The following is a 72089-nucleotide window of genomic DNA, read 5'->3' as shown; positions in this document are numbered from 1 at the left end:
CGAAACTGTATCAGTTGCCCTCATATATCTTCTTGCATTACCAGGGAAGAGTTTGAACAGGCCCAGTCGGAAGACAGCACACTGCAACGAATCAAGGCCTACATTGAATCGTCCTGGCCTGCGCAAAAATCTCTGCCGGGTGAGCTTCAACCTTTCCTCAAACTTCGCGATGAACTGTCAGTGGTGGACAATTTGATTTTGCGTGGCGAACGCCTTGTGGATCCCATCCTCGTCGCCAATGTTGTAGCGGCGGGTGCCGCTCAAGTACATGAACTGCTAGCAACCAAAACCATCCCGGTTTATTTCAACATACAGTCATATATATACACATAGCGACACTGGTGCCTCTGGCGGCAGGTGATCCCAAAACCGAAACCGAAACCACATATACAACACTCGACAATTCTGAAGAATGGGACAGTGATTCATCATTTTAAATGTTTTCATCGAGCCAAGTTTGTGATGGAGAGTCTGTGCACATGTTTACAGCTTAAGCATCTGCATTTTGTTTTCTTTGATTTCGGTGCTGCGCTAAAAAGCTTTGAGTAAGCGGATGGGCGGCGAAGCTTGAAAAAAAATGCCGCTGGCGAGAGACGACCGAGGTTGGACAAGCCGGCGCTCCTAAGGTCAGCACTGGCTATGCAAGGGGCGTATGGAGGTCAATACACCCGGAATTTCATTAATGCTGTGAGGAATTGACTGAAATTTCGATATAAAGTACGACTCGCGTTGCTCTCTTTCTCGGGTTTTTTGGAACCCACCCTGTAGGACTGTTAACTTAATTGCATCAAATGGGTGGTTTTTCTCAATGTGTTTTGACAAGGGCACGTTGCGTAGGGATAAGATATACGCGCGGTGGTTATAAAAGCGAATTCGTACAAGGTTAACAGTCTGCCCAATGTAGTGCATACTGCACACGCTGCATTCTAGGAGGTGTATTACGTTGCAGGAATCACAATCAAAGTTGCCGTTAATTTTCCATTTGAAGCCTGAAGTTGTGCAGAGCTTGATGTTTGCATGTGTTTGCAGACATGTCATTTACTTTTTCCACAGGGTCGACACCCCAAAACTGGCTGGCTATTTGTTTTGAGTGTATTAGAATGTTTAGAATGTTTTTCGGTCGTCTGTAGACTGCGTGCGGGGAGCAGTGAAAATTTTGGCGAGGCGCTCGCTTTGTTCGAGAATGTTGAAATGTTTTCTGAGGATTTTGTTTACGTTAGGCGGGTTACTGGTGAAGGTAAGTACGAGACTTGACTGGTGATCTGTTTGCTCGCTGTATCGACGTCCCTCGAGTATTTGCTCTCGGTTGAATTTAGATGCCTTTTCAATGGCATCGTCGACAATGGTGGGGGGTATCGTTGCTTAATGAGGACTTCTCGCATGCGTTTGGAATTTTTTACGAAGTCTTCATCTTGGGAACATATTATTTTAAATCGATGTGCGTGAGAGTATGGGATGCTTGTTTTAAAGTGACGAAGATGGCAGCTTTGGAAGTGTAGGCATTGTTGATGGTCCGTCGGTTTTCTATATACACCGGTGGTAAGTGGGCCTTCGTTTACCGAAATCTCAACATCCAGGAAGTTAATTGTAGTGTGGGAGTACGTGTAAGTGAAAAATATGTTGGGGTGGACGAGGTTGCAGTTATCAGTAAAATGTACGAGTTCTTGCTCTTTGTCAGTCGTAATTAAAAAAGATGTGATCCAAGTAGCGTTTGTATAGGGTGGGCATAATGGGGAAATCTTTCAAAAATTTAGATTCAGTACTATGCATGAAGATGTTGGCGTAGGTGGGGGCCATCCTTGCACCAATGGCAGTGCCGTTAATCTGTAAATAGTGTTCATTGTTGAATTTGAAGTTTTTATAATTGAGTGATTTTCGCTAGTATTTCAAAAACACGTGGAGCAGGGCAGCATCAAATCACTGATCGAAGCGCATGAACAAAACAGAAAGGAGGAATCCCCAGCTCCACGTGTTTCAGATATGTTGCTCACAGCAACATCTTGCAAGAAGCTTCAGGGAAGAGAAAAGTCGATTAGACGGTAGCCAGTCGGTACTTGAGCCGTCTACATCGAAGGATTCACCACAGATCCTCTCGCCAGGTTTCATGAGCCTTGCGCTTCATCGTGCCGGTTCATCACTGCCCTTCTTGCTAGTGAAGCGATTATTTTTTAAAGTTCTCTTTATGCTCCATTTGCCATCTGCAATTTTTGATCGTGCCATCTTCTGGGCAAGTACTATGTTTGAGATTCGAAACAGAAGCAGAAGCGATCAGTACCGTAGTTATGCAAACACGCGAAACACACACGCACAAAGACGAAACACGCTACAAGAGCACCACTAGCGGCATTGTTCATTCGTCACTGACATTGACAGTGCCTTCAGTTTTAACACCTTTCTTAGCAATATTTTCTAAATTATATTTTTATGCAATTTACAGAGTTCCATCATTGGAAAGGACAGGAGGAAGCGAGCCAGGTGTGCAAGTTCGTAATATCCACAGATGAAAAAGGCTCGCCAACGGATATACGAGGGCCTACTACGCTTGCAACAGGTCAGGAGTGGCACGACCAGGCCGAGGCAGCAAGACTCGTGTGATGAAAAATCAGGGAAGCTGCAAGTGTGGCAAGACATGCCTTTCTTTTATGATCGTTACAAGAGACGAGGGTACTGTCAAGGTCTCGTACCAAAGGACGTATTATGGGCATGATGCAGATGTTGAACACCTGAGTATGACTGACCAGGACAGGGCAAGCATTGTGGATGACCTTTCGAAAGGAGTGCCCATGGAGACAATGTTCCAGAAAATATGGGAATCAGTGACAAGCAAGCTAACCCCTCTGCATTTGACAAATCGCATGGACTTGCACAACACCAAGCGGCAATATAACCTTGCAGTTCCTGAAATATGTCACGATAATGATGCTGTGAGTGTAAGCATATGGATGCAAGGCATGAAAAACAAGGGGCAACCTGTTGTTCGCTTCTACAAAGAGCAGGAAGTTGTCGACCCAACGAATAACTTTAGTACAAAAGACTTTGCTCTTGATTTAATGACGGAGCCACAGGAAGAGCTGATGAAAGTTTTGGGCACAGGAACAATCTGTGTTGATTCCACACATGGAACAACGGGGTACCAATTTGAACTGGTGACTGTTCTGGTGCTGAATGAATATGAAGCAGGATTGCCCACGGCTTACTTCATCTGCAGCACGGTTAATGAAAAAACCCTGGCAGCATTCTTTGAATCTCTCAAGTCCTCAACAGGAGCCCTCTCAGCTAGAACTTTCATGACAGATGATGCATCCCAATACTTCAAGGCATGGTCAGCAGTCATGGGCCCACCTCAACATCGACATCTCTGCACATGGCATGTGGATAAAAACTGGAAGCGAATGATTACTGAGAAGATAAAAAGGAAAATAACTCGCAGCAGATGTTTACCATGCTGTTCGTGCACTGCTTGAGTGCCCCAAAACGGATGAGGGGATTGAGCTTCTCGAGTAATTTCTGGCCAACAAAGACCCCAGGCTTCAGGAGTTTATTCACTACTTCAGAGAAGCCTATGCTCACCACCTGGAGATAAGGGCCTACAGTTTTCGAACTGGGCTTGGCACCAACACAAACATGTATATTGAAAGGATGCACAGGACTTTAAAGCATACTTTCGTGGAAGGTAAGAAGAATCATCCTGTTGACAGGCTCATCACTGCAGTGATGGACATGACATACGGGTCTTTGATGAAGAGGGTAGAACACATTGTGAAAGGAAAGAGAACGAGCAAGATGAGCCGCATCGAGAAGAACCACAGATCTGCTGTGGCAATTACGCCTACCAAGAGGAATGAAGATGGAACGTGGACTGTGCAATCCCATTCCACAAGAGGCCTCACATACAGGGTCTCAAAAGAAAAAGGTAGTGCTGCGCCCTCTGAAGTGCAGCGAGTACATGGTGTGTGTGCATAGCTATTCATGTGATTGTGAGGAGCACCGAATGTGCTTAGCGATCTGCAAACACATTCACTCTGTGGTCATCCCTGGCACACTTGAAGGAAGAGATCAGAAGATCCTGAAAGCTACTGAAGCAGTGTCATCCAATTCAAAGACAAGCGAGACTTTCCACATCTTGGAAAGTGTTCAAAGAGCAGAAGTCTCCACAAGAATGATAAACTCTGACTTGATCTTTTCCAACATGGAAGTGCTCAAAAAGTAAGTCGCAGAGAAAGAAATTCCTCATGAAGTGCACAACAAGGCCACTAAGCTTTTGGACCCTGTACTGGAGGTTTATGAAGGCACTAAGAACGAAGAAATGACCCACACTTCAAGGGAGCCAGCAAACAAGAAAATCGAACACCAAGTCAGGTTTCCTTCTACTAAGAAGCAGAGGCTGGCTCAGGTACAGGTTTTTCAAAGCCAACTGAGCTTCAGAAGGAGAACATAAAAAATCAAATCCTTAACAGCAATGCTGAGGCAACTGTTATATTAACATCTCCAGGACACAACTACTTATGAAAGATGGGATCGACTCTATGGCACTCTCTTCTGGTTTACAACCCTTCTACAAGTTCATCTGTGTACTTGTAGACCTCACCTATGAGGTATGCAGCTGTCTAAAACCAGATGGATGGTGTGTGCGTTAGAGCGCGATAGACACCTCCATACTGGTCATATATGCTGCAGGTAAGTATATTTTCCTTTCAGCAGCAGCTTTGTGGTACCAGTAGGATGGTGTGTGCGTTAGAGCGCGAGAGGCACCTCCATACCGGCCATATATGCTGCAGGTAAGTATATTTTCCTTTCAGCTTAGTGTGCTGCACACTGAAACAACCGCAGCACAGTGGTTTCGCTGCATCTGGCTGAGCCAGACCATTTTTTTCTCTCGGCAGAACCTGACTGCTAGAGAGCGCGTCTCCCAGGTGGCGGATAGGGAGGCTCTAACCAAGCACCTGAAGTGTACAGATTGCAAAAGGCGCAATAAGTGTTTAAATGAGGGCACCTTCTGGCATGATGTGTCTTATAAGTACAGGGTGCTTGGTAAGAGTGGTGCATGCACCCGCGGACCAACAGGGATTTCACTGACTTGACACATTCCTCATCAGTACATGCTTCCCTTTTCGTCAGGTCTATGGTTGCACATTGCTGGCAATTCACAAAGTTGCTGTTAGGGTGCAACTTGATGTAGACATGAACTGAACAACTCTGCTAAAGCATACATGGCACTGTTATGCGGTGTCAAATAAGAGTTAAGTGTGTGCAGAGGTAAAATTGACGACTGTTCTAACTTGTGCTGTTGTGATGTCTTTCAGGTGACAAACAACCAAAGAGAGACGTGAAAGCAACATTGGTGGCCTTTCATGATTGTACTGAAGATGTCATTAGCATCACGTATTGAAATACTTAGAAGATCGCAACATGTACTATGCCTTACATTTTCTTCAGATTCTAGTATATTGAAATCTGCATGTCATAGCACTGAAATAAACCTATATCTATTTTGTTCCTGCAGCTGTGTTGTCGTCCAGTCTCTTTGCAGCTACATGCATCCAGGGATTTGAATTCATCACCCTGCATTGTCTGGCATGCAGCGCAGAAATAAACAAAGCTGCAACACTTCTTAAAGATGTAAGTTGTCAGCGCAAGCTCTCGCAAATTATTTTAAAAAAAAACAAAATTGATACATTGTAGATTTTCTTTACCTATCATCTTAACTACCCACCTAAATGAAAGTAGATACACTTAAGGTGCGACAACTGAACTGATGTGTGAATTGAGATATGGTTAAGTGAGCGCAAAAAAATAGACAATGGACCACAATAACACTATGCATAACACTGTTCAAAATGTTATGCTGTTGCACTACTGTAGAATCTGCAGAAAGGGCCACACAGCATTATACTGAGTGAATAGGTAAGATGGATTAGTCTGCATTCATAGTGGCAGTCATTAGAACAGCTGTATGACCAACTCTTTAAGAATGCATGCAGTTTGTCACAGCCTTTTTTTATGAAATAATTATTGCATTAGCACTTCACAAATATTTACTGTTTGCATTACAATAGACTGCATTGGTAACAAAAGCCTGGACGATCATCTCCTGATTTGCGTATAGAGTTGAGCTTAAAGAAGTGGACACAAAATTTTTGCTTGCATCTATTTTGAAATGTTGCACCAAACATCAGTATAGACGGGTAATCACTTGGAATTCGCCTACGGCCGCTAAATAATTTGTACAAATTTTTTCTTGACACTTTCAGTTCCAGCACGCAAGGTGGATTTAGGTCAGTCGGGCATGAAACAAGTTGCAATATAATTGCTCACACATTGTTTGCTGCGATTCCAGCTATTCAAGCAGGCTGGCTTAAGCGTTGTAGCAGAGTAAAAGGGTACTTTAGTGCTTACACTGCATTTTTTTCATTCCTGACCTGACCTAAACACACCTTACATGTCATGGCCATCACCGGGTAGCTGAAACCAGAACCAAAAATTCATCAAGAAGAAATTCAATTATAGGTTATGCTAGCCGGGAGGGGAATACTACGGCGTTATTCATGTATACTAATGTCCAACACATTATTTGAAATACGAAAACTCAATAATCTGGTGCCCGCAGTGCTTTAAAATTAACAGGTACGTAGCTATACAACACAGAAAGCCAATATTTCAGTGAAACAGAAGCAAGCATCAAAATTCATCCCCCTCACAATACTCCTTAATGGAGCATGCTGGTTCAGTCGCTACAGGCACTGCTTATGGCTTCATCATGTCTCAATAGCCTGATGCATATTTTCAGTATTCAAGATGATATTTATATATTATACAACTTGCTCTCAGTCGAGCTATGTTTCATTGTATGCAGGAAGGCTCGTGCAGTATCTGTGCTGTTTTTCGTGGTATGTAATGGTACGATTAGTTCGCATCTAGCATTGCTTTCTGACCCATTCTCATTTAAGAGTAATGTCATAGAGGCATCCTGCCAGTTTTGATGATGTGAAATTCATGGCAGACAAAGACAGCTTTGCACAGTAGCCATATTGCTCATTTTTACTTGTTCATTCATTCAAAGTACCCCCAACGGCCCTCATTGCAATGATTATGATGGGGGGGGGGGGGTAGCTGAAGCATAAAAACGACTAAAAAATTATATACAGTAAGAGTAAGAAAAATAAATGGAAGAAAAAAAAGCTTTAAGGTAGAAAGAAACCGCATTCATGTGACGCAGTAAAAATCCGGCTAACAAAGGAATAGTACCGTCAATAGAAACAGAATGGCAAGCTGCAAAACAAAGTGGTGTGCTGATAAAAGAGGAAGGTTAAACACAGAATGGCACAAAGGGATGTGGCATATAAACGCACATAAGACAAACAAAAGAACAGTTTACTAAGGAAAACATAAGCCACGAAAATTGTTCCTACAATATAAATAATACAGTTCAAATGGCAATATCTGAATCTGACCTTAAAATTTAGTTAGGCTTGTGTTTGCTGCGAGACAGATGGTGCATATAACTTTGCAGGGGCGGTCACTATGCAGAAAGATAACTTGGGGAGAAGGGGGGGGGGGGGGCAGCCGCCAGAAACCTGTAGGAAAACATGACTGATACAATACATGAAGAGTTAAATTTATACCAGCTTTCAGTGACGTGCTAGTTTATGCAACTCAACCAAGTTTTTTAGTACTAAGATGCTGAATTGTTTTGAATAATGAGAAAAAATTAAACAAGCAATACGGCTTTGCAAGCCTTCAATGTAACTAATTAGGTTGCATTGCTCACGATCCAAAATGTGTGATGCATGTCCTAGTTTTTGGTTATTATTAGTGTAATGTATGCAGGTCATTTTTTATTTACAGGAGCTTGTTTTAGATGTTCAATAAATCCCAGGGAGGTGTTAGCAGAACACACAGTTATTCTTTTGATTCCGTGACAGGTATGACTGAAGAACACCAAGATATTCATATCTTGTGATAAGTACACACTACTGTTACCTGGAAACTATCTGGTGGATATTGTTGTACTGTGTGAATGATGAATTCAACTTTAGTGACATTTAGAGACATTAAGCAACAAGAAATTGTTACATCGGGATGTGACTTTTAATATTAGCAGTCCATATGAGTTATCACACTGAATTAAATCAAAGCATCATCAGTGAATAATCTAGCTCGCGTCTTCATACAGGTGAGTAAGTTGTTCATACATAGATTAAAAACAGTAAAAGGCCAAATTCACTCACACAACCTTGAAAGTGTCTAATTATTTTAGTTCTCAGGAAAACTAATATGTAAAGTAATTTGAAATGGTAGAAAACTGTGTATCATTGCAAAGGCATCAGGGTGATTGTAAAAACAGCCCAAGGTGAGAAACACAGTCAAATGCCATAAAATCTAAAATATGTGTCAGCTTGGGAACTTAAATGTAGAGAGAAATAATATTAACATGTATTTAATACCTGGCCAATAACAAATCTGGTGGGTAGCATTTTACACAGAGCAATTATGAAAAACCGGTGCTTAGAAGCTGTGTTCCGTGAGGTAGTATTATTTGCATATGTATGCCATGCTCAATAATGAGATGTGATCATTGAGTGTAGATGAATCATCTCCAGATTTTAAATTTAGAATCAGGCTTGCTAGTGTTGGTCAAGATGAAGTAGACCTCTTGATAATGACAGAGCACAGATAAAAGCAGTGAATGCACACTGTAAGATGTATTCATTACAATTTCGTTGAAATGAAGGTGATGATTACATTGTGTTTTTGTATTGTGCAATGCACCTAATGGAGAAGTAATGTGCACATAAATTGACACTGCTACAAAAGTGTTGAGTAGAGCCGCCGCGGTGGCTGAGTGGTAATGGCACTCGCCTGCCGGCCCGAAATACGCGGGTTCGATCCCGGCCGCTGTGGTCGAATTTCGATGGAGGCGAATTACTAGAGGCCCGTGTACTGTGCGATGTCAGTGCACGTTAAAGAACCCCAGGTGGTCGAAATTTCCGGTGCCTTTCACTACGGCGTCTCTCATAGTCCGAGTCGCTTTGGGACGTTAAACCCCCATGAACCAAACCAAAAGTTTCGAGTAGATGAGCACATTCAGACTTGGGAGCTGGTGAACTGTAGACATTCAAAAGGATTATTTCCAGGTAGGGGTTTGGCTTTATGGCATTCTAGAAGTTGCCAGGATAATTTTTACTCTATTGCAAGGAATTGTATTGCAAGACCCTTTATCACAGGTTAATTCGACACCTAACGGTCTGTTGCTGGAGTGTCGTTATTAATTCATCACAGCTAACCAAAAAGTCACCATTCAGCCATATTGCTTGCTATGCTTCTAGTTTCCCCAAATGAAATTCAGTATGATCAGTGACGTGTTATGTGGCTTTTAGGTGATATTTATGCATTTAGGCACATTTTGTGCTCAAAAGACATTACGCACTTTTTTCAAAAGAACACTCCAGTGAGTGGTCTTTACAAAACATTACGGACGTGTTCTTCACGAAGGTAACTGTGACATAAAAATAACTGTGCAAAGGCAAACGGCATTACAATTTTGACAAGTAATTTTTTTATTGCAAGCAACAGTGACCAGTCTGCAGAATGAGCCCCAAAAACTTTGCGCACAACTGTAATACTAGGGAAAAAAAAGTTGACTCCTGCTTAGACGCCACCGTGCATAATGTACAGTGGTTTATAGTAGGTCGAAGATCAAATGACAAACCGGACGCGTGATGCTATGGGATCACCATCTTGTCTCCGCTTCCTTTTTATTTTTCTTCGTCACGTACACATATTAATTCTTCCCCCTTTAAAAAATTGGACACTCCTTCACAACATAATCCTTCAATCATGTAGGCGGTCGCGATACTCAAGTGGACACCGGTCTGGCTGCTGGAATTCACCTTCTTCTGCGTGTTCTCATGCCACATCTTCATCTTCCAAACTCTCAGCCTGTTGCACTGTGTTCATCCAGTCCTGGGAAGGTGGAAGGGCTTATAGCTTCCCAGGAATACCCACTGCGAGAGTTGACATGCATTCCTGTTTGCAACGCGTTTATCGGGCCGATGTCCCCGGCACCTGACACAACTTGGATGCGTTCCATGTATGGTGATCTTCAAGGAGCAATGAACTAGGCCCCTTCTGTCCCACAACCTTCAATAGCTTGCTGTAGATCAGATCACCCTTCTTAGCAATGGTAGACTTTTTCACCTGCGCAGTCATTACAAAAGGTTGGAGTCTTTGCACCCCTCTTTCTGTCCGTGTACTTCTCGCTGAAATGCTGTTTTGCTCTCACTCCTTCCCGGGGCTTTTTCAATTGTGGTCCTGGATTGGAAAACCCTGTACTCGGGCAACCAACAATGTCCATCATAGTCCTTGCAGTGCATCCGTGCAGCAATACAGCTGGTGCAGTTCCAGTTGTCGCATGAGGTGCGCTGCAGTAAACAGCCTGGTACTCCAAGACGGCAGTCTCAAAAGAGCGCTGTTTCATTGCTGCAAGTTGCACAAAGTCTTTGAGTACTCTGTTGGAAAGCTCTACCTGCCTGTTACTTTGAGAGGAGTAAACAGATGAGCAAGTGTGCTTGATTCCCGTTGCTGAAGAAAGTCTTCAAAAATTTCAGATGTAAGCTATGGCCTATGATCAGTCGGTACCTCATCATAGTATCCTTCGTGACTGAAAATCGCACTTAGAAACTTAACACTCTCGGAGGTTACGTTTGTAACAAAACAGGCCTCTGGCCACATGGAGTTGAACTCAGCCACGGTCAGTGCAAACTTGCAACTTTTCGATCCTTAGCCCTTGCAAATAGAGCAACAATGTGGCAAATTCTGCTGGGCATGTTCTAGCCGTGAAATTGGCTGTAGTCATGCCACCGATGGTTTAACATATTTATCTGCAGCTTAACAAATGTGCAAATGTTCACTCTCGCCATGGCGAGATCCTCCACCTGTTTATCATGTCCTGGCCACCAGTATTGGTTGCATAGTCTCTGTTTTGTTTGAACAATATGGCATGGTGACTCATTTTCAGCTGCCAGCTAAGCTGGTGTCAATGATTGCGGCGTCAATATTCTTCCTCATCTTGTAAGAACAGATTTTCCATTACTGCAGACTTTTCCCATACATTGAAGAACGGCAACAGCTCTAAGGAAAGGGTACTTTTGGCAGGCCACTTCGTTATTATGTACAAAATTACATTTTGCGGCACTGGGTCTGCTTGTACAGCTTCCTGCAGTTGTTTTTTAGTGATGCATGATGAAACCACGGAGACCATCTCTTCTTGTTCCTGTAATGCAGGCAGTGGTCAGCGTGACAGCGCATCTGCCACCGAACATTTTCGCATCCGTGATGATAATGCACATCGAAGTCATAATACAGCAGCCGTGCAGACAATCTTGCATTACGTGTCGATCAACGACTTCTATGTGATGAGAGTAGGGTAAACTGTGCTTCATGACCTGCTTCAATTCGAACTTCCTCCCCCATAAAAAGTAATGCCAATATTCATATGCCCATACACACGCAAGTTCTCTCTTCTGTACAGCAGTGTTTACACACAGCCTGGGAGAGTTGAGATGCGAATGCAGCAGTACGCAGGTCTCCATTGCATTTTTGTTACAAAACAGCTCGAATGAGTTCTGCACCAATTGCGCGAATTAATTATCAAATCTTGCAGGAGAAAATATACAATTTAGATTTCAGCAACGCATATCCCACAAATGTTCACACTGAATTTGAACATTTTGTTGAGGCTCCTGAGTCTGCCATATCGAAATGCACATTACGCACTACCCGTAGGTGCGAACAATCTTTGTGCCTGTGGATGAATAAGAACATACTTGAGGCTATACAAGAGAAGGACAAATGGTACCACAAGTGGAATCGTCAAAAAGAAAAGATTTATTATTCAAACAAGTTCAGCTCCTCCAGAAACTATGGAGTAGCATTAATACAGATTAGAAAGAAAGAATACAAATGTATGCTAATACAGAAAGCACAAGGAAACGCCTGCAAAATGTGGGATGCGGTAAATAGCGTAATCGGTAGAAAATTAAAACAGCACGTAGTTCCTGAACACTGATGACAACACAGTTGATAGGTTTGATAATTCACAAAAAAATGGACCTGAGCTTGCCGCTCATATCCCTAACCTACCGTGCTCTGTTAATGACCCACGTCTTCATGGCACCTTCTTACCGCAAGCCACTGCCGATTGCAACATCACAGCAATAGCGTAAACTCTCGCCGCAAACAAGGCAACCAGACATTACGGGATTACTGTGAGAGCATTAAGAGAGAACATTCACCACCTTGCACCACTCCTGGCAACAATAATGAATAACGCAATTTACGAAGGTATTTATCCAAATATTTTGAAGATCGCTGGAACTATACCAGTTTACAAACAAGGATAGCAGTGATCCAGGCAGTTACCGTCCCATCTCGGTTTTGAGTATGATTAACGCTGTGTTGAGAAAAAATTGTCGCACACCAACTAAATGACTGCTTGCAGAGAACTAGAATCATATCTCACTGCCAATAAGGCTTCAGTAAAAAGAGGTCTACATCTACAGCAGTAACGGCATTGTCTCAAGAGTATGTTCATCCTTGCAAAATAATGAAATATCTGTAGCCTTGTTCCTAGACTTAAGGAAAGTATCTGATACTTTTAATCATACATTTTATTTCAGAAGCTAGAGCACTATGGTTTTAGGAATTCCACTCTTGATTTTTTACAAGCTACGTTACTAATAGAAAATAATTTGTCCACATAAAACACTTAAAATAATCTCGACAGCCTATCTGTGCTGGAGTGCCCCCGGGGGCAGTCCTAGGCCCTGTGCTGTTTTCTGTTTATGTTAACAATTTTCCTTTCTGTTTGCAGAATTCAAAAACGGTGATGTACGCTAATGACACTGCAATAGTTTTTACAGGCAACACTGACGGAAATTGAGCCAAAGACACGCTAGTCAAGAAACATCTCTGCATGGTTTAAGGCTAACAAACTGACAATAAATGCTGTGAAAACAAAGTACATCCTGTTTAGGTCAAGGCAAAAACTTATCACAGATACACGATAACATATTTGCCTCGATCACGTTTTAATTGAGCAAGTTGACGCCATTAAATACCTTGGTGTAACCTTAGAAAAGAACCTTAATTGGCACAAACATATCGATCCCCTGTGCTCCAAGCTTGCTTCAGCTTGTTAAATTCTATATAGAACACGGGGGAAATGTGCTGGAGATCATTTATTTTGCTCTCCCTCATTGTCATTTGACCTACTGCTGCAAGTCATGGGCTAGTACATACAGATCTTACATTCACCAAATCATCTCTTTGCAGAAAAGAGCACTGCGAATAATAATATACTCGAACAGGTATCAGTCCAGTGCTCCTTTGGTCAATAGGTTACAGATTTTGCAGTTTCCTTTGTTATATAAAATGAGAATCGAAATTGTAGTAAATAACATTATACAAAATAATTACCCGCTTTCAATTAATATTTTTGTGTTGCCTAAAAGGAGTACTAGAAATACAAGCAATTTTAATTTTAATTACGCTGTATCCCGAAACGTCTATGGTCAGCACCTAATTCAATATTGCGGGCCGAAAATATGGAATAGTGTACAACTTGATATCAAAATGGCTAACAATTTCCTCTTTGCCCATAAGTTCTACATTTCTAAGGTTGAGGATTATGCTTCTTAATCTTTTTCTGTCTGCTGTTGAGTGTTGCTTGTTATTGCTTTGTTCACTGATCATTTATAACCAAGTTTCATGTTGGCATCTTCAGTTGCTGTAATAACCAATGGGTACATTCGGCCTATACTAGCTTCGGCTATTGGCCCAGCAGTTTTTGCAAACGTTTTCTAGTATCTAAAGTGAAAAGAAAGAAAAAGAGAGAGAAAGGAAGAAAGAAATAAGGAAAGGAAGGAAGGAAAAAAGAAATAAATAAATAAGAAATAAAAATGAAAGAAAGAAGGAAAGAAAGGAAGAAAGAAAAAGAAAGAAAGATGGAAAGAAAGAAAAAGAAAGAAAGATGGAAAGACAGAAAGAAAGAAAGAAAAAGAAAGAAAGACCATGCTCTGAAGCATCTGTGGTCACGGCCACTGGTAGAGCCGGATCAAACAAGTGCATTGCATCACAAGTTGAAAGTAGTTTCTTCACTTCATGAAAGCTTTCAGCTGCCTCAGAGTCCCAAGCGAAAGCCACCTAGTATCGCAAGAGCCTGCGCAGAGGCTCAACAACATCTTCATAGTGAGACCACAAGTGGGACCACTTGCTTTGAAGTGCCACCACTTGAAAACAAGTGGGATCGTTTGGAATCCCACGTCATATTTGGAATCATTGTCTATAAAGTGGAGACATTTGGAATCCCACTTCATAGACACCTCGCACTGCCATGAACAACATAAGCGCACACTCCAGGGGAATGCTGAAAATCCGCTGCAGCAAGGAGAGGCTCATGACTGAAGGAATGCAGATGCAGGAACCATTGGAAGCTGTGACATTCCGTGTGTGCTACGAGGATCCACGTTCGACGGCGCGGCGTAGACGGAGACCCGTGACAGCGGCATCATCAATTACCCAGCCATGCTCTTTGAGTGACGACCAGAACAACCGGACCCGCCGCCGCCGCCGCGGGGAAACAGGCTTTATCCTCCCCAATTTCCGGGCACATTCCAGGACAAGGGAGCTGTCAGCGGGCCAGAGCGCGCCGTACCACAGCCGACGCTATGCGCTACCGCGAAGACAACATTCTTTCCCTCCTTCCCCTTTCGACGTGGGCTATCGCCGGGAAGGCACCCACAGCTTCCCGCCGTGCCTCGTGAACAAAAGCGCATTCCCAGAAGGGCCGTGACGGACACCTGTCATGGCGGACAGGCAGTACTCGCCAAGAATGTGGAAAGACAGGCGCTAGTGAATTAGCTCCGAAGAGAGAGCCTGTGTATACTCTCACTTGAGAGAGAGTGGTGGCGTTTTTGTTGTTTATTTAGTTTGTATTGTTAACAGACTCTGGGTTCGAGGCTAAGCCCAACCCAAGGGGTGGTCCCCATCTCGCATGTTATTTTGGATTGGAGAATTGATGCTTTGGGCGGGCCACTGGAAATGACCGCCCTTAGTCCTTTGTTAATCAAGTGCTTAAAAGCGCATGTAAACGGATGCAGAGAGGCCAGTCTGAGCTGGGGCTCCATGCTTAGCATGTAATGTGATGCTACTTAGGCACTAACCTGCCCGGTCGATGAGTAAAGTAGTGCAAAGTTTGTTCTTTTGTAAATTCAGTTCTGCTTTTTCCAGTTTAACTCTCTGTATATGAATGTTGTAAAATTATGCTCTGCTGTCATCATCTACAAGCTCGCCTCCTGTTCATCTTCCAAGCAGAACGACACTAGAGGAAGGGTTTGTGAACCATCCTCGAAGAAACGGACGACTATTGAAATTCTACTGCATACACGCTGAGGACGACATCGTTCGCCAAGAGGGCCTTCAGCGCCGAAGCCCGACGGCGTGCAGCTTCTGCCAGCAACCGCTCGAGCCCAACTCCGGAGCCACTCCATCGCCCCCATGAAGTCGTCGGCACGTAAGCTCGGACGCCCCAGCCTCTGATGTATAATCTTAATCATGTGTAATTATTGAATATACCTGTTTGTTTAAACTGAGCCATACGGTGTCTCTTTGCCTCTCCGTCCCGTGTGGACCTGCGCATTATGGGGGTCATCACACTGGTGTCAGAAGTGGGATCATTGGAGAAGGTATATTCGCGGGTTGCCGTCCGGCTGGTCGAGGAGGCGGTCGTCCTTCCTTGGTCGGAGCACATTTTGTACGCGTTTGTGCCTTCAGATGTAGAGAGCGGCGCCGTGGGAGTGCTTGAGCCGGTCGACTCTCTCAGCAATGGCCTGAAGGCAGCCGCGTGCCTCGTGACAGTTAATGACGCCCACAGAGTGCCGCTACGGGTGGTTAACTGTAGCCAGCAGCCACTGAGCCTTCCCAAGAACAAAACATTGGCTTTCTTCACCTCTGCGATAGAGCAACGTGAGCCCACCGATACGGTACTCGCAACTGTAGAGCATGCTAGTCCTTCGGCTCCTCCAAAGGTGTCGTTCGATCTTTCTCACGTAAAATCCAGGGAGAGGGAGGCTCTGGCTGGTTTGCTGAACGACTACTCGGAAGTATTCGCCGCGTCCAACCTGGATTTGGGCTGCTGTGGCGTTATAAAGCACAGGATAGAAACCGGCACTTCATCGCCCGTTTACCAGCGTGCGTACAGGATTCCTTACTCCCAACGTGAGGAGATGGAGCGGCAGGTGCAGGACCTGATTGATCGCGGCATTGTCGAACACTCAAAGTCACCCTGGGGAGCACCAGCACTATTGGTGGAAAAGCCAGATGGCTCGTATCGATTGGTAGTGGACTACCGCAAACTAAATGCCGTAACTCGCATCGATCCATACCCCATCCCCAATATACAGGAGACGCTTTCTCAGCTGGGCTCTGCCAGGTACTTCACGGTAGTGGACATGGCGGCGGGATTCTGGCAGATAGCAATGGATCCGGCAGATGCCGAGAAAACGGCATTCAACACGCCCTCAGGGCACTATGAATGGAAAAGAATGCCGATGGGTCTGGCCAACAGCCCTGCTGTCTGGCAGAGAACCGCTGATGTTATCCTGGCAGGTCTTCTGGGGAGGCTGTGCTTCGTGTATATGGATGACATTATCATATACAGTGACAGTTTTGATAACCATTTGCGCGATATTGAGCAGGTTTTGGTGCGACTAAGAGCAGCGGGTCTCAAGCTGAAGCCCTCTAAGTGCCAATTCCTCAAAAACGAGGTGAAATACCTCGGGCACGTTGTTTCAGCTGACGGCGTGCGACCGGACCCTGAGAAACTAAGGTGTGTCTCGGATTTTCCATCCCCGACTAGCGTCCGCCAGGTCCGGCAGTTTCTCGGCCTGATCGGTTACTACCGAAGGCACATAGAGGAGTTCGCCAAGCTCGCTAAGCCGCTCACCGCCTTAACAGCCAAAAATGTCGCCTTTCGCTGGGACGAAAACGCGGAGAATGCTTTTGGGGCCCTGAAAAGGAAGCTAATGAGTGCACCGCTGTTGCGCCACCCGGATTTTAATTTGCCCTTCGTTATGGCCACAGATGCGTCAAAGTTCACAGTTGGTGCCGTGCTATCTCAGGTTATCGAGGGCAAAGAACATCCCGTTGCTTTTGCTAGCCGACAGCTGAGCCCCACAGAGCAAAAGTACGGAGCTACGGAAAGGGAGTGCCTCGCCGTTGTCTGGGCAGTAAAGCACTTCAGATGCTACCTTTACGGCCGCAAATTCAAGCTAGTCACAGACTGCCATCCTCTGAAATGGGTGATGAGTGTCAGGGACCCTAGCTCGCGACTCGCTCGATGGAATCTACACCTGCAGGAATACTGCTTTGAAGTTGAGCACAAGTCAGGAAAGACACATCTGAATGCTGATGCACTCAGCCGCACAGCTGCCGTGGCAGCTATAGATGAGTTTGTCCCCGTAGTCGACCCCGCCGAATTACGCACAGAGCAGTGCAAAGATCCTGACCTGAAGCGAATAATCGAAAGCTTAGAGGGCGCACCGTCTCACCCCGAACAGCTAGGTTATTTCATTGACAAAGACGGCACCCTGTGTCGGCGCACGAGGCCAACCGGGAAAGGGAGATTAGAGAAAACCGCTTGAGAGAGAGTCGTCATACCTCGGTCGTGGACAGAAAGGGTTCTTCGCGCGTTTCACGATGCGCCATGCGCCGGTCATTTTGGCGTAGCGAAGACACGCAGGCGTGTGGAGCGTTTGTACTTTTGGAGTGGCATGCGACAGGATGTTAGAGACTACTGTGCGAAGTGTCATTCCTGTCTCGAAAGAAAAACACCCAAGGGACGAAGACCAGCTCCAATTCAGCCGTTCTCTGAGGTTTCGGCTCCCTTCGAGCGGACAGGTATGGACATAATGGGCCCATTGCCCACGACCACTTCCGGAAACAAGTACATTTTAGTATTTGTCGATCACCTTTCAAAATACGCGGAAGCGGTAGCACTCCCAGATCAGAAGGCAGACACGGTTGCAAGAGCATTTGTCGAACAGATCGTGCTCCGACATGGACCCCCGAGGCAACTCTTGACAGATCGGGGAACGAACTTCGTGTCGCAGCTAATGAGGAGAGTTTGCGAGCTGCTTAAGATCGCTAAGAAGCAGACAACACCGTACCATCCGGCTTGCAACGGCGCGGTGGAGCGACTGAACCAAACCGTGGCCGGGTTCCTGTCGCATTTTGTTTCGCGCGACCAGCGGGACTGGGACTTGTGGCTCCCGTATGCAATGTTTGCCTACAATTCCGCAGCACACGAGAGCACGGGCGAATCGCCATTCTTTCTTCTCTACGGCCGAGACCCGGACCAGCCTAGTGAAGTGCCAGAGGGCCCCCGTCGTGTCCCATATGCTTCACTGGACGACTATAAGGTTGAGCTAGAATCGCGCTTGCAAGTGGCGAGGGACATCGCAAAGGAGGCCTTAAAGAAAGCGGCGAAGCGCAGGAAGGAGGTGCACGATCGCAGTGCTAGAGACGCGCAGTTTGATGTGGGGGACAGCGTGTACATTGAAAACTGCCAAAGGCAGATTGGGCTAGCTCGTAAGTTCCAGACGAAGTGGAGAGGACCGTGCGAGGTTGTCGAGAAGCTTTCTCCGGTAAACTTCAGAGTCCGAGACGTGAACCGGCGCTTGATAAGGATACACGCAAATCGCCTCAAGTCGGCACCGGTTCAGTATTCACGAAATGAGGAAAGGGAAAGCGCGGATTTTGATGGGGACAGAAGTGAAGCGGAGCGCGCAGATAGTTCGCAAGACACGCCCTCTCCTGCATTTGTTCAGCAGGCGCCCGAGGTGACGGCCGGAATGCCACCGGATTTACTTCATGCATTGCTAGAAGAAGAAGCGCGCGAGGTTGCCGCGCAGATAACGCCAGGAGAGGCTCCTGCCACGAGCCCTCGCGAGTCCCAAAGCAGACAAAGGGGCACAGACTTACTTAGTATGACTCATGAAGGCCGATATCCGCTGCGAAATCGGAAAGCTAAGTCGGACTAATGGTGTAAACAGAGCGGAGTTTTGAACTGGTTAGAATTGTGTAATGCCGCAGCTCATAACATTTTTATGTGCTTATGTGTTAAGTTATCGGAGTTGGTAGTTAAACCTTTCTGTCATTAAGTAACACCTTCACAGGAGAGCATGCGGAGCGCATGCAGAACCTGCCCTACTTCCTTTCGTTATCTATATTTTTGTCTGTGCCGTGATCGTGCTAGAAGTGGGAGCTCCTTTGTAACTGTGGTAAATTTATTTCGTCCAGTTTGGACTAGAAAGGAGAGGCTTGGGTGCTGAGTTTCATGTTTATCTGTAAAAGAAGATCAGTGCTGCCCCTGGAGACGCCAGTATTGACAGCGGAGGCATATGGTGTTGTGCAGTGGTGTTGAGTGCAGCGAAAAGTGTTTTGTCGGACGCACTGTGCGAGGCGATTCAGAAAGACAAGGGGAGCTGCGTGGACTCAAATGTTCGGAGAACATTCTTCTGGAGGGTGAGCGAGTGTGACATTCCGTGTGTGCTACGAGGATCCACGTTCGACGGCGCGGCGTAGACGGAGACCCGTGACAGCGGCATCATCAATTACCCAGCCATGCTCTTTGAGTGACGACCAGAACAACCGGACCCGCCGCCGCCGCCGCGGGGAAACAGGCTTTATCCTCCCCAATTTCCGGGCACATTCCAGGACAAGGGAGCTGTCAGCGGGCCAGAGAGCGCCGTACCACAGCCGACGCTATGCGCTACCGCGAAGACAACATTCTTTCCCTCCTTCCCCTTTCGACGTGGGCTATCGCCGGGAAGGCACCCACAGCTTCCCGCCGTGCCTCGTGAACAAAAGCGCATTCCCAGAAGGGCCGTGACGGACACCTGTCATGGCGGACAGGCAGTACTCGCCAAGAATGTGGAAAGACAGGCGCTAGTGAATTAGCTCCGAAGAGAGAGCCTGTGTATACTCTCACTTGAGAGAGAGTGGTGGCGTTTTTGTTGTTTATTTAGTTTGTATTGTTAACAGACTCTGGGTTCGAGGCTAAGCCCAACCCAAGGGGTGGTCCCCATCTCGCATGTTATTTTGGATTGGAGAATTGATGCTTTGGGCGGGCCACTGGAAATGACCGCCCTTAGTCCTTTGTTAATCAAGTGCTTAAAAGCGCATGTAAACGGATGCAGAGAGGCCAGTCTGAGCTGGGGCTCCATGCTTAGCATGTAATGTGATGCTACTTAGGCACTAACCTGCCCGGTCGATGAGTAAAGTAGTGCAAAGTTTGTTCTTTTGTAAATTCAGTTCTGCTTTTTTCCAGTTTAACTCTCTGTATATGTATGTTGTAAAATTATGCTCTGCTGTCATCATCTACAAGCTCGCCTCCTGTTCATCTTCCAAGCCGAACGACACTAGAGGAAGGGTTTGTGAACCATCCTCGAAGAAACGGACGACTATTGAAATTCTACTGCATACACGCTGAGGACGACATCGTTCGCCAAGAGGGCCTTCAGCGCCGAAGCCCGACGGCGTGCAGCTTCTGCCAGCAACCGCTCGAGCCCAACTCCGGAGCCACTCCATCGCCCCCATGAAGTCGTCGGCACGTAAGCTCGGACGCCCCAGCCTCTGATGTATAATCTTAATCATGTGTAATTATTGAATATACCTGTTTGTTTAAACTGAGCCATACGGTGTCTCTTTGCCTCTCCGTCCCGTGTGGACCTGCGCATTATGGGGGTCATCACAAAGCAGGCTGTTGTCAGTTGCACAGTGTTTGGAGTAAATGATACCACAGGCCCGCAAAGGGCAGGTTTTGTTTTAAAAAACACGGCCGTCATGTTAGCATCAATGCCGCAGAGTCCAGGTATCCATTGAAAGCACACTTCTTTAACATGTAGTGGAATGAAAAATCTTAGAGAATGGCCCAGAAGTGCGTCCCCCGAGCATTCGAGTGCAGTCAGGACAGAAAGGATGTCAGCAAGTATAATGACTTAAGTAATGATGCAAGGGACCTTATCTAGGGCCAACTGAATCGCTAGAAAATCAACAGCAAATACAGGTGTATAATCAGGGGCCCGAAAACAATAACTGCAGTCTAGAGCCAATAGCTGCCTTTCCCTTTTCCTGGAAGGCATCTGTGAAAATTGCAGTATGTGTCGGAATTTGTCCAGACACTCCTCTATAAGTCCATTTAAAACATTTGCAGGGAATTTCTTTACATTTAATTCTTAGGAGGATGCTCTCAAAGTAAATACCAGCATTGGTCCACAGATTGTGAACCTTCACTACAAAACTGAATGTGACTGAAATTTTTGATAGCAGAGAATTTGTGAACCTAATCTCAGGGAGATTATAGCTAGGCCAAATACTACAGGAAAATAGAGTCGGGGATATCGTAAATATATGAGACTAGCCAATCCTGGAATAGACTCTAAAGCTCTAAGGAAAGTTTGCACCGTAAGAAGCTGAAACCGTGAGTTTTAAGCAGGTATTCGCCCCTCCAAGAGCAGCACAGCATTGGCCACAGTTTTTGATCGTCCACGGTAAAGACGCAGAGCACGTCTCTCTAAAAGAATGAAAATTTGAAGCTTGCACCTTGGCCAACCAGAAAAAAAGAACACAGCCAGACTCAAGTTGTGGCTTTACATAATATTTATGTAAAATAAGAGCGAAGTGTCACGGTACATGCGGAATTTTTTGTGGCTGATTCTCACCAGCCTGCCAAGGGCGTGCTCACCTTTGAGTACATTTTTTTAATTGGTAGTTGCCAGTCTAACTGCAGATCGTAGGTAATACCCAGGTATTTTACGGACCACCAACTTGTGGGATTTGGGTATTGCGATACAGCAAGGAGATGTGAAGGGGCACGCTATCAGGAAAACAAGGAGGGCACTCTTGTTAACAATTAAACGTGACCTTAGACCACAGCCAGGCTTCCAGAGCGTTGAAGTATGCTTGCAACGTCCAAAACAGTGTGGACGTCCTTCACAGAAGCGAAAACGCAATGTCGTCTATGTGCACTTAGGCCTTGACAGCCAGGCGGACAGGAATATCTCGCATGAATATATTAAACAGTAACGGTGAGAGCACAGAACCTTGAGGCACGCCCCTCAACCAAGCGTATGTGTTGAAATTGTAATAGCCACCAGTGCAAAAGAAATGCCTATCAGTGAAGAACTCTTTTATCCATGCAAGTAAGTGCGAAGGAGGTTTGAGGTCAGCTAGCTTATGAAGCAAAATACTGTGTTTAGCAGTGTCGTATGCCTTTTCAATATCGAATGTAACTAGAGCTACCTGAGAACTCCTGCCTTCAGTTTGAGCTAACTGAGGTCTCTGGAGAGGAAAGCGTTTGACCTAGTAATTTCTTCAACTGTACAGTGCTAACGAAATTTTGAGTTGAACCGGTCACCCTAAGGGGGCTGCAAACTATAGTGAAACTTACCGAGTAGTGATCACTCGATGTACCACAGTCAACTGACGACCATGAAGATATCCCAACCCCATTAATAGTGAAAGTCAAATCAACCGCTGAACGCGAATGAGCCCACATACAAGTTATGGTACAGCTGTTGTAACAATGCACATCATTTGCAGATATCCAACACCAAAGTACCTGCCAACTGACATCTGTGCAGCAACCCCATATAGCATGATGTGAAATGAGGTCTCCCACAAAAACCACGTTGGAGTTATTGCACAATAAAACATCCAAGCAATCCATCCTATGAACGTACGCAGAAAACAAAATATTCGCAGCTGTTAGAGAGTCACACTGCGGTACAAGGATATAAACTGCAAGTATCTCACAATTATGAGACAGATACTGCGCCATTTCCTTTCCCCCCCAAAACCAATTATTATTATTATCTCACAATTCAGAAGCATAAATTTTTGTGACACATTCCTGTATGAAATCAATGTTAAACTCCCACCCCTGCCGTTCCTTAGATCACGGAAATTCTTAAGTGAGGACTGATTAGCAGAAATCCAGGTTTCGTCCAATAAAGCAATGCCTGGGCTATGCTTAAGTAAGAGCTGCTGCAAGTCATTGAATGAGGGTGCGATTGAGTAACAATTTTATTGGAGGACTGCTAATTTCGCCATAATTACTGCTTTATGAAGGAGGCAGCAACAGCCTCTATCAGCACGTCGGTTTTCTTCGTGATACCCAAAGATCAACTCCTTTGTGGACTTGGCATGAACACGATCATATTTTGATGGCAAGGTCAAAGTGGCCATAACATTTCTCAGTTGGCCATAACATTTCTGTGTCAGAGGGGCAAACGTTAGAGATAGGGACTGTGTCTGACATTCGTCAACACTGGCATTGATGTAAGAGAGGTTGAAGGTGGGACTGACTCCACAGGAGGAAGGACATGGTTCGGCTGCTCACAACAGATGATGAAACCTGTGCAGAGATCACCTGGGACAAGGCATCAATTAACGTGATCATATGATCGAGTATACCAGCAATAGCCTTCTCCACAGCAGCAACAACTAACTTTGGCAATCCAGGTTCTATATCATTACCAGCTGTGTGGACAATACCGGCATATGAGCAGCTTTTTCTATCCAACAGGGCATACGCACCAGCTCGTGAGCACCTGTCGCACTGAATAATTTCCAGGACAGTCTGCTCATCCACACGCTTCGGACATATGAGGTAATCAGCTGGGTGAGCACAGCGGTAACCACAGCAGATAACAGAATCAGAAGTGCATCTGATGGACGATTGCCCTTGCAAATATGTGACAGCGCGTTGCCGACTTAGATCAATTGGTGCTGTGGCCAAACCGCCAGCAGTTCCCCCCTACCGTGGCCGTGGTTGCAGTGGCCCTACATTATAGACTATCGGCCAAACCTTTAGTTCACATGGACAGAGAACCCTGCAACAGTCGCAGTAACTGATTCTGTGGGCACCCAAGAACCACCAGCCTCACTGCTACAGCGGTAGGTGTGCAGAATTCCAACACGGGCATTTTGAAAATCCAGCAGCACTGAAAAGCCACGAACTTCACTCGTTTTTTTTTTTTGTCCCTCATCTCCATCCTTGCATACTTCCTTCATGCTCTGTCTCAACTATACATTTTGGAAATGACAAACTTTCTTGCATTTGGAACAATTTCTGTCCTTCTAATGAGTGGAAACGGCCAAATGTTGATTGGAGCTCCAGGTATACAGCAATGTCTACCCTGATTACATACGCATCGGAGTAGACGGCGGCAAGTGAGCAGCGTCCAGATTCAGAGCTGCGTGCATGAGGATACGGCGCGTGTACGAAAGGCATTCGAACTTGCCTTTACATATTTGCTTCACGCTGTCCGAAGAAGTGATTTCAAGCAAACTTTTAAGGCGAAGGCCTTTAATGGCTCATCGTTGTCTGTCCATCTGCGAAATCTGCCACACTATGATGTCATCAACGATATAATTGCTATAACCCATATACTTCTAGAAATTACGAAGTAATGGATGATCAGTAATTAGTCATTAGTTTGTAATCAGAAATACATTTGTGAAATAAATTAATAACCAAAGAGAGAAACAAAACGTAAAAAATAAAAATAAATGGTTTCGTTTGATTTATGAAGGTTTAACGTTCCAAAGCAACTCAGGCTATGAGAGACGCCGTAGTAAAGGGCTCCGGAAACTTTGACCACCTGGGGTTCTGTAACGTGCACTGACATCGCACAGTACACGGGCCTCTAGAATTTCGCCTCCATCAAAATTCGACAGCCGCGGCCGGGATCGAACCCGCGTCTTTCGGGCCAGCAGCCGAGCGCCATAACCACTCAGCCACCGCGGCGGCAAAATAAATAAATAAATAACTACATAACAAATTTAAAGAAAAATAAAAAATAAAAAGGACATTTTATGCATGTGGCAATGCAGTTTCAAAAATTAAAATAATTAAATAAAAATTAAAAGCAGCAGCCACAGTGGGCGCAGAAAGGCTTTCGCCTCGCGCACTTTACATCCCCAAAGTGACCACTGAATTTTAAATAAAGTGCCTCTTCGTACAAGCTATTAATCGCCTTTTCCCGGTTCACCCTGCACCTTCGAGCAACAACTTAGTCCTAGGAGTTTGTCCGACGTAACGTCAGAAACGAGCTGATCACGAACAGCAGTGTTGATGGAAATCTCGAAGTCGCAATTGTTCGCAAGTTTGCGTAACTTAGCAATATAAACCTGTGACAGACTCACCAGGGTTCTGTAAACATATCTTGAACCATGGTGGCGTTCCGTCGTGGCTGAGAAAAGACGGTCGCAAGTGCTGAGCGCGGTTTCAAACGCATTTTCGCCTTTCGTAACTTGACTTAATTGAGGTCCCTGCTCCTTCGTTTTAAAATTGCGCCCGTGGCGGAAGGCGTTCCGGAACGACGCTGACCTTCGACGCCGCGCGAATGCAGAAGCATAGCTTTGCGCCGGGACGCAGCAAACTCAGGCACCAGGCGCCTCTAAGTAGGTAGAAAACAGTGCTTTCGACTGGTTCCACGGTATTGGTGGCTAGTCTGGTGTTTCCAGGAATGTACGAGGGGGCGTAAGATCCCGTGAAACTCATAGTAAAGATTTACCTCGTCGGCACGTTGTTGTATTGTAGATGCAAGATCGAACGACGCACCGGAGCGAGCGATGTCATGCGCCAAGTTTCCGCCGACCGGCCCCCTCCTCTACTTTTCCTGAGTCACGTATACCTTGTGTCAAGCAACGTGTTATGACTGAAACTGAAACTCTGAAGAAGAGAAACTGAAAGTAAGAGAACTGAATTTGAAAATAACAGAAGAGAAACTGAAACTGCCGCACAGTTCATTACCTGATCAGTATCACGTATTACTTAACGTCTCCATAAAACCGCTGTTTGTTGTTCTATATGATTAGTAGCATTAGTATATGTTTGCTATTAATGACACCAAGGTGATGAAAATGATTTACCAACTTAAGTAGTGTTGGTTCTGGTGCAACACACGAATAATTTATAGGCATGCCTTTGTGTATACGTCAGAAATCAAATTGTGAAGCAAGCCTAGAAACTGCCTGTGCATTTCTTATAAAAAAAAGGAAAAAATCATCTTGTTTTCATGCAATGCATGTCATATATATCAGTTGTTATTGTGATCTTGAGCTATAACTTGAAATGGCCCATGCTGGCTGCCATCAAAAATCACTTTTTTTAATTATTCAACAAACCTCATAACTCATTTCTGTCGCGAAAAGAATGAAATGCTTCGCTTATATCTCATTGTTATGGTACAGTCATGGTTCATTATGCAATGTAAAATCTTATTCAAGAATATTTTTCTTACTTGTTGCACGGTCGGTTCCTGAAATTCAGCACATCCCCCAGTGTTGCGTTCCCGCGTGGTTTTCTTTTTTATTAATTGAGTACAGGTGAATAGCCACCGGATTCTTGGCCAATCGTCCAGTGTGGGTATGTGCCATTTTTTTGATAGGCTAACAACATCAACAACATCAACGAAATAAAAATAAATAAATAAAAAATTCGTCTTTCACTTCCAATCATATTTGTTTATTTATTTTTATTTATTGATACTGCATTCCCCGAGTTGGGATTTTAGCAGGGTGGGGATACAAACTGGGCAGTTTAACAAAACAGGCAAAAGTAAACAAAAATAACAGTGCACGTTGAAGCTCTTCTGCACCATTGCGAATACAATTAAATATATACAGCAGAACAGTGAAATAGCAAATGCAATAAAACTAGGTGATATGTTGCGAGAACAATGTCAGTGACGGCTGCAGCACTTCAATGTTAGTGAGGTTATTCCAATCGGGAGTAGTTCGTGGAAGGAATGAGTATTTAAAGCAGTTATTTCGAACGCGAAAAGGAGTTAAAGTTAGCTGGTGTCGTTGGCGCGTCGCATATCCGGACGAAAAAACAAGCAAATCGGTGAGTTCTGTTCTGTAGTGTCTTTTGATTAATTGATACATAAATTTAAGTCGTGCACAACGATTTCGCTCAGTTATTGTGGGAAGGCCAGCTTGGATTAAAAGATGTGTTACTGATGTACGTCGGTAATTGTTATATATGTAGCGTGCCGCCCTCTTTTGAACCATCTCTATTTTATTCATGTTAGTTTGGGTGAATGGGTCCCAAATGATAGCAGCATAATATAAGGTAGGCAGGACAATACATTTGTAAGCAAGTAGGCGAATAGATGGGGTAGACAACCGCAATGCCCGTCTCAAGCAAAACAATTTACGAAAAGCGTTACACGTTATGAAGTCAATATGTTTATTCCAGCTGAGTGTTAGTGACCCAGAGCCCTAGATATTTATATTCTGTTATTTTTGTCAGTGTCACGCCGTTAATACAATAATCGAAGGGTAAGACTTTCTTTTTGTGAGTGATTCTCATTAGTACAGTTTTTTCAAAGTTAATGGACATTTGCCATGCTTCAGACCTTGCGAAAACTGTTTGCAACGCATTATTAAGTAAAAGCTGATCGCAGACATTTCTTGCTTCTGTGTAAATAACACAATAATCAACGTAAAGTCTAATTTTCACAGGAATGTTACCGACAATATCATTAATATATATTAAAAAAAACAGAGGCCCAAGAACAGAGCCCTGAGGGACGCCAGAGCGAACTGTAAGCCTGTCAGGGGAATGATCATTAAAAACAACGAATTGTTCTCTGTTTGAAAGGTAGGCTGAAATGATTTTACTAGTTGTTCGTTATGAAGTACTGTGTCCAATTTATAAAGTAACTTTTCGTGAGTAACCTTGTCAAAAGCTTTCGAGAAGTCCATAAATACGGCATCAATCTACATTCCATTGTTAATTGACGAGGCAAAATCATGTACAGTTTCGACTAGCTGTGTACAAGTTGAGTAACCCCTCCTGAATCCACTTAGTAAAAAATTATTAGCTTCGAGGAAGTTTGATATCTGATTGTGAATTATGTGTTCAAGTAGTTTACAAGCAGTCGATGTGAGTGAAATAGGGCGGTAGTTCTTGATCAATCGCTTGTCTCCACTTTTATGAAGCGGTTTCACTCTAGCAGTCCCCCAGTCTCTCGGAATTTGACCTTCATTTAAGGACCTTGTAAATAAAACAAACGAATATTTAAATGTCCATTGTGCATATCTTTTCAAAAAGGCATTAGGTATGTTCTCTGGTCCAGGAGATTTATTTATATCAAGGCTAAGTAACATGTTTAAAATTCCATGCTCACTAATTACAAGGTCATCCAGAGGCAGCAGTGAAGCTTCAAAATTTGGAAAGATATTATTGTCATCAGTAAATACGGACTTAAAACGTTCATTGAATACATTAGATACTGTTTGTGCATCACTGACCAGAACACCTTTGATTTCAAACTAATTATTGATGCTAGAGGTTGGAGAGACCAAACGCCAGAATTTCTCGGGATATTCTGATATAAGGTTGGGTAGGGATTCATTAAAGTAACGCTGTTTGTCAGTGACAGTGCTCTATTTTAGTTGAGAACTAAGCAAAAGGATTTTTTGTTCTAATTCTGGAGAATAACTATTTGATTTTTTGTTTTTCTGTTTCAGTTTTCTTTTTAGCTGCAGTGTCGCCCGAGAAATCCATGGGTTTTTTGTTCTCTTTTCAACAATAACCGGCACGTGGCATTCAATACATTCATGTATCATAGCTTTAAACCAGTCCCAAAGTTTGTGAACACTGTGAGTGTTATTACAAACATATCAAAATTTAACGAAAGAATATCAACAATGGAAACATCATCATCTCGAGAGAAGTTTCTAAAATGGATTTCAGAGCAATTTTTATCAACAGTCAGGCCGGAAAGGGTTAGTAGAACGGCCTTGTGATAAGAGATACCGGATATCACTACACATTTAGCTGTATCTAAAATTGTGCCAGAAACAAAGAAAAGGTCTAGCATGGATTTTGAATGCCCTTGTATTCGGGTCGGGTGCACTACAGTTTGTGTCAAGTCATATGAGAACGCTATATCAAGCATGGCCTCACTTGATTCATCGCTATGGGTTTTGATTGCGAAAGTTGTTCCGTTCAAAATCCGGTAAATTGAAATCGCCGGCTAAAATAATCCGATCATTTGGCTTAACAAAAGTTCTCATATAATCTCCTAGGTTATTTAAAACACTGACCGGTGATCCAGGCGCTCTATACAAAGCCCCTACAATATACCGGACATTGTTGTGGTATGCCTTACAGAAAATGCATTCAATATTAGGCGCATCAGGCATGCTCAATACATTTAAATAATTTTTAAAGATTATGTCAACTCCTCCTCATTTGCTACCACGGTCTTTCCTAAGTACACTGTAGTCAGCTGGCGCAAATTCTCTATCGTAAATGGTTTCACTTCGCCACGTCTCTGCACTATGTGCTGCACTATGCTTGTTCTTCTACTTTGTATTGATTCGATCCATAATGGTATCAGAGCTTAAAGACAAATCCTCAATGCTTGCAGATCTTTACTATGTGCCCAATTTTTGTTATTGCGACAATGATGGCACAATATGTAATGAACAAGTTAATATAGTTCACCACTACAGTTCGCAAAAGGACTATGAGAGAGAAAGGGCAAATCACTCACAGCCAAAGTACCTTTCACATACTTCTAAGCTGTGCAGATTAAACGACTAAAAAGGTAATTTTCCCTAAACTCATTCCATACTACGGCCGGCATTCAGGCTAATTGTGAGAAATGTCTGTGCGAGCATGGAGAAAGGGATGAGCCGGAATGCTGTCATGATTCATGGAAGAAAAAGACCGTAGGCACGAGAGGCATTGGCCACGCTCTCAGCTTCCGCTAGTTAGGTTCACGCAGGCTCCGCTGCAGGCTGATTTGATCTCCTTGCAGCGAGTTGCTGATACGCAGGCCGACCCCGTCTTGTATCACGACCATATTTACCCGTCCCATGCAACACATATGCCCGCAAATATCCTAAATGGTCTTCTTTCTGAACACCTACAGAATTTTCCTCATCATACTGTTCTATCCACTATGCCTACGGCAGATGGGAGAAGCCTGCGATTGGGATATATTCGCAGGATCTGGGGTGGAGCTATTCCGTTCGTATCCCTGATTATATTCCTATATTCTTCGTAGAGTTTTTGGGCTATTGGTTTGGCTCCTCTCAAAATTCTCAGGCATGTAGAACGGGTTCCTATTCTTGCTGACTGCCTTTCAGCTCCAGACTCTCTCAAAAATTTCGGAAACTCCTTATTGAATCGGTCGCTTAGGTTTTTTGTTACGTGCGCAGTGCGTGAGATCCGCTTTGTCCGGGTACGTGCAGGCATTCGGGCGTCTATTTTAACGAGGTGGCTGATTTATTGGCAAGGTTATAGCTCTCAGCGCTCCTGCAATCTATCCCGTCCCTCACCTCATTCTGTTGGAAACAACGTTTCCAGCGGTTCCAACATATTTTAGCCAGCTTGAGTGATCCGCTGCTCAATACCGTGGATTTTCACCACTTAAAGTACCCATGGAATGTCCGGTGTTGTAAATCAAGGCGTTGTGAGGTGTTAATGGCGCATCTGTGATGCAGAATCCCTGACTTAAATTTGTACTTACGCAGATGCGGGTTCGCTGCGACAAACTTTTGTCTCATTGGGGCAAGTTGAAACATTAGATCATTTCTCCTCTATTGCCAGCGGTTCGCAGTTCAAGGAAAGCAGTATTTGGAGGTCCCTCTTTCGAGGTTAGGACTCCCTCTGTCTCTTCCAGTTCTCCTCTCGTTCGGTGCGAGCGCCAAGGAATTCCCGTTAAGCAGTGTTTGTGGCTATCTTCATGATTACATAAGTGCGACTGATCGGTTACCTTGTTAGCTGTATAAAAATTTCTGTTGCATGTCCAAAACTATTCCGGGTAACTCATATTTCTTACATTTAATTGAATTTCTCTATTTTTATCTTGATTCAGTCTTCTACGCCGCCACCTCACGTCTTTTTTTTTTCCCCGTGCAAATCCTTCGTTGGCAATCTCCACTGTACCTTGGCCAATCCCCCCGCGTCGGTATGTGCCATATTTACTGATGTGAAGAAGTAAAATGTGGACTACAAACACTATCTCTGCTTGTGCTCTGTGTTCTTTTTGGTCTGTTTGCATTGTAAGCCATTAATAGGTAGAAATGCATGCACGTAATGGGCCTACCCTGTGCACACGATTGCGGAAAGCTGGCCATCGTTGTCCAAGCATTGCCAACAAAGCAACGGGACCTTCAAGAAACGGGACCTTTCACTAAAAAAGAAGTAAGTGTGAGTTTCACACACACACACACACAGTGAATACGCTAACACCGCGAACGTGTGAAAGTAGCTTTTAGACTATACAGAACAAACCCCGGGGAAAAAATCTTCACTGGACACTCGCAGAATTTCATGTATTGCTTAAAATAATCGACGCGGCGAACGGCGGATAGCAGAACATGGTCCCGGCGAACACCAGTCTGCAGGGACTAGAGTCACTCTAGTCTGGACCGGTTTGACGTGGTGTTTTCAAGAATCCTTCCGTTATGGATATAACAGGTCTGGACCAGTGCGGAAATATGTGTTCACGGACGACTCAAGCGCCTGTCTCCTTTCACCTAGGAGAAGCAACCACTGCCTTGCTGGAGCTTGCCGCGTGTCTTGCCGCATGTTTTCTTAGAATTCCTTTGACATTGTAGCACGCAAGCATGTGGGAACGAGGAATGAATTTTATTTCGAAGTGCGCCGGTATTTATACCACCAGCTCTTGAGCTGAGACATGCGCAGTGACCGTCTCTTCTCTTCACCGAAAAAAAAAAAAGGTTAGGTTCGGCATTCCGGCAACAGAAACCGTTGTGGCTCCCTGCGTTGTCGAGTGCTTCTACGAAGGCCGTCTTCAGGCATTACCGGCTGAATCGAAGTATCGCCTGGTGGTTCCGTTTCTGAAGGAGGGTCCTGTATTTCTACTTTCGTAGTTCTTAGATGTTCTCTTGTGCGACGCAAATGTCCGCTGCCAGCATGCATTATGTAGGATCGTGGCTTGTCTCCAGTACCTACAACCACTGCTGGGGCCCAAGTTTTCTGCACAGTATCATAGACGGACACTGTAGACCCTGTGTCTAGATCCGGGATATGTCTGGTCGACTTGTTGTAGCAGTAACACGGTGGTTTGGGCTAGTTGGTTGCAGTTCATAATGGAGACAAGTTTCGCAGCAAGAATAAAACGCACACAGAAGACAAGGAACAAACAAGACAGGAGTGTTCTGCACTTCCAACTGATTTTATTTGAAAAAGCTCGACGTTTAAATACATTCAGTTATCATGCGGTGAAACCTAATCACAATCATGCAAAAAAGCCATTTCATTCTCCAGCAATGACAGTGAAGGCGTGCTGACGCAATTGTCACCGGTTTTCCTAATAAAAAAGGCTTCGATAATTTCACGCTGAAGCTTGTCCTTGGCGTGACCCAGAAATTGCGCCTCCTTAAACATAGGTTTGCATTTGCACAACCGGCAGTGTACGGCAAGATGGCCGCTGATACCATCTTTTACAAGATTGAAGTGTTCTAGCGCTCTTTCATTAAAACAACGCCCTGTTTGGCCAATGTACACTTTTTTACACGTAAGAGGAATGCTATAAACGACCTTCGTTACACAATTTGTGAACTTTGTGACGTGCTTACTACTGCACGGCGCCTTCTTCTTTCTCGTTATCATTGGGCAATTTTTTGAAATCTTGCATGGTGCGGAAAATACAACGTGTGAACGTTGTATCGGTTGGCGATCTTCTTCAGATTGTGAGATATCTTATGCAGGTACGGTATTACCTGAGTGTTATTCTGTTTCTTTCCTTTATCATCCGTTCCTATACTTCTCTTTCTTTTCTTCATTAGGCTCTCACAAACAGCTGAAATACCATCATCAGGGAAGCCGGACATGCGTAGCCGCTCGACTTGCTGATTGACACTATCGGTCATTTTATGCGGGCAAGTTTTTTCTAGGGCAGCATTGATACAGTTCATGGCGATTCCGCGTCTAATTATCTTTGAATGAGCGCTCTTAAAAGGGAGAAGGGACTTTTGTGACCTAGGGTTATATTTCCAACATATGTGGTTCGTTCTGAAAGAAATTCTGGGGTCTAAAAACTGTATGTCGTGAGCGCTGGGAAGTTCGTAGGTGAATTTTAAACCTCTTGCTGCAGCTTTAAAAGCCGTGATAATTTCTGCAACTGCGTCGTCAAGGGATGAAATATGCTAATTGTATAATTTGAATAAAATCAGTTGGAAGTGCAGCACAGTCCTGTCTTGTTTGTTCCTTGTCTTCTGTGTGCGTTTTATTCATGCTGCGAAACTTGTCTCCATTGTTGTAGCACTTCCGTTGTCGGTTCCTAATGTCTGCTAGACGGCTTCGGACTGTTTCGGTAGGAATAGTCTTTGGCTCCAGATGACAGTCCAGCACTGGCAGCCTCGTTCTGGTGCGGCGGCCCATCAGTCTTTCGGCTGGGGACTGCAGAAGTTCGTCTCTCGGTGAATTTCTCCATTCTAGCAGTGCGCTGCAAAATTCAAACGTGCCAAACGAGCATTTTTTAAGCATCTTTTTTACCTCTTGAACGGCACGCTCTGCCATACCATTGCCACGGGGATAGTGGGGGCTGGACGTGACATGGTTGACGTGGAAATGAGATGTGAATGACCTGAACTTTGCGCTGGTGAACGGGGGGTCGTTATCACTGCATATCTTGGCAGGTATCCCGTGTGTTGCAAAAACTTCCATGCATGCTTGCATAACCGCTTGCGCTGTTGTGTGGTAAAGCTTGCGTATCTCGAAAAAAAAACGAGTAAAAATCTACTAGAATCAAGTACTCGTTGCCCCCGTAGTATAGCAAGTCCATGCCAACAGACTGCCAAGGTAAATTGGGCACTGGATGACTAAGCATTGGAATCTTTGCATTTCTGTTGTTGTATTTCTGGCATACGCGGCAAGAAAGTGCAATCTCCCGGATAGCAGAATTCATGTTGGGCCAGAACATCACCTGTCGGGCCCTTGCCTTCATTTTCTCTTCTCCCCCGTGCGCCGCATGCAGTAAGTGGAGGACTTCCGGGCGCTTGGCTGGCGGGATGGCCACCTTGTTGCTCCAAGCAGTAGGCCATTCTCGACATGCAGTTCGTCGCGGTAGGCCCAAAAACGGTCGCAGGGCATCCGGTACTTGCAGCCTTGTCTCGGGCCACTCTGTGCTGGAGTAACAAAGCAACTGCGACATAAGTGAGTCTTTTTCGGTTTCCTCCTGGATGCTTCGCAGCTGCTCGTCTGCAACCGGCAGGGAAGAAACAACATTGACTTCAAACTGCTCAGTTTCTTCTACCAGTTCCACTTCACTCAGAAAACGTGAGAGGGCGTCAGCTAAGAGAAGTTCTTTGCCTGGCTTGTACTTAATGATAATTTTGAACTTTCGAAGTACTAGCCTCATGCGTTGGAGGCGTATCGGGCATTCACACAAAGGCTTCTTGAATATCATTTCTAGTGGTCTGTGATCCGAACGACCGTTACTTCTGGTTGTCCAAATGTGTAATCTTGAAACTTTGTACAGCTATGAGCGATTGCTAAAGCCTCCTTTACGATTTGCGCGTACCGCTGTCGGGCTGCGGTCAGCGAACGGAATGAGTAAGCAAGAGGCTGTCCGTTTTGCAAAAGCACGGCCCCCACACCGTATTGGCTAGCATCGAGTGATAATACCACAGGTTGGTATTGCTGAAAGTATGCCAGGACTGGCGCTTGCATGAGGCTGGCACGTAGCTGCTGAAAACTACTCTCCTGTGGGTCTGACCAAATCCATGCTACGTCTTTCTTTAAAGCTCTCTAAGAGGAGCAAACAGAGTGGACATATTTGGCACGAAACAGGCCACGAAGTTCATCATGCCGAGAAACACTTGAAGCTCCTTACGATTTTTTGGTGATGGTACTTGTGGGATGTCGTCCACCCAGTCAGGGCTCAGGCAGAGTCCTTCTTTGGCGAGTACATGGCCCATGTAGCGTACTCGGGGCTGCAAGAAGCGACGCTTTTTTCTGTTCAGCTTCAAGTTGTGTTCTCTGCACCGTGTGAGCAATTTTGACTGGTTGCTATTGTGCTCCTCGCGAGTTTTTTCCCAGACTACAATGTAATCCATAACAACGGCTACACCAGCAAGCCCATCTACTACTCCGTGCATTGCTCGTTGAAAAACTTCCGGAGCAGACGCTGTGCCGAACGGCATCCGCAAAACCCTATATCTGCCATACGGGGTGCTCGTAGTGCATATGAGTGAGCTCGGTTCGTCCAACTTCACTTGCCAGAACCCGGATGACGCATCCAAGGTAGAAAAGTACCTTGCTCCAGACAGACGCGGTACTATGTCTTGTTCAAATCTGATGGGTCTAGGCATATGCGTACTTTTTCACCTTTTGACCACCACCACCACGTGGCTTGCCCACGAAGTTGGTTCAGTTACCTTTGCTATGACTCCGTCACTTCCCATTCTTTGGAGCTCTAGCTGCTTTCACGCGTTCTCGAAGGGCAAGAGCGACTCTTCTTGCGGGTTTAACGGTGCCTTGAGCGCCGGGCTTCAGCTGGATGTGGTAGGCGACACCCTTAAGTTCTCCTAGGCCTAGAAAGACGTCTTCAAATCCCTGGGTGTCACTACAACCGACTGCATCAATTGAACCTATGCGGCTTATCAGTCCAAGACGTTCAGCAACGCAGCCGCTCAGTGACACTGGGTCCTCAGGCTTGGCGATATAAAATTCTGCTTCAGTGCTTTGTGCTTTGTGGCTAACGGGCAGCTTAATCTTTTTTGGAGCAATTCCTTTGTGGCCGGAAAACGTGCGCAGTGTGGCGGAGCATAGCTGCGCAGGCTGGGATGTTGTACGCCTTAGCATCGCCTCGGACATTACACAGCAGTTTGCACCGGTGTCAATCTTGCACCTTACATACATGCTTGCGATAACGACTCCTGAAGATCAGCGATCATCCTGATCTACGGCACGGACTTCAAGCGTTTGAAGAAAAAGTTCTTCGTCCTGTGTTTGGTGAACTTCTTGCACGCTTCGTCCTTTGTTGCGCGGTCGTGACAATGGCTTTTGACATGCACGCGCAAAATGGTTGCGGCCTCCGCATTTGTTGCATTGTTTAACCAGAGCGGGACAGTTTCCACTTTTATGTTCATCGAAACCACATCTAAAGCAAGCGTTCGGTTTTGATTTCACTGCATCTATTCTGGCAGGATATGCGTCCTGTATTTCATTGAAACGTTCTTTGCCCTGTTCGCTAGCACGGCAGATTTCGACAGCTTTGCTTTAAGACGGATGTTCCAACACGAGTCTCTGCTGCAAAATTTTGTCCCTGATTCCAAGAATAATTCTGCTGCGCAGCATTCTGTCTTCTAGTGCGCCAAACTCGCACTGCTGTGCTAGGGTCCGATGTTCTGTGAGCCAATCGTAGAACGGCTCACCCTCTTGTTAGTTCCTGGAGCCGAAGCGAAATTCGTTGAATGTCAGGTTCGTTCTTGGCTTGAAGTGGTCTTTAAACTTCTGCATGACAATCTCGATGCCGTGCTTGTCGGCGTCATTCCCAAACGTGAAAGTGAAGAACAATCGCCTGGCCTTTTCGCCAATTGTCATAAGGAGCGTGGCAGCTTGAACCTCCTTTGCTTGCTCTCTCAGCTTCGTGGCCGTTGCATATAGGTCGAACTCTTTATTCCAGACGGTCAAGCTGTAAAAAGCGTCTCCCGTTGTGTCCAGCGGTTTCGGTAAGGGAAGCAGTGATGACGCCATTTCTTTTCCAACTGTTGCGGTCGTTCCTGCTGGGACAGTTTCAGACCGCGAGGCTACGTTTGCCATACAAGCTACGGTACGCAACCGTATCCCACTTCTGACACCATGTAGCACGCAAGCATGTGGGAACGAGGAATGAATTTTATTACGAAGTGCGCCGGTATTTATACCACCAGCTCTGGAGCTGAGACATGCGCAGTAACCGTCTTGTGCGCGCGTGTAACCAACGGTGCAGACTTACAGGCATTGTTAGCGAATCTACCTCCTTTATGCTGCTGTTGACCAACCGCTATTCTTAAATAGGAGCACATGGCTCCTTGATAGTTGGAAGCTTAATAGTAAGGGTTACTTCTAGGGCTAGGCCCCTCTTTTCATTACTTTTTTACTGCTTCATTTCACATTTCTGATAGGGAAATGCTTCCACCATTCGGAGAACTGCTAAGGGTGAACTCGATGTCTAGCCTATCAAAACGCAGCGTCCAGTCAGGCTGAAATCTCATTTCCGCTGCACACTACTTTGCCACTGCGCTACTTCCGTATAAACTCTGCTAGGACTAGAACAAAATTTATGTATTTATTTATTTATTATTTATTTATTTATTCAAATACCCTAAGGGCCCCGTCGGGCATTACATTCACAAAAAAAAAACATTTGAGAAATAGTTAACACAAAGTTTTGATGGATAATCAAATAACAGCCATGAACATCGTATAAAAATACATATCGAGCCCTAAGAAGTAATAGAAAATGAAATGACAAAATGAAACGAAATTGAAGTCTTCATTAAGGTACGGCTTCAACAAGTTTAGAACAAAGCGTTGGAGATTACAACTCGGCGCAACGTTTCAGGCCAGTTACAAAACGTTCGTGATCACTGATGCATGGTCATAATGCTGCAAGGCAGCTGATTCCATTGACGGATATTAAGGAAGAAAGGTTAGTGAAAAGAAAAATTCCTCGGGCGAAAATAGGCTCTCCATTTAGTTGGTTACCAGTGCGAGGAATATTGTGATGAGCCGCCTTGATATGGGGTATAGAAAATGACGAACAACTATGGTATGTTGTCCAGACAGGCCGCTGCGTGAACGAACGTGCAGGGGAGCATGCACGGTCAATAGAGAAGGACCGAACTTGCCCGCTCATTGCACTGCATGCACAGGTTGTGAGCCACGGTTAAAGAGCATTAGGATTCTGGGCGGCAGCAGCAGCAAAGACAAAGTAGTGCGTGAGTTTTTAGAAGCTTACCACATCAAGCGAAAAGGCGATTACTGTATCAGTGATACTCCCGTAATGCTGCACAATGTGGCAAATAACTTCTTGGGCGGCTTTGGTTGACCTCAGTTTGCACAGGCTTGATCTAGCATCCTTCACTCGTGTTCCCCTTTCTTTAGGCACGCGCTGTTATAAGCTCGTGCTCTTAATAAAACAAAGTTGATAGTTTGCGCTCTTTACGTCTTTCTGTTTTCTTCCTGTATCTGTCTTTTCATGTGCCCAAATCTTCTTAATAACAAAACTGTGGTATATTCTGTGGAAAAAGGACAGAACAGAAAACATTCAGCGCCTTTCAAGAACAGGTTATAGGCAGATAGATTTTTTTTATTTCTGTAACATTGGATGGCCATCAGTAATTCCTAGATATGAACCCGACGGCTATGATTTACAGAGACTCCAGTTTCCTTACTAAGTAACTGTGTTCAGCAGCTGATTCAAAAAATAAATAATATATTGAATTGCCCTGAACTACAAGTCGAACATTTCAGAGTATTCCTCGTATACTGAAAAGGTACGTCACGCATGTTCCCTACCTTCCTCGTGTATGTCTAAGATATGAAAGGTACGACCTCAAAGCCGGCCGCATGCGATAGAAATAGCTGACGCTTAGCAGCTGCCAAGGAAACAATAAATACTAATAGACAAGCTCCCGCAGCTGTTCACTCTGAACGATGTTAATGTCTATGTGGCGGCTCTCACGATATCCCATGACACTCTGCTCGGATTCACCACGCCTAAAGCTTCGGCCTTCCTTTGACGGGCGAAACACTGCAGGAATTCCTTCAGGCCCCTTCTTCTCGCATGTGACTTTCGTAAACGGTGTCTCGTCACATTCTATATCTTCTTTTCAGATGTTTTTTCACCATACCTGCAGCTCTCCTGCAGACGGGGCTCCTTGTTCTCCAATTCTTTTCTTCATTCATAACTATTGGCGTTGTGACTGAAGCTCTTGCATCTTCAAGCACCAGCAATGGGGGCTTCGAAATGTTAGGCGGCACTTCCGGGCCACCTGCCTCTTGTCTGCACACAGGAGCGGCATTCATGGTGCTCAGATTACCACGAGCAGCATTGTGTTCACAGAACTATCCTCGGCCACCAACCACCGTTGTGGTTGAAGGCACGCAAAAAGAGAAACAAGCACTTCGTACCTGGCATCCGGCGTACCGGAGTCTCTCGGAACTGCTTCCTGTTCACATCGGGGCCAGTGAACTCACGAAACGACAAACAGAACCACAAAAATGCGAAAAAAATTGTCAGAGCGCCTCAGAACAGAGTTCGAACAGATGCACTTCGTCTTGCCTGGTTGTGCGGTGTACACTTGCGCTAGCCACCCGCTCATATTGCTTTCCATCTCTTACCGCCAGAAATTTTTTATCTTTTTACGAAGTGTCTACAGATATGTCTGACGGACCCAGTGGATTCTCGTTAGAGTTACGGTGAACGTCGCTGTAAGCCCACGGCTGTAGTCACGTGCAAAGTATGCCCATCATGCTGCTTGAGTTACTTAACAGGAGCTGCAAACATAAGTTCGATCCCCATTATAGCATCTCCGCACTCCCACAATTGCCACTGATCGCGCGTCTTCACCCCCGGTCGTTAGCGGCGACCACCGCTGTTCCTTGCGCACAAGCGACCACGGCAGGCGACGCGACCTACGCTCGGTGCACTCGCTTCGCGCTCAATAAACAGTCTCGAAATTTGCCACTTCGATGCGCTCGTAACTTAAGTAAGCTGTCACGAGCAGTTTCGCCGTCTGCGATTGTGCACCAACTTCTGAACAGGGAACTCCTGTGGAAAATATTAAAAGAAGGAGGTATCGATCATGAGGCAATTAATTTTCTACAGGAAACATATCGAGAAAATACAGTTTATATAAGATTGGGAGGAATTAAGAGTACGACAGCTGTAGAGGTAAACAAAAGATTAAGGCAAGGTTGTCCTCTATCACCGCTGTTGTTCATGATTTATATGATAAATAGGTATGGAAAGAATTAAGGCTACAAGGAAGCAACCTAGGTTATGATCTGCCGTACAGATTAGGCGGAAGAGTTGTGGAGCAACGACTACCGGGTTTAATGTATGCGGACGATATTGTACTGTTGGCGGATAGCCATGAAGATTTTCAAACTTTGGTGAATTGCTGTGGAGACGAAGGAAACAGTCTAGGTTTGAGTTCTAGCGCAACTAAGTCAGGTGTGATGGTTCTCAACGGTACAACTGTTCAGGAGCTTACAATACAAGGCCATGAAAGACCCCGAGTGGCCGAACACAAATATCTCGGGGTATGGGTAAATGAAGGGCAGATGTACACGGAAAAGCAAGAACAGTCTCTCATAGCAAAAGGGCGAAGAGATGCCCGGATAATGAAACATTGGGCATTATGGGGGTACAACAGGTATGAAGTACCGAGAGGTATTTGGAAAGGAATAATGGTGCCGGGGCTTATTTTCGGGAATGCGGTACTATGATTAAGGGCTGAAGTACAGTCGCAATTAGAAGTAAATCAGAGAGCTGTTGGAAGATTAGCCCCAGGTGCCCACGGGGAAACCACGAACGAGCCAGTACAGGGCGATATGGGCTGAGCATCGTTCGAAGCACGGGAAGCTTAGAGTAAAATACTATACGAAGAACGCCTGAGGAAATTGCACGGTAACAGGTGGGCAGCTATGGTATTTAAACACCTATAGAGAAAGAGCGTTGACCCACAATGGCGGAAAAGGACTAGGAAGCTAACCAGTAAGTATGCCACACACGAGGACAGACAAAGAAAGGGCATTAAACAACAGGTTAAAAATTCGGAAGGTAAAAATTGGGTAGATTCAATGGAAAAGAAGCACCGTGTAGAGCTATATCGATACTGGAAAGGGCAGACCAGGAAGGAAGCATTTTGTGGTAACTCAAGAGGCAGTGCCGTACTCTTTGAAGCTAGGTCGGGATGTCTTAGAACGCGCTGCTACAAAAAGAAATTTAATGAAGAAGATGGCATATATGCTGTTAAGTTAGAAGCCCACAGCGCCTAGGGGTCGTTGCCCCCCCTCCCCGCACCTGTTCCCAAGAGCGGTCATGCCCGGGGGAAATAGAGGAATGTACGTCGAGGCGTGACGCCCGCGCTTAGGGTGAGCTACGGCACTAATCCTTTCGGCTGTGGCGCCGAGTCATCCCCTGCTGACCAGCAGGGGGCCGACGACCTTGTCCCGCTGAGACATTCCTTTGCTGTCAGCGGAGACGGCAAATCCGATGCGTGGCACTCGATGGAATGCACATGCAGAGAGCTGCACGCGCGGAATCACGCGCCCTGCACGTTCCAGAAGGTGCGAGGTCCACTGGGCACGGACCGGGGAGCCCTGGGCTCCGCCCACTTGCACATACGGTGTCACTGCACTGCGGTTGGTTAGATTACTCAAGCTCCGCCCAATTATCGAAGGGGTTAAAAACCCGCTGGGAACAATGACTTGGGACGAGCGCGCCGTCTCAAGCTCGGCCGTTTTTAACAGCCTTTTTTAAACAGTCTTTTTAAAACTGCCCTTTTTATATTTATATTGCCTTTTCCTCACCTGCCTTTTTAAGTCGATCCCGTCTTGAATAAATCAGTCTGTGTGCCAAGAAGTTGGGATCACTGCCCCAACCGGCAACGTGTCGCGAGACGAAGACTGATGATCCCTTCGTACTGCTAACCGCCGTGTATCGATCACCGGCCAGCGGGCCATCACCATCCACCGCTCGCGACGAGGAACCGACCAGCCCAAACCGGCCATCCCATCAGAAGGAGGGCAAGAACTTAACTTGTGCTGTGTGTGGTAAATCTGTCGAAACAATAGAACACCTCATTCTAAAATGTGATGGTATTCATCATGATGTCGAAGCAGGCACAGTCACTCTTCCTGAGGCCCTAAGGTTTAGAGATAACAATAGTCATGCAAATAAATCTGCGGTGTAAATTAGCAAAAAGCGATTGGAAGATCGGTGGCTCAAAAGCAGAGGTGACATAAGGTTAAAAGTTTAGGAAGGCGTATTTAAAGAAAATGGCGAATTTTAATAACTTCACACACAGTTAAGCAAAAATAAAGGGGAAAAAAGCAGAGCATGGTGGCAACTGCCATCACCCCGTTTCAAAGGGGACGCTCGTACCTTCCAGCCATCCATCCAGCGAAAACCCAGAGTTGGCGTCTTTCGGTTCGTCGATTTCGAGGCAGGCGATTACGGGTTTGCATCATGTGCGGCTGAAGCAGGACAATCCTTTCGACAAACTTACTGCGAGAGAAAGGTTACCGCAATGCCCAAGTTCTGTGCGTAGTTTCAGCGTAAACGAGGCAGCGGTTGAGGCGAGAAAATCCCATCAAAGCAGAAATCTCCCAGGGATACTCGGATGAAGTCGAAACGCCTATGTATCGAGGCATAATCTCTAGACGTCTTATTTACCAACTTTTTTTTCATGGAAAAGATGGAGACGAACTTACGACATTATATCTGCCTTAACCTAGACTCCTCGCAGACGTTACTTGTGACGTCCTGGTAATGTGAGATATTTAGGAATTCCGCATTTTTCAATCATTCTATATTTCGTGTTGCCTTACTGCATGTATAGTCGGAAATTGCTGTTGACTACAAATCTGAAGCATGATCAGCGCTGTCTGTATTTTTGTATGTGTGTTCGTGCTCGCTTCACGGCAATATTATCCTACCTAAAAAGAAGAAAAATATTGGTGGTAAAGGCAAATCTGAATGCACACCCACCAGGCTTCTGACTCGACTGGACGCGGTTGGTTTAAAATGCCAGTCACTTCTGGCCAGGATTCGCATTCTTATTTTGTTACTATTCTTAGTATCAATTTAAAACCTTGCTCTGCAGCCAACCCAAGCTATCTCAGCTTAAGGTGTGAGGCCACACTGTAAAACTTTTTAAACCAGTAGTCAAGACTATAATAACCATTTTTTTCTGATTAGGCATGTTTTATTCAACTTATCCAACTATGCAAAATACTGAAATTGGTTTAATTCAATTTTTGGGAGTCAATTTTTCTCAAAAATATGTTAACACTGCTAGTCGCGCTAGCAATGATATATAACTACTGGAACGCTGAACTGTGGAACGCTTTGTCTTTTGTGTAGCTGAATGTGTGACATGTGCAATCAACTAGGATAAATGTAATGCAATCAATACTGAGAAGTTAACTTTCGGAAAACTCATCAAAGTAAAAAGAATTATTCATTTACACATTCATTTCAAGACTAAGAGGTAATTTCAATTTTTTGTTACATTTAAATTTTATCCTAATTATTGCGTATATCTGCATATAAGGGATTAGTGGCCGAAATTTCGTTTCAAAAATATCGATTCCCAAAAAAATGTTAACGCAGTTTGTGTAAGACGAGGTGGAGCGAAATCTTTTCGGAAAAACTAAACATTTCAAAGCGCCTGAAAGATGTGAAAGGTAAAAAAAGCACGCAGGTCTAAAATGCACCACGCTCATACCTGGGGCCCTCTTAAGGTGCAGTAGAGTCTGCTTCTGTTCGTTTGGCTGCCCACTGTTTCCTCCTAGCCCATTCTGTCTCGTCAGTTGACATGCGCATACATAGCCTTCTGCATTCGCTGGTGGTCTCTGGCAATGCAAGCTCTTGTCGTGCAGTGCCCTCCTTCAATAACAGCCTCTCTCGGGACGTCCAGGGGTATCTCTCCTCGTTCCCCGTGCTAGGGTGCCTCGATGTCAGCACCACCGTTCAGGGTGGCGACAACTTCAATGGCGCCGCCATATTGAATCACACGGTATCGGTTGCGCTAGCGTTCGTTACGGCGCTGTTCATGCTCTCGGCGCGCTTCAGAGTGCTTCGACTTCAACAGCCTTTTATGCATTGCATATTGCAATCGCTCAGTTCAGCCCTTGGGCGCGGCCGGGCAGCCACCAAACCACGTGACGTGACGTCACGACAGCCGGAGGAAAAGCTGGGCCCCAACTCGCGCGGTCGCAGTCACCACCTGATTCCCGCTCCTCCCGCTAGGGGCGCTGCGCCGGCGCGTGACGTCACGGAGGAAAAGCTGGGCCCCAACTCGCGCGGTCGCGCGCGGCCGCAGCCACCACCTGACTCCCGCTCCTCCCGCTAGGGGCTCTGCGCTATGGTTGACGTCACGGCATATGTATAAAAGAGCTGCGCTCTTTCGCCGGGACAGTCTTATACCCCTGTCACACGGGCACTCTAAAGGCACTTTGAACTAATGCTCCTTTACGCGCCCAAAGGAGCACTACTTCAAGGGAGTTCGTCCGTGCTACACGGTCGCGGAACGACCTTCGCAAGAAGTTTTTAGCGCCCTCATCGGCGAAAAGCGTTAATAAAATTGCAAACCTCACTGCACATGTAATTACAGAAATGTCACATTTTTTTAGTAAATTAGTTTTATAACCGTATTATGTTAAAGCAACGCAATTATAACTGCAATAATGACATGATTTTCCAAGTACAGAGCATAACATCACAGTGCTGGCCACACTGAGCCCTACTCGCGCAGTCTGGCTCAGGCTCAGCTTCGTTCTTCGGTTGTTCCCTTTGGTTCTTTTGCCCCTGCGATCGTTGTTTTTGTGGTCACGTTTTTCTGGTATGCCTTGTGTTCGGCGGTCTCCATCCATCCACGCGACGACGAGAGAAAATTTGAAATTGCGCTTGCAATGAGTGTGGTTTTGTCGTCGTCCATGGACCTTGCGCTATCAAGGCGAAAGGTGCGTGAAATAAGGCGGCGTCTCTTGGCGAATAAGGCCTTGCTTATAGCACTGGCCTCGTCTCGGCGCACAGTGCGGCGGCAAGTGTGGGCATACCCCCGTAACGAACGGTGGTTTGAAGACACGCTGCCTGGTTTAGGTAACCGACACTTCCGGCAATCTTTTCGCGTGTCGGAGACAACTTTTCGCTACCTTGTCGATGTTTGCCGACCAGCAATGGAGCGACAAGTCACAAACATGCGTGAGCCCATCCCCGTAGAGAAACGCGTCGCAGTCGCTTTGTACAAGCTCTGCTCGTGCGCAGAGGACAGAGCCGTCGCTGACGTCTTTGGCATTGGGCGGTCAACAGTCAACGAGCTCTACAGAGAATTCTGTGAGACTGTCGTGGCTACGCTGGAGCACGAGTGGGTGAAAATGCCCACTGCCGTTGACATGCGTGCTCACATAAGAGAATTTGAAGATATGTGTGGGTTCCCGCAAGCCGTTGGAGCGCTGGACGGATGTCACATCGCAGTGTCGCCACCGAAGGAGCATGCCAGTGACTATTATAATTACAAAGGATGGTAAGTAGTCAACGAGTTCTGATATTATTGAAAGGACCATGCAGGAGACGTCCACAATATTTGCATGTACTGTGCTGCTTGACACCAGCACAATTAACTTGTAGCAGTCATACATTGGAGACGCCGCGTTTTTATTTCTCACATACTATGCTCATTGCCACTTGTAAAAAAAAAAACTCATAGCAGTTGTAAATGAAATGTCCATGTTTTCATAGTTAGATATATTGTGCTCTTCGTCTGTAAAACAATATATAGCCATTGTAAATGCGAGTTTTCTAAGCGTATGTGTTGAGGTATGTGTTGAGGTAATTGTTTGATGGTCAAGATAGGATAGAACAAACGTATGAACTACTGATGTGGAAGCATATGAAACAAAGGCAGGAATGCATCTTGTGACATTAGCAAGCAATTTGAAGCAATCCATGTGCGCATCGTGTTACTTCTTTTTATAATATTCCTCCTTCATTGCTGTCCTCATGAGAGTACATATTTGAAGACTCTTTCTGAATGCAGTTTGTTGTATGGTCATGAAATATTGTGCTTTGCAGGTACAGTGTCATTCTACTGGCCCTTGTTGACCACAAGTACCATTTCCGGTTCGTGAGTGCTGGTTCACCGGGGCGGTGCCGTGACTCATATGTATACCAGAACTCCACGTTGGCCACGATGGTTGAGTCACCGATATTCGGTGCGCCAACTGCCACCATCAACAGTGATTGTGCCACCCTTGATCCTGTGTGATCAAGCATTTCCACTGACACCAAACTTAGTGAAGCCATTCAGAAGCCTGGATACTTGCGATGGGCACAGGAGCTACAACTACCACCTGTCCAAGTGCAGAAGGGTTGTGGAAAACGCATTTGGGAGACTTAAAGCAAGGTTCAGGCTCATTTCAAAAAGAATGGATGCCAACGTCAAGAATGTGGCACAAATAATAAGGGCGTGTTGCGTGCTCCACAATATTTGTGAGCATTTTAATGACTCTTTGGCACAGCAGTGGTTGCACGAGGTAGAAATTGATGACGCTGTGCATGTGCAGCCTGCACATTCCTCTGATGTTGTAACTGCAAATGGTGCAGATGTTAGGGAAGCACTTGTCGAGTACTACCGGCAGTTTGAACAACACTAGAAATATTTGTCTTGGTACACATGTCTGCGGAAAGAATGTGTCATTCTTTGTGCAGCAGTTATATTGCAGTTTTTTCATGCATCACGTGGCCTAAACACAAACTGCACATCGCAGCCATTGTTCGGTTGATGAAACCGAAACAGTGTCAAGAAGGAATTGAATTATAAATGATTTAGCAGTTGTAGGCAAATACCACGGGGTGATCTATGTAATGCTTGAAGCATCATTTGAAAGAACAAAAATAAAGCGTGCAAACAATAGGTGCGCCTACTCCTTCTAAGCTTTATTAAAAAACTTTCCCATTAAATCTACAAGCTTTTTTTGTGCATTCACGTGACGCTCCATTAATTGAGCTTCCTTCTCTGAGGCAGCTGCCAGCGCAATTCGAAGCTGGCGTTGCTCTTCAAGCAGCTGCTGCTGGAAGCTTGAGCTATCAGCTTTCCTCTTGCGTGAGCGCTGCCTCTGGTTGCTTGCTGGATCCTGATTTTCAGCATTGTCCTCGCATACAGCTGCGCAAGAGGCAGCTGTATGCGGTGAAACTGGGGCATCCCAATCCTCAGTTGTGCTCCTAGAGGGGCTTGTGCGGGCTTCCATGCTGGCGATGAGCTGAAAAAACGAATGTGAGAGAATTAACATGCGCTTGTCATATTCCATGTATTGGTGGCAATGAAAGCAGCAAAACGTTCTCGACGTAACCACTTTTGTGCAGACTTCTTCAAAAATGACTTTCTTCTCAGGAGTTGCACTGAATTGCAATTAAAAATTATTGCACTGTACCGTAGCATACAAACAGCCTTTTGTATGGAACAGTAATCGTATAACATTTTCAGCAGTGAACAAGTTCACATTCACATGCGGAATTCCTTGCATTAATGAAGAATTTCATTTTTGGAGAAAGCAGTGAATCTATGAGTCTGGAAATGTATGTAGGGGACCATGGAAGTGCTCTGTGCGTATTAATATATGGTGTCATTTCTGTGCTTCTATACAACCAATAATGTGCACAAGGTTTGATGTAAAAGTGAGTGTAGTGGCATGGACTGCATTTTCGTTCACTTGGGTTATTAATTGCAAGCATTAATGCAGTGCCGAAAAAAACTGCTGCCCACCTGTTCTACTGTCATACTCTCTTCAACCAATGAATGGTCATTGGCTGGCAGGCTGCCCAGAAACCTGTGAATTTCTGAGAAATAAATCCATGCAACTGGCGCTGAGCCCGTTGTCCTTTGTTTGGCACAGTTCCTGAAACAGTTTTGTTAGTTGCACATAAGCGCCAAAATAAGCAGAAAATGGTTAGTGGTAAGAGCTCGCTGCATGCAAAAAGATCTAGGTACAAAAAGTAATTGTTTACGGTGAAAAGGCAATCTCGGAATAGCAGCGTAATATGCATAGCGGTTCGGGGGTCAGGACATTAAATGTAGTTGCACATTCATTTATAACTGACTGTGATGTCGCTTCCAATAAAACCTTTCATCCCGCCTTCTCGACGACTACAATGCGCCTCAATCCTTTGTGAACTCACTCCGCAAACTTTCACGAAACCGTGCAGCACCTCCGCATTGATTCCTGTAAACGCACTAGCAACCAGCCCGGAACGCCAGTCTAGACCAACAAATGCCTTACCTGTATGCTTGGTTGAGGTTGTCAATCTTCGATTGCACTTGTTTGCGTGATTTATTAATCCCGCTTCGGGCGAGGCCTTGCGTGATGGCCTCCCATACTTTGGCGTTTCTCTTCTCTGCCCTGAGGCGATCTAAATGCTCTTCTCATATCGCGGTGAGAGCCCAAGTCTCCCGTTCGGTCCACGTGGTGCGCGGTTTTATCGGTTTGGCACTGCCAGACGCCGCAGGTTCACCGCCACTCATTTTGTCGGCGCACACACACACAAAAAAAACAAGCACGAAACTGTATAAAAAAAAAGCAGTGCAGTCTCGACGTGCGATAATCGTGGGCGAGCAGTGGCAACCTGAGTCTACTGGCAACAGCACCGCAGATGTGACGAGCTGCTCTCCGTCGCTACTCGCTACAAACAACAAACAACATGGCCGACATGGCGGCATATTTCCCGTGACGCTCGTATATCTGGAACGAGAGTATGGCGTGGTGATACTGCCACAAAACAAATGATCTTATATTTTAAAACACCACTAATCTTATGAAGTGAATTTATAAAATGAAAATTGAACGTTTCTTTTCTCAATTTATTTATGCTGTTAACTCGCCGGGAGAGAGAGTACTCCCTTGAAGCCTCAAAGGACGAACTCGAGCTGCCTTGTTTCGAAGCTCCTTAGAGCTAGGTGTCCTTTGGCGCGTCCGTGTGGCAGCGCGCGTTCGTCCTTAGAGTAATGGAGCATTAGTTCAAAGTACCTTTACAGTGTCCGTGTGACAGGGCTATTATACCCCTGCCACACGGGCATTTCGAGGGCCCTCGAACCGATAGTCTATCGACTCAAAGGCGATCGAGCGCTGCTACACGGGCAGTTTCAATGGCGATCGAGTCAATAGCCTATCGAGTCAACGGAGCAGCACGGAACTCCATCGAGATATGCAACGCATTCTTGGCTTAACCAAGCTAAGCCAGGACATTGCGCCTGTCCTGTCTTCTTACATGTGATTGTATAGAAAGCGCAACCAATGTTTCCTATTGGAATGAACCAACTTGCCCAACAACGCATCCTGCTAAAGCTAAGCCTGGCCATTTTTCATCAGTATCGCACAGTGCGCCTTTTTGCTCATAATAGCCATTTTAACATAGGAGGGCCGAAGACGGAGTCGCATACGACTTAATTTTAGGGCCCCGAGTGGTCGAGGTTGAACAATTAGTTGGCCGTCTGTTCGTTTGGGAAACGCGCTATTAAATTAAAGATATGTTGCGCAGCAGTTGCTTCCGCTCCGTGTGAGCGGAAGAAATCTCTTTCTTTTTCTACCTGCTTTTTGGCTTTTCAAGTCCTGCGCTGGTAACAACCCCGCGTCATCAGCCGCTCGCGCGCGGCGGTTGGTTTCGCTTTCGTCGTGCGGGCTGTTTCCGTTCGTTGTGCTCGCAAAGACTGGTGTCTGTCTGCTTTTTAATCTTTCAAAGTGTAACTGCGAGTTGCCCGCCTGTTTTTTGCTCACAGGGGTGCAATAACATCTGCTCACAGGCTGACGCGGGTATATAGAAAAGATGCCACCGTATACGAACGTTGCCACTCCGCCTGCGTTTTTTTTCTCGCGGCCCACGTAAAGTGATTGCCCCTTGTTGGCGATACGGTAAAGGATTGCTCCAAGTTTTTCACTCGTTTCATTATTCTGACAGGCGCACAGACACTGAGCCAGTGCTCTTGCGTGCGTTCATATCGAAACTTCGCTTGCGCCATGGACATGCCCCCCGATTGCTCTGCTGCGATTCCTAAGTTTGTAAAACCCATTTCTGCGTATATTTTTTCATTGCATTTATTTTATTCAAGCCCATATGTACTCATTAATCAACCATTAATATAAACCTACACAAAACAAGGGTGAATTAGAGGTCATTAAGTAACTGCTGTAATTCTTTTCTTAAACATTTAAATCAGAAATAAAAGTAATCGACTTTTAAAAGTCATGCTTTGTGAAAAAGAATCGACCAGAAACGGTCTAGTTAAAAAAAACTTCAATCATCTATGCGCGCAAAAACGATGCCTATGCGCGTAATTCCTATTTTGCCTGCAAAACTAGGTGGTAATGGATTAGGTTTTTGGAAAAATAACTGCTACCTAAAAATTGAGCTTCATTACTGCTCCTAGCCCCGGGGAAAGCGAAAACAACGCAGGCCTTAAAGGGGACATGCCATGGTCGTTCTTCATATTGCAGTTTCGTGCTTCAGTAACTAATACAAGAGCTTATGATTCAATTTCCGAAATTTGGCTGCCCTCGACGCGCTTTATATTCCAAAAAAATCGAAGTGGGCAAGGTGCTGGAGCACGTCCTGCTCAACAAGTGGCAAGACTACCTGGAACGAGAAGGGCTGTACCCGGCCACGGTGATCGGCTTCAGACAGCACCTAAGCACGCAGGACGCGATGCTGCAGCTCAAATACCAAATCATAGACGATGGCGGCAGCGCCCGCGACAACAAGGCAATCCTGGGGCTCGACCTAAAGAGCGCCTTCGACAATGTGAAACACTCGGTGATTCTGTCCCAAGTCTCTGAAGCTCAACATGGGCGAAAGATCCTACAACTACATCAAGGACTTCCTCACGGACAGGACCGCCGAGCTACGAGCAGGCGACCTACAAACGCAACAGAAGAAGCTCGGGAGCACCGGCACACCGCAGGTATCGGTCATTTCGCCGATGCTGTTCAACCTGGTAATGATCGGAGTGGCCGAGAAGCTCGCGGACATCCAAGCTGTCAGGCACACCATCTCGCGGACGATATCACACTGTAGGTGACCGGCGGCAGCGACGCCCACATCGAGGGCGCGCTGCAAGCCGCCGTCGACGCGATAGAAGACCAGCTGGAAGGCACCGGACTGAGATGTTCGCCGAGCAAATCGGAGCTCCTCATACTCCCACCTACCAACAATGGCAGAGGCAAGACCAGACAACGCGAATGCGAAAAAATCAGAATCGTAACCAAATCTGGCAACGTGATCCCCGAGGTCAGCAAAATCAGGATCCTAGGCATGGTCATCGAAAAGCATGGAAGAAACGGCGAAACCATCGCCCGTCTCACGGCAAAAGCGGGCAACGCTATGCGACTCCTCAAAAGAGTATCTTCCCGGAAGGCTGGCATGAGAGAGGAGAGCCTAATCAGGCCCGTCCAATCCTTCATCATCAGCCACGTCGCGTACGTTGCAGCCTATCACAGATGGCTGCAACACGAACGCAACAAAATCAATGTAATCATCAGAATAGCGTACAAGACGGCGCTGGGCCTGTTCGAGTTCACGAGCACGACCCGCCTCTTACAACTCGGGATGCACAACACGCTCGAAGAAATAGCCGAAGCGCAACGGACCTCTCCACTGGAGCGGCTGTCCACGACCAAAGCCGGGAGGAAGATACTGGACGATCTGGAATAGGACACTCGAACGAGGCGGAGATGAAGCTCCCCGTCCCCGAAGAGGTCCGACGCCAGACCAGAATCGACCCCATACCCAAGAACATGAACCCCGAGTTTAACAAGGGAAGGAGAGCGGCGAGGGCCAAGGCTCTCATCGACCTGCACGCCAACGACGAGCACGCGCGGTACGTGGACGCGGCCGAATACCTACGGAACGTCTTCGCAGCGGTCGTCATAGAGGCGTCGACCGGCGCCACGAGGACGGCAGCGAGCGTGAGAAGCGCCGGAGCGGTACAAGCGGAGGAGGTGGCCATCGCCGACGCAGACTGCAACACGGTGCTGAGTGACTCGAGACAGGCGGTGCGAAACTTCGCCAAAGGCCAAGTCTGCAGGGAGGCCGAGTGCGTACTACGAGCGACCAAACTGCAAGACAAAAGAGTAAGAATCAAGTGGCTTCCGGCGCACGCGGGCAACGCGTCGGAATGCAGTGAGAACCACACTGAGACGGCACACGCAGCGGCGCGAGCGCTAACCAACCGCGCCCTGGCAACACACCGTCCGACGTGGTTCAGAGCCAAGGGGCGCATGACGGACTACATCGAAATAGCGAAGGCCTACCACCTGGCTCGCAGGTCTCTCCCACCCCCGCACCCGAGGCCGAGTCGAGCGGAGGCGGTACTACTGAGACAGCTCCAGACCGGATCGCTACCGAGCCCGGGACTGATATATCGCATGTACCCCGAGACCTACCCGACCGATACGTGTGGAGTCTGCCGGAGGGAGACTGCAGATCGCATGCACATCTTGTGGGACTGCATCAAAAATCCAAAGGAAGCAAGATCAAGAACAATCCCGCCGCGGCTGGAGGCAGCCGCGAAGAGCAACGACCAAGACCAACAGCTATGGGCCGTCCAGCAGGTCCTCGGGGCGCTCGAAAGGCAGGGACCCAGCGAGCCGGCAACGGCGAGAGGAGACCCGCGCCGAGTAACGGCAACCTCTTAGACGACGTAGGCCCTCGTCGGGGCGCGGGAGCGCCCAACCGCAGGCACAAATAAAGTTTGCTCCAATCCAATCCAAGTAGCAGTCGTCCTTCATGTATGAGTGACTGGTGCCACAAAAGCAATAATAACAGTAACGCAGTTTTTTTTTTTCGGTATAGATAGGGTCCGGTCACACTATAGGCCGATGCGACGGCGATCGAGGTCGGTCGGCTGGTCGGTATGCAAATGCCATCGCTGACGCACTGGTCTGTCGCTCTAGACCGACGATGAAGCCAGCATGATCAACGAGCGCGTATCGTAGTAATGTTAAGAGTCAGCTTAGTGGAAACCAAAAGAGAGTGGTGGGGGACTAGTTGGTGTGGCATTCTATAAACTTAAAAATTTTTAAAAACTTAATTATTGTACCTGATGCTAGCCACGGCGACATGCGCGATGTGCGTGCACCAGCGAAGATGTGCTTTCAATCGGTGCCTGCGCATAGAAGCGATCGGCGAGGCAATCGACGCGGGCAGAAAACGCTGCACGACGGTGCCGCTCGCCGCCGACGCCTGGGCTTGTGCGGCTGAGCGAAAGCTTCACGCCCGGTGAGGCGACGGCCGGAAAAACTGCGCGTGTGTATACCTTATCCGTATCGAAAAGAGCGAAACAAGCGGCTACATATCATATCTTCTTCACACTTTGTTACTAATCAGTGAGGAACTTTTGCCATATTCTTGTATTTCGGTTCACAGTGGCCGCCGGCCCCTTTCGTGACGAGGCCTAGCGAGTACGCAGAATTCGTGTGTGCGATTCCGGCGATTGCGGAGAGCTAATTTGCAAGTTTTAGCGCCTGCAAATAACTCTAGAGCGTTGTTTTAGCTACAGTGCCCTCAAAGCGACGACTGCCTACATCGCAGCGGACGCGAGTGCAATTAAGGGGAAGTGCCGATATGTGACATGGTCTGCATAGCATGTGCATAAGACAGCCGGCAGCAGGCGTCGGCGCCGACTTTGGACAACAAATCTGATTGTTTTCATAAATTCTAAGAATGTCCGAACGTATTTTTAGCTAAAGCGATTTAAAATTAACTTACGGTGACGTAAGAGAAAGCAGATACAATTAGCGGGAAACGCCGGTATCCAATGCGAAGTGTTTGCCAAGCAGGCGACATAGCATCATCGGCGCTTATTGCAGTGTTATCATGGTGTGTAAATAAGTAAAAGTGCGATTTGTGAGCAAGAGTACGAAATATTTAAGATAATGAGAACCAAACTAGCGTTTTATGCCAGGCAAACGAGTAGTACTGTTTGCGCACAGCCTTGTAAACAACCTAAGCGCGGGGCTGCAGTTGTAATCGTCGCACTCCTGGGGCACAATGCGCACGCACAGAAAAATGCTAAATGCTGTACTATTATTTTGAAGCACTCATTTAGACAGCGGCGACTATTCATCGGTGCGGGCAATGAAAGCATTCGAGTCGCGTGGGGTTTTGCAAGCGGCTTCGTTCCTGCATGCAAAAGGGTTCTACGAGTCGAAGGAAATGTATGTTCGACTTACAAATGCGTACATGCAAGTCGACGCAATCGGCACTTTCATCTGCTCCTTTCGTGCCTCAAGGTTATTCTAGTGCCACATTTGGTAATTTGAGTTAAATTTTCGAGCCGATGAATAGGGGACAAGAACTTGGTAGCTAGCTGCAAAACGCCGCGGCTTTCACGGCGCACATCGGCGAAGGCATGCGCAGCGCGTGCCGCTTTTCACATACGGGAGCACTTCACTGCGCAAAAGAGACCGCACTCATAACGTACGAACAGCATGCTTCTAAGCGTAAATAATAAAGCAGGGGTGCATCGATTTCTGTTTCCTCAACAATCGGAAAGTAGGCGCCACGAGCAAGTCCGTTTCCCAAGGATCACTCAGCTCGCGTACTAAGTTGCAGGCTTCCATAAAGAAAACACGGAAAATGCATTTTATTTAGCTAAGCTGAAAGAAAAAACCTCTCGAGCGACCGCTGTCCACAGTGTTCATGCAAGCACCTCAACAGCTCGCAGCAGACAACGCGGGGCGTGGATGCCCTCGTGACGTCAGCGATCAGAGGTTGCCAGACCAGCAAGCAGTTCGCAGAAGAAACGAAAAAAGTTCGTTCTAAAAATATTTACCCCACAGAATCAACTGAAGTTCGGGGAATTGTAACTTAACCTGTTGGGAATTAAAGGCGGTAAGCAGGGTATGCGTGGAAATAGGCGGTCATGGCCCCTTTAAGCATTGACCAGGAGCCCATTGCCACGCAACAGCTCGCCATAAACTCATGATGGCTCGGTGGACTTGGAAAGCTCGTAAGTCGTGTGGTCGAACACTCTCAAACAAGCAGAACCACCAGTAAATCATCCGCAGCCACTGTGTATCGAACAACGCAAGCACAGCTGCTTGCACCCAGCAACTGCGCCATTCGGCCGTGACTCACAATGGCGTCGAAGGGAGAAAGAGGCGGCGTGGGTGCGGCTAAGGTGGCTAGAATGGGAATTGAATTGGATTGGAAAGCATTTATTGTCAGCTTTGAGCCCTATGTGGGCGCTTACTAGATGGCCTCGAGCCCGTGGTTCTCGGCGATCTGGGGAGCCCACTCAGTGGCCCGGACTTGTGTCAACGGGTCTGAGCTGGCCAGTACAGCCTCCCACCGCTCTAGAGAGGGGACTAGTAGTAGGTCCGCCGGTGGCGGCGCCTTTTTGCAGCCCCATGGAATGTGATCGTATCCGGCTATCTCGCCGCATTGTTTGCAAGTTGCATTGTATTGTGTTGGGTACATGTGAGCTAGTTTTGACGGGCTAAAGAAGGCTCGCGTCTGGAGCCGACGCCACGTTACCTCCTGCCCTTTGTCGAACTTCTTGTCTGGTGGCGGATATATCCTCCTTTCCAGTTTAAAGTGGTCGTGAAAGAATATGAATGCATCTCACGTGAAATTGGGGGATTCCACCAATGGGAAGGTGTGAAAACCGGCTTCCGGATGCTAGCTGGCCCCAAAACCCGTTCCTGCCGCGCGGCGGCGCTGTCGGCGGGGGCGCCATCGTTTCTCGCGGCGTCTGCATTGCTCTGGCCCGGCGAAATGATTTGGTCGCGCGTGTTTTTATCCGCTTGAATGATTTAGACGCTGACAAGTATCTTTTCTCAGCAATGTAGACGCTAATATAATTTAATTTAATGCTTCAGTACTCCACGTGAGAAACTACCAGCATCGACCACGCAGCTGATACAGCGAGGGGCTTTGATCTTCAACGCTTATCTCGAATGCCGAGGTTGGCGGACTTATGCTTTGCAGAAAGTACAGTTCGTCATAGGAATTACTGTGGAAAGGTCAGAACGCTGGAACGACCTTGAACATATGTCGCCCGCGCATTTGTCACATATTTGCGATTCTGAGAGTACTTTAAAGGGAGGAAGAGATTGTTGCAATATATACAGTCGTTTAAACTTAATTTGAACCCAGGTACTCCCTACTCGCCGAGGTAGGGAGTACCCGGGTTCCATTCCGACCACATTTCGATGGTAGAAGTTGAGTTCCTTTTACCCCTTTCTCTTCCTTGATGTCAGCCCGAAGGGGAAAGGTAGAAGTTGTTGGATGCCGACGTCTTGAGGTTCTAAACTTGCTCAGTCACATTACTCGTGGAACTTCAGGAAGTAAACTGTTTAATCACATATAAAATAGTTAAGACAGAACGGAAGGTACAACAAGGAGAACAACTATGTACATAGTGATTGATCCGCAGAGTGACCAGACGAAATCAACCCCCCGGTCCCACCAAAACGTCTTCTTTTAATCCCTAAGTCCCCGCCCTCAGTGGGGGCACCAACCAATTAGGTCAAAACACAAGCACGTATCCAATCAAGTAATAATAATAATAATTGGTTTTTGGGTGAAAGGAAATGGCGCAGTATCTGTCTCATATATCGTTGGACACCTGAACCGCGCCGTAAGGAAAGGGATAAAGGAGGGAATGAAAGAAGAAAGGAAGAAGAGGTGCCGTAGTGGAGGGCTCCGGAATAATTTCGACCACCTGGGGATCTTTAACGTGCACTGACATCGCATAGCACACGGGCGCCTTAGCGTTTTTCCTCCATAAAAACGCAGCCGCCGCGGTCGGTTTCGAACCCGGGAACTCCGGATCAGTAGCCGAGCGCCCTAACCACTGAGCCACCGCGGCGGGTATCCAATCAAGGACCGGGGAAAGGAAAACACATCCAATAAAACACATGGGAGAGGAAAACACATTGAAAAAGAGACAGAGGAGCATAAAACACGCCCAATCAAAGATTGGGGAGAGGGGACAGGTCATTGTCACGAATACTAACAATTCCCCTCTCGGATCACTCCATCCTCCCCCGCGGGATGGCATGATTACTCGCTTAAAGAGCATGCGAGGGCCGCACAGATTGTCGAAAGCCGTGCCATTTAAGGCGCCGCCGCTCCCCAATTCTTCCTGATGCCCCACGTGCACAGGAAGTGCCTGGCAGTCATGTGGAGCTGATAAGCGCTCACAGTGAACATGAGGAACGCGTCTTCAAAATTGCCTCCTAGCCACACACTGAACGACCGCCGCCCGGGTAATGGCCTTGGGCAGCGTCGCCGCGGTAGGGATGAAAGGCGACGCGCCTTCGTTGCTGCTTCTCGGAGCGGGGCTGCGAACAATGGGGCCCGGCCAAGCTGGGTCGCCTACGCACCCCGAACTCCCCTCCGTCGCCGTCCGCTTGACTCGTTAGTTCCATGTGGAGTCGTCAAAAGGAAATTGATCACAGCGTACGCACTCTTGTCCACATACAGGCGGCGTTCCGTACGGATTACTTGGGGCTCCGGATGTGTCCAAGCCAGCCGCGCACGACAGTAGAGAAGCGCCAAATGCACCCGTGTGCTGTGCGAGGTAAGCGCATGTTAAAAAAACCTTAGATCGCCCGAATTAATCCGGAACTCTCCACAACAGCTACATAGCCTCATGACCCGTTCGTCGCATCGGGTTGTTAAAACAGCTTCTGAGAGAAGCTTAAACATGTACCTCGCGTCAAAGTGCCTTTCGCAAACCGCAGAATTCTCTTGCAGCGGCTTGTCGGCCTTTGGAATAGCACGTGCCCACTTAATAATTGGTTTTTTGGGGGAAAGGAAAAGGCGCAGTATCTGTCTCATATATCGTTGGACACCTGAACCGCGCCGTAAGGGAAGGGATAAAGGAGGGAGTGAAAGAAGAAAGAGGTGCCGTAGTGGAGGGCTCCGGAATAATTCCGACCACCTGGGGATCTTTAACGTGTACTGACATCGCACAGCACACGGGCGCCTTAGCGTTTTTCCTCCATAAAAACGCAGCCGCCTTTTAGAAATCATCTTTTATCCGGAGTTCTCGGGTTCGAAGCTGACCGCGGCGGCTGCGTTTTTATGGAAGCGAAACGCTAAGGCGCCCGTGTGCTGTGCGATGTCAGTGCACGTTAAAGATCCCGAGGTGGTCGAAATTATCCCGGAGCCCTCCACTACGGCACCTCTCTCCCTCCCTTTCTTCTTTCACTCCCTCCTTTATCTCTTCCCTTACGGCGCGGTTCAGGTGTCCAACGATATATGAGACATACTGCGCCATTTCCTTCCACAAAAACCAATTATTATTAGCTAAGGCGCCCGTGTGCTGTGCGATGTCAGTGCACGTTAAAGATCCCCAGGTGGTCGAAATTATTCCGAAACCCTCCACTACGGCACCTCTTTCTTCATTCACTCCCTCCTTTATACGTTCCTTACGGCGCAGTTCAGGTGTCCAACGATATATGAGACAGATGCTGCGCCAATTCCTTTCCCCAAAAACCAATTATTATTATTATTATTATTATTATTAGTCAGGCGCGCGGAAGAGAGACACCTTTTCGCTGCCCGACTTAATTGTAGCCGGCATCGCAACCTGGCACAAAACCAGGGATCCCGGAACAGGAAAAGGGGGGGAGAGGTCGCCCTCCCCCCCCCCCAAGTCTCCAACTGCTTGCACTTGAATCGGAGTTGTGACAAGTGAAACATTTCAGTTCTAGGACTCCTTTAATGCAAATCACGCTGAGCTACTTTGCTTCGTATGCAGATGTAAAGCATTCCGTATAACCAGTCATGTCCCAACAGAATTAAGTCGACTGTCTGACCCGTGCACATAATCATGATTAGCGGAATTTAAAAAAAAACTATGCACAAATTTTTTAATGCAATTGATCACTCCTCGTGCGTACAGCTTCCCATTTGAATACGTTTTATATTGCCGTGAATCTCTTGCACCGTTTGTTCGTTCGCACTCAACACCACCGGCACGCGGCTTTATCATTTTGTTTAAACAAAATGATAAAGCCGTAATGCGAGGTGCAACTAGACTTACCTCCACTGATCGTGGCCACGTGCAAATGCTTTTGGCTCTTTACTGGAAGGTTCCTTGCCACCTTTAAATTGAGGTCTGGAAAAAAACAGCACCCGCCGCGGTGGCTCAGTGGTTAGGGCGCTCGGCTACTGATCCGGAGTTCCCGGGTTCGAACCCGACTGCGGCGGCTGCGTTTTTATGGAGGCAAAACGCTAAGGCGCTCGTGTTCTGTGCGTTGCCAGTGCACGTTAAAGATCCCGAGGTGGTCGAAATTTTCCCGGAGCCCTCCACTACAGCACCTCTTTCTTCCTTTCTTCTTTCACTGTCTCCTTTGTCCCTTCCCTTACAAAGTGGTTCAGGTGTCCAACGATATATGAGACCGATACTGCGCCATTTCCTTTCCCCAAAAAACCAATTGCACCGTAAAACAAGGGCAGAGGAAGGTATAACGACACAGCGCTCACTTCAACTTCAACTAGTTGAAGTCAGTGCTGTGTAGTTATATCTTCCTCTGTCCTCCTCTTAAGGTGCGCTGTTTTTTTTTCCAAATATGAACTACCAACTAGCCCGTTTAACCACCCCTGCATTTAAATTGTGCGCGGCCAAGAACTGCAAGCACCCGCCGCGGTGGCTCAGTAATTAGGGCGCTCGACTACTGATCCGGAGTTCCCGGGTTCGAACCCGACCGCGGCGGCTGAGTATTTATGGAGGAAAAACGCTAAGACGCCCGTGTGCTGTGCGATGTTAGTACACGTTAAAGATCGCCAGGTGGTCGAAGTTACACCGGAGACCTCCACTATGGCACCTCTTATTCCTTTCTTCTTTCACTCCCTCCTTTACCCGTTCCCTTACGGCGCGGTTCAGGTGTCCAACGATATATGAGACAGATACTGCGCCATTTCCTTTCCCCAAAAACGAATTGCACCGTAAAACAAGGGTAGAGGAAGGTATAACGACACAGTGCTCTCTTCAACTTCAACTAGTTGAAGTCAGCGCTGTGTGGTTATATCTTCCTCTGTCCTCGTCTTAAGGTGCGCTGTTTTTTTTTCCAAATATGAACTACCAACTAGCCCGTTTAACCACACCTGCATTTAAATTGTGCGCGGCCAAGAACTGTAAGCATTCTTTTCGATGACCACCTAGCACGTTTGTGGCTGTCGCCGCCGCCGAGTATATATATTCAGTTCTTAGTGGGCGCTAGTCAGCCCGTTAAAAGCTTTTTTTGGAAGCCTTTTCGTTGTCTTCCTGACTGCTGGAGTGTCGTCGCCAAACGGGACAGTTTGCATCAACCTTCGAGCCCTGGAAAATAAAAAATAATAAAAATACAGAATTTATTACGTAAATTAGCATTAAATAACTAACAAAATAAGCTCCAAGTCTTGCCCCCCCCCCCCCCCCACTCAAAAAAAAGTTCCCTAGTCCCTGCACAAAACACCACCTTTGCGTTTTTTTTTCAGTGTTGACATGATCTTTCAGAGCGTGTCAAAGGGTAGCGACAGCTGCTCACGCCACCAACGTTGATGAATTACTAATGAAACGGAATGGAAACAAAGCAGCACTAAACAGCGAACGCGGTACCTCGAGCGGCGCCGTGGCCTACGAGACTGGACTGTCCAGGCTGACGGCGCCCACGACGGAAGAGCCGTAATCCCCCCCCCCCCCCCCCCCCCCCCCCCACGTGGCAGGAACGCGCAGCGGAGCCTCGCTAGTCAATGGTGGTGGCGCCGCGGTATTCACACCTCCCCATTCTAGCCACCCTAGTGCGGCCACAGCGCGCCAGCGGGAATGTGAAGAGAAGGCAGCCCAGCGACAGTGCTCATTGACCACCCATAATGTGACGTCACGACAGCGCACTGGCGACTTAGAGAAGGGGTTGCATTCCTGAGCCCGTGAGTGCAATGCCCGAGGGGTACAAAAAGAGCAGCTCGCGGCGGGAAAGCTCTCTCTTGCTGCTGGCTTCCACCTGACTGCCCCGAGGGACCCACCTGCTGCCCGCCGGCCTCCGAAGCCGGTCGACAACGACGACTTGGTGAGCTTCTAAATGTCTATTTTCTTTTTTCGGATAGAACATTCTTCCGCAGTGTGTTCTACCTCGCGTTAGGTCAATAAGCTGTTTCCTAGCGTGCCCAGCCGTTGCCTATTTCGTCCGAAGCTGCCGTGGCTGCGACTCTGCGCCACGGGTTGGAGAAACGTGTCGCGTACGGGTAAGGCCTGCGTGTAGCTGGCACGGAAGCTCGCCTTTCCGGCCGGCTGGACGCAGAGTGACCCCGTAACTGCCGTTATTAGAGTGTCCCACAGCATAATACAGGGCAAACAGCATTGTGGGCATGACTCACACACCTCCTTGAGGCCCATTGTAACACTCATCCGCGTTTTGTTTGGGTAATTTTTTTGGTTTATTGGGGTTTGACGTCCCAAAGCGAGTCAGGCTATGAGGAAAGCCGTAGGGAAGGGCTCCGGAAATGTCGATCCCCTGGGGTTCTTTAACGTGCACTGACATCGCGCAGTACACGGGCCTCTACAATTTCGCCTTCATAGAAATTCTGCCGGCGCGGTCGGGATCGAACCTGCATGTTTCGGGTCAGCAGACGAGCGCCGTAAAGCCTGGACTCCATGTACGCGAAAACTCACGCGAACGCGAAGGCGACGGCGACGGCTGGCGTTCGCTCCGTCGCTTGTGGGCAACCTCAATGCAAGCGAAGGCGGCAGGCGACGCGCACCCGCGACGTGCGCAGCGGATTCCGTGCTTTGCGCACTATAGCTTAGAAACACGCCCGTAACCTGTTCTCTCTCTTAAAATTTTGTGAGTGTGCCTCATAGTCAGGGCCAAAGGAATATTTCCTCTACGGCAGCGGTGTAGCGGCAGTGGAGATAGCCAAAGGCGTGCTTGCGGAGGCGAAGTCACATCACGGGTTCACGGGGGAGGTGTGCATTCGTTCGGTGCCTGTGCACTCCGGCTTAGTAAAAACACTCCCATAAACTGTCACCGCAACCTGATTGTAAGTGAGCAAACTATAATATACCACTGAGAATGCGCGCCGCGAGTGTTTCTGCACAGTTGGAGCGCAGCGGCACGGTGGATCGAGCGCCGGTACCCGCGCCTCGACACGCATCTCTCCCTGCAGTACGCCCGCTCGCGCAGCCCGCTCCAAATGCTGTTAGCCCTCCGCACCCAACAAGTAGATTGTTTTAATTATTTAAATCGTGCGGGTCTGCTTCTCAGCTACAAAACCAAATATTTTCTCGACGGTGGCGATGACCAAGACGACGGGCTGGTTTCGTGAGATGTGCCCGTGAGAAACCGTGGACAAACCGGAAACGGCTTTGGGGGGCTCTGATTGGCCAGTCGCGTGGGGGACTTCCGGGCGACGAGCGAAATTTTCTGTGGGTGCAGATCGGAGCGACACGGCAAGCAACACATGCATTTTGCTTCGCGCGACGGCGTCGCTCGTCGCTTGCCGCCGTCGCCTTCGCGTGAGTTTTCGCGTACATGGAGTCCAGGCTTAACTACTGAGCCACCGCAGTTGGTCATCATCAGCATTTTGTGTTTTTCCATGCAAACACTTTGATGGAAGTTCATCGGGACGGAGATCACTGTACAGAGCTTTCACTCTGTTCAGCATATCTTTAGGAAGCCCTCCTTTGCTCACATACTTCCCTTGGCCAGCAGTTCAGTCCAGGCGGGAACAAGCTGTGCCTTGGCTGCTCGTAAGTGGACCTGTAGTGAAAGAGGCCGGCTAGTGTGGCTTGTTTGATTGCCGGAATAGCTCTCATGACGATCCGATAGCAGTTTTGCAGGCGGTCAGTAAGGGCGTCATTTGGCTTTCCTTTAACACCATGTCCACACACTGATTTCTTGAGTTCTCTCGGGCGGCAGCAGCCAACAAGCTTCTGGACATGCCCAACGCATTCAAGCTTCTTGATGCTGTTATCCCCATACATGTCCTCACAGTGGCATAGATCTAGTAGTCACCATCACCGTATAGCAGTCCAGGTACTTCAAGCCTCTCGTTGCTTGTGACCTCTCAACTATTCTGTGTAAGGAAGGAAGGAAGGAAAACGTTTATTGAGCTCTAGAGAGTCTAGAGAGGAAACCGTCTCCATACCACCGGCACTATCTTTATGGTTTGCTTGGCAGGAAGTATGACTTCCTCTCCACTCCTGAAATGAAACTCTTTTTCGGCTCAACTTGCTTTTGATTGCGCAAGGCTTGCATGTGCTGAAAAGCGCCTCAGCATCAATAACTTTTGCTGTGCCAACAGATTTCACAGGCACACACCCATTTAAAGAAAAGAATGGCCCCATTTCTGCCATGTTCCATCACCCGAAACACCGAACTCATCGCTCCCCACTAATACGACGAACTTCTGCAGCAGCAGTGACCACCGACCCCGATTGCTACTTTTCCAGCCGCCGCTGAAAGCCCAGATGATATTCTGCCGTGGGCGGAATGACGCGAAGTGAGAGGCATGTTCATCGCCTCACAGCTGGTGACGCACCTGCATGCCCTTTCCCTAATTGGCGCCTTGCGTACAACAGCCGAATATTGTTCTTTGCACGCACCATCCTTTTCGATGTGTCAACTGAATGCTCGAAGCCACATTGCGCACACACATACCACAGAGGCAGAGCACATCCCTTGAGTGAGAACGCTTTCTGAGCGTCAGTGCGGTATTCACACATTTAGGGCATGCCAGCAAGGAAAGCAAAAAAATAATGGATATCACTGTCGAAAATCAATCAGGTAGCACAGCTTCATACGTTTTTGCGATGTTCAAGCGCTAGCGGAGACAGCCGAGACTGAGAAGCCGTCGTGAGAAGATTCCCAGTGAACTTGCGTCTCAGAACTCAGCCATACCAGTCGGGCACACTCTTAAGCGCCGGCGCGCGGGCGGGCGCCGGCGGTGGTCAGTCACATCAGGTTGGCGACGCCACGCCAGGCGCGAATGCGACCCTCCTACAGTCCGGCCGCTCCGACGCGGCTCAGCGGCTGCGCCAGGAGTAGCGCATGTGCAGACTGCGCAGAACGTTCGACGCGCCATCTCTCGTAAGTTTGCGAAGCAGCGCCGCCCCGAGGAGCACGCGGAATCGGTCTGGCCGGGCCGGCGGCGGCTGGCGCACTCGGCACGAAATAGAGACATGATCCAAGTCTCCGCCAGCGCGGTCATAATGCGCCGAAGCCGCCGAACGCGTCGGCGGTCAAGCGCAGTTGGGTCTCGCTCTGGCCGACGTGACGTCGCCGTGCCGCGCGCGCGCGTTACGTCGGAGTATAAACGCGCCTTTAATGCTGTATCTCAGCAACTGATAAAGTTGCAAAACGCTACTTTGCCACTTAAACAGTCAACGATATATGAGACAGATACTGCGCCATTTCCTTTCCCCCAAAACCTATTATTATTATTATTATTATTATTATTATTATTATTATTATTATTATTATTATTATTATTATTATTATTATTATTATTATTATTATTATTATTAAACAGCGTCTAAACAAAGCGCAGACGAAGGTAGACAAACGTTCGTCTTGCGTCAGAAATAATAAATTCAAAAACAAACTTACGAACGCCACTTAATCTTTGCGAACACCTCATCCGCCCACCTGACCAGTTCCTCTCTGCTATGCTTGCTTTCTCCGTGAATCCAGCCCGTTACCATTAATGATCATCGGTTATCTTGTCTTCAGGTTATATGCGCTGCCCACGACTGTGTTGTTATTTCGATTAGGATGTTTCTAACTTAATAACATCGTAGTTGAGAAAGTTACCAGGGCACTTCAGTCTGCGTACGCGTAGGAATGCGAAAGCATGGAACTTTCAAAAACGCGAATTTTTTCCGCGACGCCAGTACGCGATCTATTTATTGATGCGAAAGCCCGGGTTGCGTGTCAGCAAAACTTTCTCAGCACGATTACGTCGTTCTGCGAAGACAAAGGTGCAAAAGTTTGGTTGTGTTAAATACAGTGTGATGAGATCTCGCTATGCAAAAAAATGTGGTCGATGTGGTTTAAATAGGTAATTAATTAAACACGAAAATTACAGTTCGACACCATAATAGCCACAGACGTCGACATAGCTTCGCCGCACGATTTTGTCGTACCATAAATAAATATATGCAAAAGGTGATTGTGTTAGGTAGTGCGTGATGAGATCGATCTTGGTGCGAGGAAAATCTGGTTGCCTGATTTTAATTTGTGAATTAATTAAACGCGAAGACACACTTTGACGTTAAAATAGCCAGTTTTTATGCGCCGTGTTTGGTGTCAGCAGAACTTTATCCACACGATTACGTCGTTCTGTGAAGATAAATGTGCAAAAGTTTCGTTGTGTTACTGCGTGATGAGATCTTGCTGTGGGAAGCATTTGGTTGATGAATTATAATTAATTACACTTCGACGACACAATAGCCACGGACGACGGCATAGCACCTGGGTGTCAAAACAGCCACGGACATCGACACATCTCCTGAAAGTGAAAAGTAAAATAAACTAAAACACATAAAATAGAAATAAATGAAAATTAAAAACGAAAAGTAATAGAAAAATAAATACTGAAAGTAAAGAATGAAAATGAAAAGAAAATAGATCCCACACCGGCGTCATGGAAAAAAACGGCGTTCTATAGTAGGATCCAGCTTTAAAAAACAGTAGTTTTTAACTCTGGTCCGCGGCGTACTGTATTACTCCGCTAGCCAGTCACGAAATCAATTTTTTAATGTTTTATTTTATGAAACAAACCAGGTATCAAAATTCTGGAGCTTAAAAATTTTTTCCTGAGGTTAATTTCTTGTTTAGGTGACAAGCAAAGTTTTAACAACGGGCTACTTTTTTGTCGTGGTTGAATTCTGTGCAGCGGTCTTGAATGTGGGCGGAACTTCACTTCCAAGCTTTCGTGCAGGGTTGCAAACCGGTTATTTTTCCGGTTCTTCTTCTCCTTCTTCACCGCAGGTATATGTCACATACCCACGCGGGGGGATTCGCCAAGGTGTAGTTGAATAAACAAAGAAGTTTCCATGGAAGATGATGACAAAATTGTAGCACCAATCGTGATTTTGACGGTTAACCTCCATGCCTTTCCTCTTCCTCCTTCGCATTCCTCCACGAAAGCAAACTCAAATGACTATAGGACTTCTAATTTTATTGCGCGTTCTTTCTTGCGGCAAACCACATAGAAGCGCCTTGCCGCAACGTGCGGGCCTCAAGTTGCAGTCGTAGTTGGTCAGCGCATCGTTCTCAACAAACCCGATGCCACGAACGCCGGCATAGCTTCCGCGCCGAACGAATGGGCAGCAAGTCGCAAGCTTCGTGGTGAACGCGCTTTGGATGTGCGCTGCGTTGTTCGCCGCTCACCGCGCGATTCCTGCGTGCCTACACGGCCCCACTGCGCCCGAACGATACGAGGGGGGGATGGATGGATGGATGGATGGATGGATGGATGGATGGATGGATGGATGGATGGATGGATGGATGGATGGATGGATGGATGGATGGATGGATGGATGGGTGGGTGGATGGATGGATGGATGGATGGATGGATGGATACGGCTGAACCCTTTCAATCGGGTGGTGGCGTCTTGTGAAACTTTACTGCTGTCTTGCTTTTAGCCACCAATCGTATAACCTTCGCTTGGTTACTTCTACACTCTTAAAATCTACTTTCCCTTCACTATCCCTAAACCCCAATGCCTTGGGTAAGTCAGCCCCGCTGCTTTCCACTGTAGGGTGAAGCCCTTTACAGAAAAGTATCAAGTGTTCAGCCGTTTCCTCCTCCTCTCCGCACGTAATGCACAACGTGTCTATCTCGTGGTACCTGACTCTATACGTCTTAGTCCGCAAAACTCCAGAGGCGCTGCAGTCGCGCGCCATCTGTTGGGGCAATGGCGTACATTGCGAGGAGGAGGAGGGGGGATTTTTCGCTCACGGCCGTGGCCGACGACGCCTGATTTTCTGCGACACAAGCTCCTTAACTTGATGTCAGAGTCGTCGTTCGGTCGATGAAACTGAAACTGCATCAAGAAGAAATTCAATTATAGACTATTTAGTGGTCGTACACGAATACCACAGGGTGCTCCATGTATATGAATGTAACGCATTGTTTGAAAGAAGACCACGCAAGAAAAAACTTGGTGTCTATAGTCCTTTAAGTGCCCTGACAATTCCTTTTATTTTTATTTTTCTGTCGTTTTAATTTCCCTATTTTTATTATGGCCTGTTTTTACTTAAATTATTTTACTTTTGATATTCAATTGGTATGTCGACGTCTGTAGCTGTTGTGACATCCAAGTGCTATGTCGACGTCCGTGGCTATTAATGCGAAAGCATTAGATGGCTACATCCAGAGCTTCGCGTCAGCAAAACTTTTTCCGCACGATTACGTCGTGTTATGAAGATAAATGTGGAAAAGGTCGATTGTGTTAGTGCGTAATTAGATCTTGCCTTGTGAAACATTTGGTTGATGAATTTTAATTAATCACATATGGACGACACAATAGTCACCACCTGGAACTCCAAACAGTCGCGGACGTCAACATAGCTCCTGGACGTGAAAAGTAAAATAAAGTAGAAACCGTAATAAAAAGCGAGGAAAATAAAATTAAATAAAAATTAAATCGAAATTTAAAGCAACAATAATAAAACAACAGATTTAAAAAAATAATATAAAAATTACCAGGGCACTTCATCATCAGCTAGACTGCACCCACTGCAGGGCAAATACCTCTCCATGTCTCTGTCCTTTGGCAGCTGCGCCCGCCCTATACCTGCAAACTTAATCTCATCTGCCCGCCTAACCTTCTGCCGCCCCCTGCTAGGCTTGCCTTCACGCTTGCATCCACTCCGTTGCCCTCAATGACCAGCGGTTATTTTTCCTTCGCATTACATTTCGTTCCCATTAAACCATTTCTTCCTCTTGATTTCCACTAGGATGTCATTAAACCGCGTTTGTTCCCTCACCCACTGTGAACGCTTCCGCTCTCCTAGAGGTACACCTATCATTTTTTATTCCGTGGCTCGCTGTGTTGTCATTAACTTAAAGGGAAGCTGAAACGGTTTTCAAATCGCATGAATCGCTGTGGTTGGGAAGAAAGGACCTTGAAAATCATGTGTGTAATTTTTTCCCCGATTCTATCCGCAAAGAGAGCTGCAATCGCTTCTTAAAAACCCGCCGCCGGCACGCCCTCGTCGCTTCCGGATGCGCCGGGTGGGGGGACGGCAGAGAGGAAGAACTGGCGGAAGTGACGCCATTCACGGAGAGTCGGCCGGCCGTCCGGCTGCGTTTGCTTCGCGGCGGCCCGCGCTTTGGCGAACCACACATCAACGTAACCTTCTGCCAGTGCCGTTTGCTTTCTCTCGTTCGGGTGTAATGCTTGAAGCCTGTATATAAACCAGTTTGGCATGGTACTTCTTTCGAACAGCACACAGAATCCGTCGGTGGTTCTCCCACAGCCCCCTCCACGTTAACCAGACAATCTGGTGGTACGCAGCATGCCGAAACTGCCTGCACAAAATATGTGCATCAATATTTCTTTTTTCGTTATATTACTTTCTTACCTGTCTGTAAACTCTTCGCCTTTTCCAGCTGGTTCACATCCATGCTGAGCCAAGGCCACTTCCAGCACTGTCTTTAACCCTTTTGAGCTCGTTACGCACTGCGTGCATTTTTCTTTTTCCTAACTGCTTGCACCTCTTGGCAGCACAAGTAATTCTCTTAATCTTTCATCAGCGCGCAGCAAACGCAGCTGCACCGAACTGAACAAAGAAACGATTATATAAGCCTAGTATAGTTGAGCAAAGCAAGCATTTGCATTCATGAGCACTTGGTCATGACTGACGATGGACAATGGTGCCAGAATTCATGCTAATTTGTCCTTGAGTCAGAACAGCAAAGTTGTCGAGCCGCGTTACGCATACATGTATGTCATCCGCAAGTAATTCTGGTCATCTCGATACGCAACAGCAGCACTATATCTCGCAGCACACTAGTTTTGATGAGAGGCACTGCGAGCTCCAAAACGTAGCCATAATTATTCTTCAAAAGCGTGTTCAGCATGCAAATAAAAAAACAACGCACGGGGGTAAGTGCAGAAGTTTCATGGTTAACAGTAGCCCGAACACGCGACAGAAGGAAAGCGCACACGGAAGCTTCCTCCCGGTCGCCTCGTCTCTTCGCGCTGCAGTACAGCAGTGAACCCACTCCAACTCATCCAGTTTGGCATTCCTTTGTAGTTCTAAAAGGCCTTCGGGAGTAATTAGGCGAGCAATTATAAATAAATGAACAAACAATTGCTTTACCTCGCGCGACTCGTCTAAGCGTGCCGGTGATCTGATTTTGATCATGTTAACAGCCGTTACAAGAAGTTTGCCAAGAGAAAAAACTGCGAAAAAAAGACGCAGGACCAGGAGAAGACACACACAGACTGTCGCTGGAAAGAAGTTGGTGGCCAGGCTTTTGTGCAGCAGGTATACACCACAACGTTTCGGCGCAATTTCCATTTTTTTTTCATTGCCACTTGCCAATGCACCTACACAAAAGATATGCACGCGCATGCACCTACGTAAAAGATACGTATCAGTCGAGATTTGGTTTTCGTATTACCCTGGTAGGATGTGAAAGACCCATACTGGGTTGACGAAATTTCCGGCTTGCAGGCGCCGCCATGCGGTCGCTTCTCTATTACTTAGCTTCTCATCCGGCGGTGGCACCAGTTTTCTGTTTAGTCTGTAGTACTCGACGATTTCGGAACAGGTTTGCGCGCGCTCGTTCAGGTTCCGACAGTCCGGCGGTTCCACGGTTAAGCCTGGACTCCATGTACGCGAAAACTCACGCGAACGCGAAGGCGACGGCGGCAAGCGACGAGCGACGCCGTCGCGCGAAGCAAAATGCATGTGTCGCTTGCCGTGTCGCTCGGATCTGCACCCACAGAAAATTTCGCTCGTCGCCCGGAAGTCCCCCACGCGACTGGCCAATCAGAGCCCCCCAAAGCCGTTTCCGGTTTGTCCACGGTTTCTCACGGGCACATCTCACGAAACCCTACCAGCCCGTCGTCTTGGTCATCGCCACCGCCGAGAAAATATTTGGTTTTGTAGCTGAGAGGCAGACCCGCACGATTTAAATAATTAAAACAATCTACTTGTTGGGTGCGGAGGGCTAGCAGCATTTGGAGCGGGCTACGCGAGCGGGCGTACTGCAGGGAGAGATTCGTGTCGAGCCGCGGGTACCGGCGCTCGATCCACCGTGCCGCTGCGCTCCAACTGTGCAGAAACACTCACGGCGCGCATTCTCAGTGGTATATTATAGTTTGCTCACTTACAATCAGGTTGCGGTGACAGTTTATGGGAGTGTTTTTACTAAGCAGGAGTGCACAGGCACCGAACGAAAGCACACCTCCCCCGTGATGTGACTTCGTCTCCGCAAGCACGCCTTTGGCTATCTCCACTGCCGCTACACCGCTGCCGTAGAGGAAATATTCCTTAGGCCCTGACTATGAGGCACACTCACAAAATTTTAAGAGAGAGAACAGGTTACGGGCGTGTTTCTAAGCTTGAGTCCGCAAGGCACGGAGTCCGCTGCGCACGTCGCGGGTTCGCGTCGCCTGCCGCCTTCGCTTGCATGGAGGTTGCCCACAAGCGACGGAGCGAACGCCAGCCGTCGCCGCCGCCGTCGCGTTCGCGTTCGCGTGAGTTTTCGCGTACATGGAGTCCAGGCTTTACCCGGAAGCAAAGAATATGAGAATGCGCTGACTACCCCGGTGTCGACGAAGATATTGATAGCAGATAAAGCTGGGAACCCCTGCTGCGCAGCGAAGAACCCGCTCGGCAGAAACAAGCCAATCCGCCTGGCTGCTGAGGCCGTGAAGAGATAAAATGTCTGTTAACCTTTAGTCACGGAGGCTCCAGTCCCCGCCCTCGACGCCTGCGTGCCGGGGGCGGTGAGTAGTAAGTGGTCTCCATTTCCGGTGAAAATAAAAGCTGTCATCCACCCGTCCATCAAGTCGAGATTTCCAACATAGGAAAATTTCGCGACTTGACTTTCGCTGCCGGCGCACTCCGCGTCGTCGTTGGTTCCGCCGTTTTCTGAAGCTGCTGATGGCTCGAACATGCATGGTGAAAGTTCAACACTGCTTGAATTATCCATAATTTACAAAACGTAGTCATTAAAAGTCAGCTGAAGCAACGTGCTAAGCAGCAACGCCGTCGCTACCGGCCGGAGATCCCCGTGGATGACGTCACGACGGTCCCGACCAATCGCGGGCAATAGCGGCGTTCGCTCGGCGCCCTAAGGCTATGGGGCGCGTTTTCGCGAGGTGGGTGCTCGCATGACACCTTGCGGTAATGTGCTTTTGCGCCGCTCTTTGCCGTGCTCCTTTCTCCCTGCTCCTCCCCCTCCTCTCACATATTTCTTTAATCCCTTTCCCTTGCGCAGCCTCGTTGCGATGTTCCCTTCCCAAAGGAGACAGTTATAGGGCTGTGCACTCCCCCCCCCCCCCCCCGACCATTCAGAGAATCTCAATCTCTTCTACTCCTCTCGTCGCGCTTTCCGCGCCACCCTCTCTTCGCGCATTCCTCGCTCCCTTTCTTCTCTGCGCGCAACTACATTGCCCGCCATCCGCCCATGCGGTACTCCCAAATTTTCCTGCCGTCAAGGCATTCCCTGCGGATGTTCACACCTCGCCGTTTTCGGCGCGCCTCAACGGCCCGCTTTTCCATCGTGTCCATCAGACCGCCTCCCTTTTTGCGCCTCTCTTGTCGCATTTCCTTTTCAAACTTATGTCCGCCCTCTAAGGCATTCTCTAGTCGAGCGATCGGCCCGTCGGCTCGTATTGTGGGTTTTCTCGTGGTGGCGTGCGCTCCCGGGGGTTGCCGCACTTGTCGGCACACACGGGGTGCACGCCTTCGCTATCCATGTGCGGTAGTCTGCGTTGTCGTGTTCATGATCGAGCCGCCCCGCTTCTGCCGCCACCGCTTCACCCCATCGGGCGCCTCGTTTCTCTTCCCCTCCCGCTCTCCTTGCCGTCGGGCTGTTTCGCTCGCGTGCCCTTGGGCCGACTTAGCGTCTCTTTACGGGCATTCCATGCCGGCAGCCGCTTCGCGGCATCCTACTTCTTCCATTGCGCCCAAATCCCTTGCCCGCCATCCGCTTATGCGGTAACCTTAACGCGAGGTGGGTGCTTGCGTGACACCTTGCGATAATCAGTGCTTTTGGCGCCGCTCTTTGCCGTGCTCCTTTCGCGTA

The 72089-nt window shown here is 47.1% G+C and overlaps 1 protein-coding gene and 1 pseudogene across 1 annotated transcript; one reads left to right on the top strand and one right to left on the bottom strand.

Annotated features, from left to right (window-relative positions):
* Nucleotides 1-31831: 31831 nt before the first annotated feature.
* LOC144098104 (uncharacterized) lies at nucleotides 31832-35034 on the bottom strand. Its single transcript, XM_077630652.1, has 4 exons — nucleotides 34950-35034; nucleotides 34215-34315; nucleotides 33360-33829; nucleotides 31832-32144 (listed from the first exon to the last, which is right to left on the bottom strand). The coding sequence occupies exons 1-4, from the start codon at nucleotides 35032-35034 to the stop codon at nucleotides 31832-31834; spliced, it is 969 nt and encodes a 322-aa protein (XP_077486778.1).
* Nucleotides 35035-44746: 9712 nt separating this feature from the next.
* LOC144098103 (uncharacterized) lies at nucleotides 44747-46489 on the top strand (annotated as a pseudogene).
* The last annotated feature ends 25600 nt before the right edge of the window (nucleotides 46490-72089 follow it).

Source organism: Amblyomma americanum, chromosome 7, assembly GCF_052857255.1.
Source record: "Amblyomma americanum isolate KBUSLIRL-KWMA chromosome 7, ASM5285725v1, whole genome shotgun sequence".
Lineage (NCBI taxonomy): Eukaryota > Metazoa > Arthropoda > Arachnida > Ixodida > Ixodidae > Amblyomma > Amblyomma americanum.
This window is presented reverse-complemented; position numbering and strand designations above follow the sequence as displayed.

Coding starts and splice junctions, on each gene's coding strand:
- LOC144098104 (XM_077630652.1), bottom strand. CDS start 35,034: ATGGGCCATGTACTCGCCAAAGAAGGACTCTGCCTGAGCCCTGACTGG. Junction 34,316..34,949: donor AGTACCATCACCAAAAAATC/GTAAGGAGCTTC, acceptor TGCCGGTTGCAG/ACGAGCAGCTGCGAAGCATC. Junction 32,145..33,359: donor TGCTACAACAATGGAGACAA/GTTTCGCAGCAT, acceptor CAAGTCGACCAG/ACATATCCCGGATCTAGACA.